The sequence below is a fragment of the Selaginella moellendorffii genome, unplaced genomic scaffold (genome assembly GCF_000143415.4).
Source record: "Selaginella moellendorffii unplaced genomic scaffold, v1.0 SELMOscaffold_48, whole genome shotgun sequence".
Taxonomy (NCBI): Eukaryota; Viridiplantae; Streptophyta; class Lycopodiopsida; order Selaginellales; family Selaginellaceae; genus Selaginella; species Selaginella moellendorffii.
Window position 1 is genome coordinate 1,115,409 of NW_003314309.1, and position 59,122 is coordinate 1,174,530.

The 59,122-nt window shown below is 42.5% G+C and overlaps 10 protein-coding genes across 12 annotated transcripts; 2 read left to right on the forward strand and 8 right to left on the reverse strand.

The window, feature by feature from the left end:
- Window positions 1-13,857: 13,857 nt before the first annotated feature.
- Window positions 13,858-15,673, reverse strand: LOC112350343 (pentatricopeptide repeat-containing protein At4g02750-like). Its single transcript, XM_024686329.1, has 3 exons — window positions 15,506-15,673; window positions 14,847-15,309; window positions 13,858-14,708 (listed from the first exon to the last, which is right to left on the reverse strand). The coding sequence occupies exons 1-3, from the start codon at window positions 15,671-15,673 to the stop codon at window positions 13,858-13,860; spliced, it is 1,482 nt and encodes a 493-aa protein (XP_024542097.1).
- Window positions 15,674-19,958: 4,285 nt separating this feature from the next.
- Window positions 19,959-21,586, reverse strand: LOC9647427 (pentatricopeptide repeat-containing protein At1g56690, mitochondrial). The gene is made up of 2 exons (XM_024686341.1): window positions 21,412-21,586; window positions 19,959-21,351 (listed from the first exon to the last, which is right to left on the reverse strand). Exons 1-2 carry the CDS (start codon window positions 21,558-21,560, stop codon window positions 20,040-20,042), a joined length of 1,461 nt encoding a protein of 486 aa, XP_024542109.1. The 5' UTR covers window positions 21,561-21,586; the 3' UTR covers window positions 19,959-20,039.
- Window positions 21,587-21,590: 4 nt separating this feature from the next.
- On the reverse strand, window positions 21,591-23,005 carry LOC9647610 (MOB kinase activator-like 1A). Of its 2 annotated transcripts, XM_002981407.2 has the most exons (7): window positions 22,864-23,005; window positions 22,669-22,717; window positions 22,464-22,572; window positions 22,263-22,356; window positions 22,076-22,209; window positions 21,851-22,014; window positions 21,591-21,798 (listed from the first exon to the last, which is right to left on the reverse strand). In XM_002981407.2, exons 1-7 carry the CDS (start codon window positions 22,884-22,886, stop codon window positions 21,724-21,726), a joined length of 648 nt encoding a protein of 215 aa, XP_002981453.1. In that variant the 5' UTR covers window positions 22,887-23,005; the 3' UTR covers window positions 21,591-21,723. The 2 variants fall into 2 exon arrangements, with proteins under 2 accessions (XP_002981453.1, XP_024542110.1); XM_024686342.1 differs by lacking the exons at window positions 22,669-22,717; window positions 22,864-23,005 and having other exon boundaries at window positions 22,478-22,572.
- A 79-nt stretch (window positions 23,006-23,084) lies between these two features.
- On the reverse strand, window positions 23,085-27,931 carry LOC9647611 (regulator of nonsense transcripts UPF2). The gene is made up of 16 exons (XM_002981408.2): window positions 27,795-27,931; window positions 27,633-27,720; window positions 27,363-27,565; window positions 26,952-27,296; window positions 26,796-26,900; window positions 26,610-26,737; window positions 26,380-26,556; window positions 26,256-26,325; window positions 25,917-26,192; window positions 25,669-25,866; window positions 25,514-25,615; window positions 25,210-25,461; window positions 24,934-25,152; window positions 24,698-24,868; window positions 24,455-24,640; window positions 23,085-24,390 (listed from the first exon to the last, which is right to left on the reverse strand). The coding sequence occupies exons 1-16, from the start codon at window positions 27,879-27,881 to the stop codon at window positions 23,458-23,460; spliced, it is 3,540 nt and encodes a 1,179-aa protein (XP_002981454.2). The 5' UTR covers window positions 27,882-27,931; the 3' UTR covers window positions 23,085-23,457.
- A 1,177-nt stretch (window positions 27,932-29,108) lies between these two features.
- On the reverse strand, window positions 29,109-31,314 carry LOC9647612 (fatty alcohol:caffeoyl-CoA acyltransferase). Its single transcript, XM_002981409.2, has 4 exons — window positions 30,936-31,314; window positions 30,502-30,840; window positions 30,167-30,447; window positions 29,109-30,091 (listed from the first exon to the last, which is right to left on the reverse strand). Exons 2-4 carry the CDS (start codon window positions 30,722-30,724, stop codon window positions 29,219-29,221), a joined length of 1,377 nt encoding a protein of 458 aa, XP_002981455.1. The 5' UTR covers window positions 30,725-30,840; window positions 30,936-31,314; the 3' UTR covers window positions 29,109-29,218.
- Window positions 31,315-31,554: 240 nt separating this feature from the next.
- On the forward strand, window positions 31,555-33,758 carry LOC9647613 (serine/arginine repetitive matrix protein 1). Of its 2 annotated transcripts, XM_024686463.1 has the most exons (5): window positions 31,555-31,770; window positions 31,838-32,108; window positions 32,171-32,648; window positions 32,710-33,014; window positions 33,086-33,758. In XM_024686463.1, exons 3-5 carry the CDS (start codon window positions 32,496-32,498, stop codon window positions 33,453-33,455), a joined length of 828 nt encoding a protein of 275 aa, XP_024542231.1. In that variant the 5' UTR covers window positions 31,555-31,770; window positions 31,838-32,108; window positions 32,171-32,495; the 3' UTR covers window positions 33,456-33,758. The 2 variants fall into 2 exon arrangements, with proteins under 2 accessions (XP_024542231.1, XP_024542230.1); XM_024686462.1 differs by having other exon boundaries at window positions 31,555-32,108.
- A 798-nt stretch (window positions 33,759-34,556) lies between these two features.
- On the reverse strand, window positions 34,557-37,858 carry LOC9647428 (alpha-L-fucosidase 2). Its single transcript, XM_024686451.1, has 10 exons — window positions 37,610-37,858; window positions 37,302-37,447; window positions 36,399-37,252; window positions 36,198-36,330; window positions 35,983-36,141; window positions 35,687-35,911; window positions 35,522-35,623; window positions 35,327-35,462; window positions 35,050-35,251; window positions 34,557-34,984 (listed from the first exon to the last, which is right to left on the reverse strand). The coding sequence occupies exons 1-10, from the start codon at window positions 37,755-37,757 to the stop codon at window positions 34,702-34,704; spliced, it is 2,388 nt and encodes a 795-aa protein (XP_024542219.1). The 5' UTR covers window positions 37,758-37,858; the 3' UTR covers window positions 34,557-34,701.
- Window positions 37,859-39,759: 1,901 nt separating this feature from the next.
- LOC112350344 (glycine-rich cell wall structural protein 1-like) lies at window positions 39,760-40,801 on the reverse strand. Its single transcript, XM_024686330.1, has 2 exons — window positions 40,630-40,801; window positions 39,760-40,193 (listed from the first exon to the last, which is right to left on the reverse strand). The coding sequence occupies exons 1-2, from the start codon at window positions 40,799-40,801 to the stop codon at window positions 39,760-39,762; spliced, it is 606 nt and encodes a 201-aa protein (XP_024542098.1).
- Window positions 40,802-41,610: 809 nt separating this feature from the next.
- LOC9647614 (germin-like protein subfamily T member 2) lies at window positions 41,611-42,264 on the forward strand. Its single transcript, XM_002981299.1, has one exon. The coding sequence runs from the start codon at window positions 41,611-41,613 to the stop codon at window positions 42,262-42,264; it is 654 nt and encodes a 217-aa protein (XP_002981345.1).
- Window positions 42,265-42,352: 88 nt separating this feature from the next.
- Window positions 42,353-43,131, reverse strand: LOC9647429. The gene is made up of 2 exons (XM_002981411.2): window positions 42,664-43,131; window positions 42,353-42,612 (listed from the first exon to the last, which is right to left on the reverse strand). The coding sequence occupies exons 1-2, from the start codon at window positions 42,934-42,936 to the stop codon at window positions 42,367-42,369; spliced, it is 519 nt and encodes a 172-aa protein (XP_002981457.2). The 5' UTR covers window positions 42,937-43,131; the 3' UTR covers window positions 42,353-42,366.
- Between the last annotated feature and the right edge of the window lie 15,991 nt (window positions 43,132-59,122).

Sequence of the window (59,122 nt, forward strand, 5' to 3'; positions counted from 1 at the left end):
GGAATAGCCTTCCCCAACATCCCTTTATTAGTTCCTACCAAGTCCCTTTCCCGTCCATGGTTATGTTCACCAACACTGCCACTAGATTGAGGCCCGCAGGCCCGGCCACTAAGTCCCATTGTGGGACTTCCTCACCATGTAACTGTATCCGTAGTCACTACACTAGAAGACTGCTCCTCCTCCTTTCCCCCATTGGGACTTCGGGACAACATTTCGGAACACCGTGGCTCTACGTGAGCCCCATAGGTACTCTCCCCACCTTCCGCCTTTAGGTGCTCTAGCCATGGGCTTAGAGCGAGGTCCATTGAGCCACACCAGGTATCCAAGTAGGTAGTGCCACCCACACTTGGACTGGGAGCATCGGCCAGATGATCTCCCGGGGGAACTAGAGCCGGCTCTTGAACACTTCACCAAGCTACCCCGCTTGTCGGTCCGTGTTCACTCTAGTCTTGGACTTCCCAGTGGTCAACTCATCACCCAACACTGGGTGTAGCCTCTCTGGGCCAAACAGGCCTTTCCTGGCCAAATTGGCTCCACTGCAGTCCTCCCCCTACTATACTTTTGGAGCTCACCAAACCCCCCAGGGTCTGGGAGACGAATGCTTTGGGCTTTCACCCTCTCAGACTTGAACTCGGACTTGGACTCGGACTTGGACTCGGACTCGGACTCGGACTCGGACTCGGACTCGGACTCGGACTCGGACTCGGCCTCGGTCTCGGTCCTGATCTCGGTCTCAGTCTCGGTCTCGGTCTCGGTCTCGACCTCGGACTCCATCTCGGGTCCATCTCGGACTCCATCTCGGATTCCATCTCGGACTCCATCTCGGACTCCATCTCGGACTCCGTCTCGGACTCCGTCTCGGACTCCATCTCGGACTCCGTCTCGGACTCCATCTCGGACTCCGTCTCGGACTCCATCTCGGACTCCGTCTCGGACTCCATCTCGGACTCCGTCTTGGTCCATCTCGGACTCCATCTCGGACTCCGTCTCGGTCCATCTCGAGCTCCACTTCGGGTCCATCTCGGACTCCACTTCGGGTCCATCTTGGACACTTCCACTTGTCATGTGTTGGTCCTTTTGGGTCCCTTTTTGGAGCCTCGCTTATTGCTCGCTTCATGCTCGTTCCTTGAGCACTCCGTTGGGAGTTCCACTCCCGCTCTCAACCTCTCAAGTCGGAGCCTTTTAGTCCAAACGTGTTATGCTCGTTTGGCTTTTGCTTTGGCCACTACCATGTGGCACCCTTTCGGCTCCACTTTGGGGCTTAGGGATTTGTGTCTCACATAGTCCTAGAGCAACCAGCATCCCAGTGCCAAGACCAACACGCAAAATGGAGCCAAACAGAGTTTGGCACTATTTCAGCATACTAATGATCTAATGCAAGGATACGGGTACTCCACCAGCTGATATGAAATGGAACTTGGGCTTTGACCCAAGCCAAATACAAAACAAGGACAAGCACGCAAGCAAGAACTAAACTATGCCTCAAATTAGTCAACCATACCTGATCTACCCACTATCCCCCTCCCCTTGAGGAACACATGTTTTGGGCTTTCACCCCAAGCCACCTTTAATACTAGGAGTTAGTCTCTAGGACAAGCTTGAAACTTACTAAATATGGAATGTTCTTAAATTGCAAATTTGGACATGGGACGAACACTATTGTATTCAGGATAATTTTTACATTCCATAAATATACTAAATGAGCAAATCTAGACACTTTCCATAATTAACATGTGGGACCGAAATGAAACTAACACAAAGAGCATGATAGTGAGGGTGTTTGGCAAACACGATAAACTATCATCCAGCAATATTGAGAGACTAATCTCAATACGCGAGAGTTCTTGTCACTAACTAGTGCAAGACATAACGAGACAAGAACTCCTTACTAGGTTAAGTATGTTTAGTTAATAACATATAGGAATTCCATCCTTATGCTCGTCCAGTCTAAGTACACTTGAAATGTCCAATTAACTCCACTAGCACAAAAGGGACTTATAAAGGGTCCAATAATAACAACCTCCTACCATTGTGACAGTAAGGAAAGAGTGTCCTTAAAGACTGGCCGACAAATAACTTTCGATATCTAAAATCACATTCGCAACACTTACCCTTTATCCCTACCATACATTTGGATATTTGGACACTTGGAACCCAATCCCCCCCTACAATATTGTATTTCCATCTTGCTCTTCTATTCCCTCTAGATCCCTTTAATAGTCTTTGTGTTGTAGTGGTCGACCGACTCAAGAAAGAGGATGCTGATCTCTTTAATTTTGACATGCTATTTGGGGCCAAGATTACAACATATCATCTTATTCTAATTGCGGATGCTAGTTCAATTAAGGTTTTTATTTGATATCAGTCACCCAAGGAAATCAAGATTTTATATGCATGTTAAAGAGATTTTAAAAAAGGGTGTTATTTGAAATTCTCGAAGTCTTTAGGTATATGAACCTCATCTTATGATGAAGTATGATAGGAGTTTTTGCTTTTGCATTGACTATCCTTAAATAATATGACTATCTTAAATATATACCCTCTTCCTCACACGGTTGATATTTTGGATCGTCCGGGGAGAAGTTATTAATTCACTAAGTTAGATTTTACTTTTAAGTACTAGCAAGTGCCGATGGCTAAAGAAGATATTTTTAAGACTACTTTTCATACACCATTTGGCTTGTATGAGTTCTTGGTGATATTGTTCGATTTAAATAATGCTTGAAACTTTTTAACGGATGATGGATAAAGTTTTTTACGATATGCTAAAGGTGAGTACTAACTTCAACAATGATGTTTTGATCCACTTAGAGAGGACATAGGAGGAGCACATCCATGATGTTTATAATGTGTTAGATTGACTACAAGAAGTTGATTTAATGTTGAAGCAATTAAAGAGTGTGTCTCAAATACTATATTTCTCGTAAAGGTTTATAAGTTAATCCTAACAAATTTATAGCTGTTCTTAAATTCTTTATTCTGAGTGGCAAATATGCTAGTCCATAACTATTTAGCACGGCACTAGTGGATCCTTCCTAGGCATGATTATAAGTGGATCAATCAAGACTGTAGGGATTAATCTATTAGTTCAAGTAGTCATTGCCGCGCTTTTTTATAAACTTTTCTTAGATTGGATTGAAGGCAGTGCGAAAGCAAGCTTGAAGTTTAGTCAAAGTTAAGACCGAAAAGAGAGTTATCAAGATGAAAGATCAAACATGTAAATTATTTTCTCTTTTTGGAGAGATGATTTACAACAAGGTGTGACTCATTGCTCATGTCCACATCATGCAATCAAGAGTCCCTACCTTGATGTATGTTGGAAATGATAGTCTTATAAATGGTGAGTTGTGGGATGGATGGCAATGAAGTGCTAATCCATTTTATCTAAGTTTATTATTGAAAACTTCGGTTATAATGCTCAATTCTTTTCCAGGGAACTTTACTATTGCTCTTTGAGTAACTTGGTGTTGGATTACTTTTAAGTTTGGTCGGAAATTGAGTGGCATGAGCTTGTCTGTGTTATGAACAAAAATTAATGGTGTTGGGTGTTATAAATCTCTATATGTGGGGTGTAGCATTTATGTTGCATTTTGTCGAATCGAACTAGCACTTGATACTCATATAAACCTTTGTAATAATGACATAGGCATTGGTCGTGGTGTTGCTCAATTGATGATCAAGTCATTGTGATTTTATATCATATCCATATGATAGTGAACAATGTGTTTACAAAGTTGCTTGGTTAAATGATGATCAACCCCAAAGTGGTTGATGGTGAAGCTAATCTATTTGCAAGTAGTAACATTTAAGTAACTTTGATTAAGTTCTCAATAGTGATCCATTATGCTAAGGTTAAATTGGTTCTTTTGTTCCTTGAGGGTTTGCACATTAAAGTGTTGGAAAGGTTCACTTGCTATAACTTATTGCTTAATCTATCAGCATTTGGAGTGAATTGTTGGATGGAGAAGATGTGTAGTTGAGGCATTGACATCACTAGCATTTGTGTTAATGGAAGTAACATTGTTATTTAAAGTGATGAGGATTTTTCCTTAGAACTTGATTTTTCATGTTATTTTTCTTGTTAGTGTTTTGGCTTCACATTGGATCTTGAAGGTAATTAGAAAAGAGAGTTAATGCAATATGAATATCCAAAGATATAATCTTCGTGATCAAGCCTTGAATGTTTATTTTGCATTTTATGGATATCAACATTGGACATTAGAAAAATGGGCAAAGATGTCCAGTGTTTAAGCATGCTATTAGGTGAGAATTGGTGTTAAGGTAAACTTATGTAAAGTTGTTAGTAAAAAGAAGTTGGTTAAGTTTTGAAAGTTTGTATTCCTAAATTGAGAGTCATTTTTTCTCTAGGATGGAAAATTTTTCACAAATTTTTTTAAGCTTTTCCAATGATTAATCTGTTGATCACTTTGTTCGAAAACCATTCCATTTTTGTAAGCCAATACATACTAGTGAAGGGGTTGGAGTTAATTTTAGTTGGCTTAAACCTTGGTATAGTTTGTATGATGCAACCCGAAAGGAATGTTGATTTTTGGGGTTAAGGCAATTGAGTTGAATAGAGTCTAGAGTTAGTGTAGAAAATGGTTGTTGCACTTTTCTAAAAAGGTGACTCTTGTGCCTTTCTTTTGTAGTATTGTGTTAGGTGGCAAGTTGCACTTTGCATTTTTTTTAGACTTTATGAGAGTAATGAGCTATCACTAATCTTGACTTGGTCTTAGTGGCCCTATGCCTTGGTTGAGGATGGTGATGTCCAATTGAGTTGTTTAAAATTAAGATGTTAGTACCTGAATTATAACTTTGTCTATGAGGAGGTTGTGTACCAATATGAGTCCATCTCATGATTTTCACTTTAGTTTCAACTAAGTGTTGATCATGCATAGCTAGCCTCATTAGGGCATGCTCAAAGCCGTTAGCTAAATTTATTAGTGAGCTTATTGTGGTTGAATTGGATTTGAGTAATCATTTAGTTTATGCTTGTTTATGAACCTATATCTCGTACCTAAGGTATTACGTTGATGTTAGACAAAGTATATGACTTGATGGCATGAGTTTAATGTTTGGGTCTTGTGAAGGCAAGTTGAAAGAGTGATTGTTATTTGCTTGGCAACTAATGATTGTTTGTAGACTTCGTCATTGTAACGCACTTTATCTCTCTCCTTTAAGCCAACTGGAAAATGGGCAATTGCTTGATAAGAAAGCCTTTAGTGGTTATTTTATCCCCATTTATCCCCTAAGGTTCTAAGGATCCATAGTGACAGTATTTTCAAATATCGTCCCATGATCATATGCACTACAGTCATGGACTATTTAACACTTATTTTGTTCGATGATGATTTAGCAGTGATAGGCTTGCTTTATCAGATGGTGTTGCGGAGGATCGTGTTATTAGACTTACATAGTTTTTCCATATTGGCATATCAATTCTACCTTTGTCAATGTCATTTGGTTGCATTTAATCCATGGTGTTGAATTTCATGGAGTCTTAGATATGGTGAATCACTCCTTGATAATGTGTTATTTGTAATCGAGTAATGCTGAAAGATTGGTCTCAGATACTGACTAAGGTATCTTTGACTTTAGTTAACTTGGTTGCTAAGGAGCTTTGGATAGTGATTCACTCTTGCTTTCTTTTAGTTTTGTTTTGGTATTAATGGCATTGAAGTGATGCTTTGTCGTTGACAATATTGATATTGAGATTCGAGTAAAATGAGGTATCTCTCTTTAGGATTGATATTGAGTTTCATTAGTCTTGATGAAGATAGTGTTGATGATTTGGTTATAGCTTTATGTCATTGGCATTTGTGCATTTGCTAGTTAGTAATTGTATTGACATTCAAATGAGTTGAGTAGCAAGTTGAATTAGTTGTGTTTTAGACAAGATTATTTAGTAGGGGTTGAGATTTAGCTTTTTCTTGAAAAGTGATTTAGTCATGTACAATGTTAACTTTACGAGAGCAAGAGTTAGTGATTGATATTAAAGATATTTGAATCCTTATTGAATTTGAGTTGGGATATATTGATCATTAATGATTTTTTTTATACTTGTTATGAAGTGAGTTATGTCTTATTATAGATGGATTCATGGAGGATCGTTTAGTAATCACTTGTTGAGCATAGCTCCATTGTGCTTGAATTTTGGATTGATGTAGATATATTCTTCATTAGCTTTGCATTATGAAGTTTAGCTTATGGATGTGTTGAAGAGGATATTATGAGTTGTGCCATGATTTCTTCTTTAGCATTAAAGTTAGTTCATGCAAGACTTATGATCATTGTTAAGGAAGACTTAGTTATAGACTTTTCGAGCTTTTAGTTCCTTGAGTTTTCATATTTGTGGTTTATTTGTTAGAAGTTGCTAGGGAAAGCATTTTGGCTCATTAACTTCGATATTGAAGTTGACTTTTGCATCTATCAATCATTAGCAATGATTGACTATCATCTAAGATAGTTGATTATCCCTGTCAAAGGTTTTGCTTAATTATTGTTGATATAGAATGATTTGTTGTTTCTCGGGATAGTAAATTGTTTCTTCAATGATGATTATGTGTCTTTCTATTGATGGGATGATTAATGTTTTTTCATGATGGTTAGTTATTCTCTTTGATGGCTTATGGCCTTTCGCAATACTACATATTCTTTGTGATTTGCTTTGGATTAGTCTCTTGGGTTTGAGATATTGATAAGATGTTGCTGACACTTGCTTGAGCAATTCTAATCCCTTGGTATTATTGACCGGGATCCATTGAGCTTGGCTAGTGTGATAGTTGAAGTGTTTGTTGGTTTTGCAACATTCACTCTATTTTGTTGATTGTTGTTATAATTGGTTCTAATAGATTGAATGTTATTACCTTTATGTGATACATTCGTGAGCATCTTGCTTGCCAATCAATGATACTTTATATTCTTTTAGTTATCTTTGGTAAGTTGTTTGGCATATTGTCTACAATCTTTGGTAGTTAATCTTTATCATTGAGTTTTCTTGATGATATTATTGGATGGTTAATCATATGTTTTTCAACTATAATGATCTTGGTGGTTCCTGTACTCTAATATTGGTTTATCGGATGATAACTTACTTGGAATACTTTTGTATTCTAATCTAAGATTTATTCATTGATAATTAAAACTCTAAAGTATCATTGTCTCTGCCTTTGATATTGTCTAATTATTAATCTTTGAGTTTGGGCTAGTATAGGCAAATCGACTTTGGCACTTCGTGTGCATGGTGAAATCTCTAGTCATGAGGTAGCTACAGTCGATTGATCACATCACCTGCCTCTTTGTCGATAATCTTTATTTCATTAAAAAGGCATGACTATGTAAATAACTCTAACTGCCTATTTACAGTAGTCTATCTAAACCTTACCGACAAGTTTGATTTCTTTGCTTATGAGGGTTGTGGGGGGTTCTAAATGTATAGTAAGGATAGTGGGTAGGTCAAGTATGGCTGACCAACTTGAGGCATAGTTTAACTCCTACTTGTGTGCCTGTCCTTGTTTTGTGTCTAGCTTGGGTCTAAGCCCAAGTTCCATTTCATACTAGCTGATGGAGTATTCATATCCTTACGTTAGACCACCGATATGCTGAAATAGCACCAAACTTTGTTTAGCTCTATTTTGTGTACTGGTTTTGGCATTGGGATGCTGGTTGCTCTAGGACTGATCCAAGTTGTTCCGTGCTCCTGTCCCTTCGCTCCTTGGGCTATATGTTCGGGAGTCATTCCATGCTCTAATAGCATTGCTCTTTAGCTCCATGCTTGGGAGTTTGGCACCATTCCTTTGTTCAATGACATTACTCCTTAGGCTGTACGCTCAGGAGTTATTTCGTGTTTCAATACCTTCACTCCTTGGCTCAAAGCTTGGGAGTTTGTCTTTGTTTATTTAGTAGCCCAAGGCTTTGAAATTTGGGTTCTGCTCTGTTGTCCTTGGACACATGGCATATAATATGTGGCACATATAGAGTTTAGGTTCCACTTTGTGGTTATCCTATGGTAAATTACCATAGGATAAAGGGTAAAAACCACATGTGTTACATTGAAGAGCATTATCAAATGTGGCTATAGTAAGTGTATACATAAGTCCCATAAAATTTTGATGAAGTGCTAGCATAATATTCTTAATTTGATTCACTCCAATATATTTGGCTCCACATAAAGTAAGAGGGGCTAAAAGTGAATACCAAATTGTATCACTGACTCAAATGGCCTTTGAAGATAATACAATTGTTAGAAACCATCATCATAATTGTTAGCATGTCCAATATATAATTGAAGACATCTAGGAGAATGCTCCAATCTGTATAAATGGTTGTGCTCAAACTATTGTATCACTACATTGTTATCCCTTTGAAACATATGGGAAACTCATGCAAATGCTAAACATCATCCCAAAAATGATAGGTAACAATCACTATAAAGTAATTGAGCTAATAGTACACATCATCCTTAAAATTCCCATGGAAAAACTTTAATTAGACACAAAGATAGTAAAAGGAGCTATACAATATGTCTTGAATATTACTATCAACTAAATTTGATTTTTCAACTACAATCACATAGGATCAAGAAGTTACACCAACTATTGTCTAGAGTCAAAAGAGGAGGAGATTGCTACTTTGCCATGAAGATGAACAAAAAAGAAAAAAAGAAAAGAAAATAAACTATAAAGAAAGTAAGATTTAGATAATGTATAAGCTAAATCTAAATCAAAATCCCTCCCTAGGGACAATCAAAGTTACCCTTTATCTCCACCAATGTAAATGCATGGAATATGGAAATAGAATATAGATATATATGCATATTAATTAACCAAAAAACCTTAGTTTATATACAGAAATGAGTGGTTCGGATTGAAACTAATTCTATCAAAATCCCACTATGTTAATTTTAGTATATGGCATCTTAGTTATACACTTGGACCTCCCAATAATATTTTATTTAATATAATATAATAACACTATCAATATATAATAGAATATATTAGTGCTGCTTTCAAAGTAAAATAGGAGAAATTAATATATAATTCATATACTTGCAGCTTGGATTAATGTTAGTCTCATATTAAACATTTCTATTGATCTAAATAGAATCTATTGCCATCTATCTAAATGATATTAGAAAAATTTATATTAACTAATTTCTTTAACCAGGCTTATATTTATAAATATATATATAGCTAAAACTTCAGTGCACAAGACCTCAAAATCATTATTCTGTCCACAGTGTCTTTTGTTTTGTTGGGCTTCTGGAAATACCTCTATAAAATATATAAGCAAAGATGATGGTACAGCTATGTTGATAATTTGGAACATGATTTTGCCCATCTAGTATGCATATTCATACTCCATCCTATAAAATGTTAAATTAGCCACTGCAAAAAAGAGGAGGTATCTTGCAAGGTATCAGACTGGATTATTCTACTCACAATCTTCCAAATTGTGGCTAAACTATTGATATTAAAAATAAAGAAAAAATCATCTTTCAATCTTTCCAAAGGCACACCTAGATCTTAACAGGCACTTAAAACCAAGGCTTATAATAATTTATTATTTTTTAGCAATTTATTTCCAGGTGCAAAAGGTTTTAATTGCTCCCAGGCAATGGCACAAGTGGAAGGAGGCACATATACAAAAGTGCATATGGCTAAACCAGGATATAAGCTCTTAAGTTTAAACTTCCTAATACCCAACTAGTACTACTCAAGTTTAAGAACATATTATATCTTAATCAACTATACCTCCTAACATAGCCCCCATGTTTACAATTCATAATTGTGTCTCAATAATCCTTCCACAGGTTCACCTATATGCAACACGATGTGACACTCTTTGGATTTCCATCCTCCTTCCTCTAACTGATAAGAATCACACTTTTGGACAAGCATAGAACTAAATCAAGCTGTGTGCATTTGATAGCAACATAAAGGCAACATCACTGCAAGGATTTGGTCTAAGAGCATTCCTTGCTGCTCATTCAATCTAACCATGGACAGCACAAGCCCCTAGCAAAGTTGTCCAAACAATCTTGTCGGCTGCAAAGGGCATGCTGTGGAGCAGCTCCTCAGCTTGCTCCAGCCACCTTGCTCATCCCAGCAAATCTATCAAAGCTTGATCACCGGCAAAATGCCATGAGCTTCCAACATGATCCCAAAGTGCTCCCTTGCTGAGTTGACCATGCCTTTGTGATTGCAAGCTGTGAGAATGCTCATGTAAGTGATGTAGCTCGGTCTCACTCCTTCGAGGAGCATTGAGCCAACGAGCTCCAGTGTGGTTTTCCAGTCGTCATTCTGGGAAAATGCCCGGAAAATTGAATTCCAAGCGTAGAGATCCCGCTTGGGCATTCAATTAATAGCCTCCACAAGCTGGCCATTTTGGGTGAAGCCAGAAACCATAGTTTTCCATGAAACTTTGTCATGGACAGGCATTTTCTCAAAGGTAACGCAGGCATGACGCAAATGCCCCTACATGCCATTCGCAGAAATAAGGCAGTTCTATGGAAAAGCAGTTCGTGTGGACATGGTGTCAAACGTAGCCTTTTCCATCTCAAGATTTCCATTCTGAGAGTGTGCCTGAATCATGGCCATCCATGCCAACGGGTCCCAACAAGGCATCCTTGCAAAGACAAGCTCCGTCTCATCAAGATCCCAGTTCTGGGCATAAACCAGGTCCAGCATCAGCTGCATCACCTTGATCGCCTTCTCGACGTTTTCAGACTGCCAGAAGCCCGAGATGAGAATGTTGTAACCAAGCTTGTCAGGCTCGCAGCCACTGTCTCGCATTGTCTTCTGGGGGTGCAGATGTTGCAATGCTTCAGAGATATCACCATCAACTTTGTGGATCAGCGTCTTTCCTTCACGTTTGAAGGGCAGCCGGTGGAATGGAGGGGAGATTGTGAAGCCTCAACTGCACAGCCACTGCCTTTTATGGGGAGGTGAGAACCGCATCAACCGCCCCCATTTCCATCACATAAAAGTTTTCCACAAAGGAAAAAGAATCAACTCTGAATCAACTCTATCCACCCGTATCAGTCCTCTGTTGGCAATTTCGACCTCCAGATGCTGGTTGTGTCACTACCCACAATCTGGACATTGATAAAGGAGTGGGACGCACTAACACAAACGCTTGCCTCCCCTTCATCAGTCCCTGATACACTGTGGACCTGTTTTTCCCAAAAAGGAGGGAAGTGAGATTGTAGCACTCAAGCATGCTCCTGTCCCCTTGCCTATGCAGATGCTTCCCCTTCCTATATGAAAATTTCTTGCTCCAAATCCAAGTCTTTAAACAGTGTTATAACTAAGTCTCCATCATCATTCATTTTGAATTGCATGCTCATCAACTTGCCCCGATTTTCTCCTTGCAACTAATCTAGCAATCACATCACAATATATACTTAAAAATATGTAGTGAAGGGTTTAAAGATGTATATTATTAATCATCACTTATAAGAATTCTTTAAACACAAAATGTTGCTCATTTTGCACGGTTGTGATGTTTGTGGAGTCTATGTTTAAACTTTTCTAGAAATCCCTTATTCAAAAGAAGATCTACCATATTAACATCATCCTCATTGTCATTTATACTTTTGGAGGACATATTATTAAACTCTAACTAGATCATGCAATTTCATCAAATAAGTTATTCAAGTTAAGTCTCTCAAAAGTTGGCCTTAAAATAATAAGACTAAGATTTATAAAGCTTTCTTTCGCAAAAATATGGAGATCACTGCAAGTAAATTCAGCCTTTTAAGATAAACAATGTAATCACTCACAACACACTTGAATGATAAAATAGTGGCAGTGGCTAATGCCAAATTAACACTAAATGTCGGCTTGAGCCTCTCTGACTTTATTCTGTACCATAACAAAAATGACAACTCAGTGATTGTGCTTGGAAATCCCAAAACACTAATTGGTACCAAATGGTGTTTTTCAGGGTTGCCCAATACACCATTCGGTGACTGAATGGTGTCTAAGGCATCCAAAATACACCATTTGGTGTTTCTTGACGAACTGATTGGCGTCTAGAGCATTTTCAAATGAGTCACTAAATAGTGTTTTTTAGGGTTGCAAAAAACTTTAATTTTGGATCATTAATCACTCACAAAATTAGGGTTGAGCCAATAATATCTTTCAGCATTCAGCCACAATTTAGACTTGTATAGATGGATATTAAATTGCTCCATTCAAATAGAGGGGATTAAATGGTTCTAGAAGTTGCTAGGAATTTAAAATTTTAAATCAGCTATAAAAATAGTGAAAGATTCTTTGTTACTATTGCTAGTTCTTTTTATTCTTTGTGGTAATTTGGTACATTTATTTAAATTTTTCTTTACATTGTTCAATAAAATAATGAATATTCTAAGAATATACAACTAGAGATGGAGAAGTTCCAGCAAATGTAGTGAAACTAGAGAGATACAACTATATATTCAAGAGATGGAGAAGTTCCAGCAACATCTGCAACGTCATCTGGACGTAGTTTGCCAGGCCATGAAAGTCTCTGCCGATAAGTCCCATTCGTTTTGGAAATTCCAGGTGAGCGAATTGGTCTACGTCAAGTTTCGACTGGAATGGCACACCCTGGGCTACTCGTTGTAAGCTTCACCCGAAGTTTTTAGGCCCTTTTGAGGTTATGGAGCGTGTGAACGAGGTTTCTTACAGGTTGCATCTTCCTGGTGCATCCAGAATCCACGAGGTCTTCCATGTTTCCGAGTTGAAACTCCATGTTGGTCCTCCAGTCATCAATGCTACCTTAGCAAGTTTGTGACGATCAGATCCTGCTTCAGCCCGACAAGGTGGTTGGTGGCTTACCATAACCTTCGTCATCGGCTGTATGAAGAAACTACAGTTTTGCCAGTAGATGTTGTGGGACCAACGGATCCTTTCAAGAGGGGATGTGATGTTAGGAGGTGCTCAGTCAGATTACACAGTGGAAGCAGAGGTGTATGGTGATATACCGAGTGAGCATGTATGGTAGGGTGGGCTTGCATGCAAGTACATATGGAAGGGATCTTCTACTTTTTCTTTACCCTTCCTTTTCCCCTTCTATCTTTCATGGATCAATCCAATGAGATCGGTATGGATCTTTACAATATGAATCTCTACATGTCAGAAGTTCCTCGTTGGGAGAAAGGAAGACAACAAAATTACTTATAAAAACAATGAAGAAGAAAAATGTTAAACACTCTATAAAAAGTTTAAGCATGTTACTGTGTGAGCCACATTATTTATGAGGTATTAAAAGTTTTCTTAAGATTTATGTTCTTGAATAAGGACAATATCCGGTAAATTTCATTGAATTTATTTTTATTTAGGAACATTTCTAGAAAAGGATACAATCGTTCTGTGGATCAATACTCCTGAAGAAAAGGAGAAAATGATTTGCTCACCCACATAGATTCCAAGTTTTTTGTTCTCGTGGAACATGTCGAGCAGGCCTTGAGGATTCAAGATGTAGAATGCACGAACTCGGCTGTTCCCAGTAGCCGAGAACATACAGCTCTCATTTGGCCTCCGATGGAAGCCCTGCACAATTACTCACTTCCATCACTGATCTAGAGAACTTACTGGAAATAATCTTGTTCCTCTTTGAATTTTAGATTGATAAATATTCTAGAATTTCCCGGATATTCTAATATCATTAAGGTGAGAACTTTTTGTAAAGCAAGTGAAACTTCCAGCGAATGGGGATTCGAGCTGCAAGCGACAAACACACTGCTTAAAATACTTTGCCTCACAGTTTCTCAAGAGACAATACAAGTTGATCAGACCCTTCACTCCAGCCAATTTTTCTCCGCTAGAGAATGTGAGTGTTTTTATATCTTTGGTTTGTGCAGCTTCCCTTTCATCTTCTCATTCGCATTGTTGTCGATAGCATCACATATGGAGTCGAGCTCTTGGAACCAGCCTCGAGAGCGTGTCTAGCTGCTTTGCTCCCGGTTTTCATATCACTGTGACTCTTCGAGGCCAGAAGCAAGCAGTTCCAGTCCATAGCCTCAGGGACAAACGGCATACTCCAGGCAAGCTCTCGAGCGTTTTCCAGATGCCCAGATCGGGCGAGTATGTCGATCATACAGCTAAAGTGGTGCTTGTTCGGTCTTAGATCATGGTCACCAGTCATGGACACAAAAAACTCCAAGCCAGATTCTAAATCTCCAAGATGGCTGCAGCCAAGCAACGCGCAAGTGAAAGAGGTCTCGTTGGGCCTCACGCCCTCAACTTCCATGACCTTGAAGAGCCCCATGCACTCCTCCGAGTGCCCGTTTTGGGCATACGTCGTCATCATCGCGTTCCACAGCGCCGTGTCCTGCCAGTGCTGTGGAGACGAATCGAAAACTCTCCGGCACTCTCCCAGCAGCCCGTTGCGAGCAAAAGACGTGAGCAGCACGTTCCAGGACACGGAGTTGTGCTCCGGCATCTCCACAAACAGGAACTTTGCGTCGTCCATATACCAGGCCTGGGCATAGGCGGACACCATCGCTGTCCAAGACACGGTGCTCCTCTCGGGCATCCCGTCGAAGATGTTCTTGGCGAGCTCCAGGTGGTCGTTCTCCGAATAAGCCACCAGCATGGCTGTCCAAGTTACCATGTTCTTCTCCGGGCTGCTATCGAAGAAACACTTTGCGTCTTCGAGTCTCTTCTTGTGGATATATGCCGTGAGCAGTGCATTCCAAGAGACCAAGTTCCACTCCGGAGCTGTGTCAAACATTCTCTTTGTTTCTTCCAAATGCCCGTTCTGGGCATATGCTGCAAGCATAGCTGTTCTTGAAATGAAGTCTTGCAAAGGGGTCTCGTCGTATAAAACTTTTGCTTCTTCCGCATGGCCTTTCTGACCGAGTAAACTTATAATAACAGTCAATGAAACGAGATCTCTTTCGGGCATGGAGTGAAAGAGGTTTCTTGCATTGAGAAAATGCCCAGATCCGGCATATGCTTCGAGCATGGCAGTCCATGAAATAATGTTCTGCAGGGGCATCTCAAAAAACACAGATTCAGCCTCTTCCAAATGATCGCTTTGCGCATAAGCGACTAGAATAGTGTTCCATGCAAAAAGGTTTTGTTGAGGCATTGCATTGAGAGACCTTTTGGTCTCTTCAAAATGCCCATTTGCGGCAAGTGCGGAGATCATCAGCACCCAGGAGTATGAATTCTTGTTGACGATCTCGTTAAAGACGCCTCTGGCGCTTTCGACACTTCCACACCTTCCATACATTTGGACCAACAAATTGGAGAGGTATCTGTAGTTGTCACTGGCAGCATGCTGGCTCTTTGAAATATAAGCATGGATGGCTCTTGCCTGTGCCAGGGACTCACAAGACCTTATTAGTTGTGCACAGGCATTTGTATCCATGGTAGCATGGCATCCAAAGATAAAGAAAAGAGCCTCTTTGGGATTTTTCCCGCCTTATTGTTTAAACACATATAGAATATGCGTTTGATCCTTAACGATCAATCGAGGGATCGCAGCTCCTTTCTCGTCAAATTTTTCGCACAGCGTTTGCCAAGAGCGGTACACAATATTCTTGGAGATTTATATCCATCTCTTGCTCCTCGAGCTTGTGAGCCTTTGTTCTCGTATGACCAAAGTAAACGTGGTAAGCTCGGGATCTTTGAAGACCAGGTTGACTCTTACGCATCCTAGCATGTTGCATCATATCCATCTCTCGTTACGGCCAGAAACGATCTAGCAGCCTTGGATGATCTCTTGTCAAACGTGTTAAGCTTGACAGGATCTATGGAGACTTGATCTTATGCATCCTGCATTTTGCAGACTCCAAGCTTCATATCCATCCCTTGTGCACCAGCAATGATCCATTGCTAATCGTGGTAAGCTCAGAATCTTTCCATTGGAGACCATGATCTCACACATCCCAGTTGTATGTTGTAGAAAAATAACTCAAGGATGGCTTCTCTTACTTATGGCAGGCATAACTAGCTTTGAAGGTTTTTTTTTTTCTTATTTTACGTTTTTTCTTTTGTATGTGTAACTGCTGAACTTCCTCTTTATCAAGCAAGCCCAAAAACGGCTATGCCCACACTATCGAACACTTAATGGGATAGATTCTGGTGGTGAGAAGGTGAAACTAGAGGACTTCAGATGCATAAGCTTTGGTGGTTATTTTAATGGTTTTGCATGATGTGGGTCTTTAGTGGTGGAATTGGTTTAAGGAGTTTTGTATTGCAAATAAAAGCCATTAGTGTTTACCATGGAGGAGTTTGAGGTTATTTTTCATTTATGTTTTACCCTTCATTATAACATTGCATAGAACTTTGATAATTTCAACAAGCAAAAATGATGCTAAAGGACTATATTGAGAAGTTTACTCACTTGATTAATTATGTTTTAATGATAGATCCAAATCAAAACAAATCCTATTTTATTAATGGTTTTCATAATAAGAGCATGTGGCAACACTTGCATCATTCTCAACCTATAAAGAGTTTGGAAGAGCTCTTTGATACAGTTCCTTAACTTGATAATGACAAGCATAAGTTTCAAAAGTGTTTGAGGAGTAGAGAATTGTAATGATGATCACTATAAACACGAGGATGGGAACAAGAATTACAAATTGAAGTTTGTAGTGACTATTTTGGATACAAAGAAGCAAAATTTTTTTATAAAGAATTATAGCTAAAGTTGTCATTATTATAGTGAGCTTGGATACTACAAAGTTGATTATCCATATCCAAAGCACAAGTAATAGAGCAAAAAGAATGGTCAATCTTCTACTAATAATAAGTTAGATACTAAAAAAATTGTAAACTTTACGGTGTGAGGATGATAGGGAAAATTGTTCCAGTCAGAGGAAGAGGCTTTTGATTATTCCTCATTAATTCAATTGTATATAGAATAAAATGGAGTTTGAGGACATATCAGCTTTAATGCCAAAGGGTGTGTTCCATAGCAATTTAGTGCCAGTTTTACTAAATAGTAGGAGTAATAACAATTTTGTTTTGACAAAGTTTGTTGAGGAGCATGGCCTGGTGCCATGAAGAGTTCTTCTATATATAATGGAAAGTGCAGTTACCTTTGCTCAATATTTCAATGCTTGTGTGGAGGGGTTAGAAGTGTTAGTTGGCAAAACCACACATTTGAAAACTTTTTATTTCATAAATATCTGTTTTGTGGATTTTACTCTTGGGATACCATAGTTAACGAAGATGGATCTTGAGATAAAGTGGAACATTAAGTGTGAGTACAATGACGTAAAAAATATATGGTTTAAAGAGGAACTTTAACCTCTAATTATTATACTCTCCATTGCATCTTTGAAGTAAGTTTGTTATAATAGACAAAAACTTTCAAATTACTTGCTATTTGTTCATGACTTGGGGGGACCAAGCACATATAGGGGAGAGGCAATAATATAAGATGTATTCAAGGACTTTTTTGATGTTATGTAAAGGAGCAAAAAGTTCAATAATAAATCAAGGAAGTATTTGAGTTTGAATTTATTCAACCAAATTAATTTTTATTTTATGCCATAATCTTGCTTATGAAGAATTAGGACAGTTCAATGTAAATGTGTATTAAGTATCGTGCTTTGATCAACAAAACAATGAATAATAATATTGTTGAGGATGATATATTAAATAAACTTAGTGAAACATAAGTGTTTACCAAGATTGGTCTAAGGAGTGGATATCATCAGATTGCAATACTATAATCAAACTCATAGAGTTTGGGGAATTTCTTATTGAGCATTGTCAATTTTGGGAATATAAAGTAAATTTCATCTTTGTATAAATGATCTTTTCGTCAAATGAGCAATAGAACACTTTAATGACTGGATTAAAAGCTTGAGCAAGTTTTCCCCTTAACTTAACCTACCCTGATGGAGTGGTAAGAAACCTCAAAAGGAAATATAATGTAATCTTAGGGAGATTTGACATTTTGTTGTTTTAGCACCAGGTCGTGACATTCTTCTTCCCAAGCCCTCATGGAAGTCTTTAATGTCCCACTTGCTTGCTTTTAGTAGTTACATGTACCTTTCTTTCATCGTGAGTTGCAGACCCTAGCCTTCTAAGCATTGTTGCTGCTCCTGGCCTTGAAACCTGTCCGAGGCATTGCTCTCTCCTCTCAATGCTGGAGGATTCTTTGCTTCTTGGGCCTTGCAACTGGGGCTTGCAAAGAGCACTGCGGTTGTAGCAACTTGCTCAGCCTCTTCTGGGACTCTTTCGTTCAATGCAGCCTGCATCTCAGCAAAGGTTTTAGCAGTGTTTTGTTCCATCAGAGTTGTCTTGAGAGCCTGATGCTCAAGCCCGGTCAGGGCATTGAGAAGTACTGCTTGCTTGTCTTCATCAGGAACCGTCTCTCCTAGTGCCACTAACTGCGAGATTAGTGACTAAAGGAAATCTCTTTTGCCCAGTTCCAAAAATCTTTTCCCGTGAAGACAGGGATGGGAAGCGCTGCATGCCGTCATATCCTCAAGGATTTCAAACACAGACCAGCCTTGCTGATGGATAAAGTCTTCCACAGCATTGAGACCATGGTTGGTCCTGACCGTTCCGAACGCCAACCAGCCAACCGCCTGACTATGGTTATCGACCGGCTGTGAAAATGCTGAACGACCGAATAGTTCACAAAATTTTTTTGATAAAAAAAAAACATTTTTAGTAAAACCACATTAATAAAAGTAAGAAAACCAAAGCATTAAACCAAACCAAACTAAACCAAAGCATTAGACCAAACCAAATCAACTACTATTCATCTTCTTCAACATCTTCGGCAAGTTCTTTAACATTTCCGGCATCTTCCTCAACAATCACATCTTCATTTGGAAGATCTTCTTTGGCTAAATCTTCTATACCAAGAGATTCAAGCCTAGCTTGCATCTTTACAATCCTCATCCATTGTGGTTCGATTGCAATTGTGTCGAGATCAATCTCTAGGAACTTCATTCAGACAAAAGGGCATTTGCGATTTGCTCCACAAACATTTAGCGAGCTTGGTTCTGAACATGAAGAGGAACGTTTGAAGCACTACATGCTTCAATATCATGCCCAGAAACTTAGCAAGATGCGCTTTGATTCGTTTCGGCAGACCGTCATACATTTTACCACAATAATTACATTTCCAACGCCCAGCTCCTTTGCCGGAAGCATAAGGAGTGAGCTTGGTAACATGGGACCATGCCCAATCGGGCACCATCGCTCAATTGTGCCAGAATTGCTACAAATCGCTAGAATCAAATCTCTGAAATCACTGGAATTTCCATTTTAGGGCAAAAATTTCAAACGTTGCGGACTGGGCAATTTAATTTGCGAGGCAGCGAGCTGCTCTACTCCACACTGAATCAAAAGCAGAGGCCAGAGAGTGTCGCCCTGTAGAGCTCGGTACACACGCAGCTCCTATAGGCTTTAGCCCTCTTCGTCGGATTCTATGTAGGCTTGCTGGGCAGCTGGGCTGTGCATTCGTGGATGGAATCCGATGGATGGATCTCTCCATAGCAGCAGGAGAACAGCAAAGCAATGGAGATGCAGTGGCAATGGCAATAGCGGCTGCAGCATCAGAAATCTAGCGTGATCACAATTTTTTTTTTGCACTTTTTTTTTTTGCCGAACGGAATACCAAACGGAGCTGTCCAACCGCGTTCGGCGGCAGTCGGGATTTCAGCCGAACGCGTTCGGGACCAACCATGATTGAGACGAGATCTCTTCCTGAAATGCTGGATCTTGGCGACTACACACCGCAAAGTCTCATATTTGTCGCTCTCGCCACTCCCAGTCTTCCCCATCAAAGCCCTCAGCTCTGTTGCCCTTGCATTGTCACAACCACGTCACAACTGAAAATGCTCCTAGAATATGCCTGGATGTGTCCTCCATCCTTTTTGATCCGTGCTGCCTCTCGGGGCACCTCCTCATGCATACCAACCTTTGCATACCAACTTTTGAAGAAAAGAATCCATACCTCTTTTCGAAATTTTTAAGGCAAGGAAAAGAATGTGAACAAGCTGAAGTGTTTGAAGCAAGTATTTAGGTGGCATGTTCTGTTTGCATCCCTCGTTTTTACAATAAACCCTAAACTTATTTGACCGGCATTGACTGCCATTTCATGGCCGTGGACACAAGGACGTATGGCGCCGCCGAGTTGACCCTCTCCAGCTTGGCGGCGTGCCTGGCGGCTCGCCCGGCGTCAAGGTGCCTCTTGCAAGCCCCCACCAAGCACCGCCAGTCCACATCGTCTGGAACAAACGGCATGGCCGCCATGAGATCCTCCGCCTCGCCCACTCGCCCCGCTCGTCCCAGCGCGTCCACCACGCACGAAAAGTGCTGCTTGTGTGGCCTCAGCCGCCGATCCTCCACCATCGCCACCATCCAGCTCCAAGCACCGCCCACGTCCCCGGCTTGGCTACAAGCCGCCATCACCGAAACCAGCGACGTCTCGTTCGCCGCCACCCCCTCGGCCTCCATCTCGCGAAGAACTCCCACAGTCTCCTCCACCTCCCTGCTGTTGTGCGCCTTCGCGGCGAGCATCGCGTTCCACACCGATCCGTGCTGCCTCTCCGGGCACCGCTCCAGCAGCCTCTGTGAGCTCCCCAAGTCCCCGGCTTGGCCATAGCCGATGATCATCGAGCTCCACGAGAGAGCGTCCCTCTCCACCATCGCGTCGAACAAGTTCTTGGCACTGGCGAGATCCCTGCTCTGGTTGTACGCCGCCAGCATCGCGTTCCACGACACGAGGTTCTTCTCCGGCATGGCGGTGAAGAGCTCCTCGGCCTCGCCAAACTTCCCGTCCCTGGCGTGCGCCACCACGGCTGCCGTCCAAGTTACAACGTTGTGCTCGGGCATCTGGACGAACAGCTCCATGAGGCTCTCCAGGCTCTCGCTCTCGGCCAGCACTCCAAACATGGCCGTCCACGACACCTCGTTCCTCTCCGGCATCGCCTCCAGCACTGCCTTGGCCGCGGAGAGATGCCCGTTCTGAGCGTACGCGTCCAGGAGAGCTGTCCAGGCCACAACATCGGTCTCCTCCATCCCATCAAACACCACCCGGGCTTCGTCCACCCGGCCCGAGCTCCCGAGAACCACCACCATGGTCGTGCTCCCGACCAAGTTCCTCTCCGGCATCGCCTCAAACACGTCCCTGGCCTCGTCTGCATGCCCGTTCTGGGCATAGGCCGAGAGCATCCCGTTCCAAGACACCTGGTTCCGAGCCGGCATGGCGTCGAACACCAGCTTTGCCTCGTCCACTCTTCGGTTCTCTGCGTAAGCTGTAACCATCGCTGTCCAGGCCACCAAGTTCTTCTCTGGCATGTCGTTGAACACCTGTCTTGCCTCTCGAGCGTGCCCGTTCTGGCCATAGGCGGTCATCATCAGGGTCCATGAGAAACTGTTCCTGTAAGGGAGCCCGTCGAATATCAGTCTCGAGTCCTCCACACTTCGGCACTTCCCATACATCTGAAGCAGCATGTTGGAGAGGTAGAGTCCTGAGTGAGCCATGTGTTCGCTTTGCACAACCCGGGAGTGGACATGCTTGGCTTCCCAGAGTATCCGGCATGAACTTATGATCGAGACCAACTCTTCGAATGTCACCGCAGCGAACATATCAAGCCACTCCAACCAAGAGCCTGGGAAGAAAAGAATCCAGCTTCGTTATTTTCATCTCTTCCTCACCTTGAGAAGAGGTAGAATAGCTTATATATATACACAAGCCCCAAAGTCATCAAAAACACAAAATTTTTAACCTTGTACGCCAGAAGCTCAGTGCTTAGTACGGTATCAGTATAGAATCGATGAGCTCTTGCAGTGGTGCGAGCTCCTTCTTTTCGACGAGGTTGAATTCCTGTCAAATGAATCATAGTAAGTCTCAAAACTTTCAATGAAGTGATACTTACGAATGTGAACAAGATGAAGTGTTTGAAGCAAGTATTTAGGTGAGCCTCTTCTTTGAGGCTCACAATCTTCTGGAAATGCGAGTGGTATATGTGGGCGTATACCCGGAATAATCTTTTGAAAATGGTCTTTACAACCTCCTTGAAGTTGGGAGGAAACGGTGCGCCTGCAGAAGAGAAGACAAGGTTTTTAGATGCCACTTTCTCCCAATCACCAAACAGACGTACCAAGTTTCTGGGGAAAGATCGCTTCGTCGTCGAGCTGGCCTTCGATCCAATCCATAAGATACTCGACGTACTTCGGAGCCGAGACTTCAATGGGCTTTTTTATTTGAATACCATCGGCCCATCGATACTCGTATCTACGCAATTAAAGTGAGAATTCACGAGCGAGCGAGTCACTGTCCAAGCTTACTTCGGTCCAGCAGACATGGTTGGACAATTCTCTGGCGTGCAAAACTCCGTCAACGTCCCGTAGAGAAGATTCACCTGATTGAAAAAGTCCACCGCTGCATAGCAAAGACTTGAAGTTAGCTCAAAACCTGGAATACGAGCAAGAACAACAACAACAACAACAACAAAAAAAAAAAACGCAGCGAGGGAAGAACGAGATTACTGTTGATGGCCAACCATTCGTTTAAGTCTTCTCCGGGAGGTAACCGGACTGCTTCTCTCAGGTTACCACTCCCTAAAGTGGCATCAATGTGCTTGCGAAGCTGGGCACCCTGATAAAAAAGAAAAAGCAGCTTAAGTTCTTCGCGCAAACAGCAAAGTAAAAGGAGAATGATAAAGCCCGATAGCTTTCTTTGCTACTCACTCACCTTGCTTCCAGAGGGAGCGCTCTTTTTAGGCCGGAAGGTACGCTGATTCCTGCGAGAGCAGCGCCACAGGCATTAGCTCAATGTAGCCCTAATTGCGGGAGAGAGAAGCAAGCAATGCCGGGATCGGGGCGCGATGGAAGGGCAAGCGAAATCTTGCAGCGCCAGCTCCAAGAAGAGGAGAATCGATCGAAATACCTGCCCAGCCCGAAGAGGCTCATGGCGCGAAACGCGGCCGTGTCGAAATTCGGCGACGACGAGAGCGATCGATCGGTGGCGCCGCGCTCGCTCGCCCGCTGTTCTTGAGCTCGAGCGAATGATTAGGATTGCTACAGTGTTAAAAAAACTTTTATATGCGTGCAAGGGAAATCTCGGCCGTACTGTACACGTCAGGCCAATGGCAGCCGTCGATCCTCCGCTAACCGAATAGAAGATACTTCCATTATAAATGTACACGAAGAAGAGCCACGAAGAACTCACTGCTCGGACTTTTTGTACAGGCTTGTCGATCGATCGATCTCTCTTTCTCTCTCTCTCTCTCTCTTTCGAGTGACTATATACCATCACAGCTTCACTGCTTAGCTCCAAGAAAGAAGGAAAAAAAAAAAAACGGAAGAAAAACTCAGTACCTCGAAAGTTAAGTTCGCTCGCTTCGCGTTCGTTGTTGGATGATCGCTCTTCTCGCCTCCAACCTTGTGTGAGTAGCGATAAGCTTCGTTCTCGCTTCCTCGCGCTTGCAACATCTTCGCCTTTGAGCGAAAGCTGGAAAGCTGGAAGTTTGTGACAAGCCTGCTATCTCCTCCGGCCATAACCAGCTGCCAGAGGCCTTCTCTGGCGAGAAACGCTGGATCTCGCCGCGCTACCAGCGTCATATGCTCCTCCACGGCCACCTCCGGGACTTCTAGATGGAGACGACGAGGACCAGTTCAATGGCTGCGTAGTTCCACCAGTTCTCTCGTCTTCTTCTCTCTCGTTGTACTCCAAGACCAGCCTTTTGATATCCTGCTTCTCTTCCAGCTCCGCGGCTTCTTTCTGCCTCGTGCTTTGCACAAGTGACGAGTCTCGCGGGATCTTGAGCTGCTTGAGCTGATGCTTGTTGCCTTTCTTCACGAGAACTCTGAAAGCCACGTTGTGTCCCGAGCCGTGCTCGTCAATGCCTTCGTCGCCACTCTCGGGGTCCTGTGCTCGACCGTGGTCTTTGGTCCCCTCGAGCAGATTCATCGGCATCATCATGTTGAGCGTTGGCCGTGCTCGCAGCTCCGACTTCCTCGAGTCGACGCTCTCTTGCATCAAGGCCCGGAGCTCCTTCTCAAAGTCGGCGTCCTCAAGGGGATCCACTTCTTTCGACTTGCACCGGAGCTTGACGTGGTCGTCCTCCTCGGATACCGCTGCGTGCTCGAGCTCCGCTTCTTCTTCTTCCTCCTCGCCTTCTTCGTCTCGTTCGACGTCGTCCTCCTCCTCCTCGTGTCCGTCCATGCTTCCGCTTTCCGTCTCACTGAGGCTCTCGCCTTCGTCAACTCCATTCTCACGACGAAGAACGTTGCCTCCGTTCCCGACCACTTGACTTGGCTCCGCAGAGAAAGGTACTTCCATCTCTAAGTACTTCCCGTTGGCCGCCTTCTCCATCATCATGTTTTCTCTTTCTTCCATCTCTAACAGTGCTTGATTCGCTTCCTCGAATGTTGCGTACCGTGTCATTTTCGGGCGCAAGTCTGCGAAAAGGTCCTGTAGCGAGGGCAAGAGCGATGTTAAAAACCACCTCAGTGCCTGTGAGTCGAATAGAAGTTACCTGTAGATCGAACTCCACGTCCAGAGGAATCGATCCCTTCGCAAGGACATATCTTTGAAAGAACAATAGAAACCTGTCCAGTTTCCTTTTCGACGAGCCTCGATCGAAAAACTGGCCACACGTCTGAAGAAGCATTATCACCAGTCGGATACGAAAATAATCTTCTGTAGGATCCAGAAGTTCTTGCTGCATGCAAAAGGTTTAGTTTTAAAACCAAGATAAAAAAAAGCCTAGAAATCATACCTCGGGAGTTCCGTGACCATAAAAGATGATCAGGTAAAGAGTTTCAAATATTACGCAGGAGTCAATGAGTCGATAGTTATAGAGCTCGCCTAAAAACCGCATGAATACTATCCTACGCTGCTGCATGCCATACTCATTCTGCTCCAATCCTACTCTGATTTCTTCAAGCACCTGAAGATAAAAGAAAAGCAAAAAGAATTACAAGATATTACAAGGAGAAACACGAACAAACAAACCTCATCCACAACTGCAACAGCAAATGAGTCATGGTAGCGATTTAAACCAGCCGTCAGGGACGCGACTAGATGTACTTGGTTGTATTTGATCTTATGAACCTTCATGAAACACTTCAAAACATAATCCTCGCATTCATCCCATGGCATTTTGCGCAGTTGTCGCAAAATACGCTCGATGGAGGACTTGTCGAGATCTAAAAACAGTAGCTTTCGGATGTACTGCAGTGAAGACAACATTCTCTGTCAGTTGATTGCTGTAAGACAAAAGTGAATTACCTGATGTAAAAGAGGCCGAACTTTGGAGACACGGGCTGATCGCTCTGGAGGCCGGCATTGATAATAGGCATTTTCGACCAGTGTGCTATGCCGGGCATCAAGATTCTTCACGTTCTTTAGCCGCATAATAATATCTAGCATGTTTCCCATTCTAACGGACGTTTCTGGAGAGCGGTATAAGAATCGACCACAGGTCTCCAGCAAGTTGCAAGCTACATCGATGTTATGGTGGCTGAAATCGTCCAAGCAAGACTGTAACATCCGAAAACTCCTTAGAGATCACAGTTAGCTACGATGTTCTCACCTTTAAACATGTAAATATCAGGGTGGAAGGAGCCACCCGGAACTTAGCCAGCTCTCCTAAGAATCGAATATTTTTTATTTTAGTTTCGATGTTCATTTGATCCTGCAAAGAGCAAACGATAGGAACTGGCTTTAAATAAATGAGCTGTAAGTCACCTTCTTATTTATGAGGAAGTTGAATTCGTCTTCAAGCAACTGAAGAAGCATTGGAGTGATGTCTTTCATGCAAGTCGAAAGCGTCGCTACCATCCTAGAATAGTGCGGCAGCAGCTCTAACGAGGTGCGAGGCACATTAAACAACGTCCGCACCAGCTTCTTTCTGTTGCTTTTTGAGTTCACGTAACAAAAATCGACCTGCAAATCCAGGATTAGTAATACGATTAAAAGACAACCAGAATTCATACTGTGAGCTGATCGATCAAATCCCGACTGACTGCTCCAGGAAGTCTTTGCAAGAGGCTGTCAAGATTTCCACCATCCCCAAAAGATTTCCACTTCTCTTTCTCGTGTTCCTTTTCCTTCCGGCTACTTTCAGGTTCATCTTTGTCCTTCTCCTTCTCTCTAGCCTTTTCAGAGTTTGGATTCTTTTCTTCAGGAACGACTTCACCGCTAGCATTCTCGGCCTCATTCGATGGAACATGAACTTCCGCTGTACCAAGTTCGGAGTCAGCTCGTACTTCCTGTTACAAAGAGAGAATAAAAAGGAAACCGCTACCGGCTTATTCAAGGATATTGTGTTTCACCTGTTCTGGCGTTTTGGATTCACCAGATTTTGACTCTGATTCTCCCAGTAAAACAGCAGGAACAAAGGCCCTAATACAATTCATTAGACGCAAACTAGAATCTAGAATGAACGACATTAAGTACCGTAAATCTGGAAGACTTTCGTAAAATAGCCGAGTATCTTCGTCATCCCATATAGGCTCCACGGATGCAGGTTCTTTTCCTGCAGGCGAAGAAGCCCCTTCTTCCCCCGCCGACAGGCGCGTTGTATGAGCATCCTCTGGCATCACAGGTGGTTGTATGTCCATCGCTTCGGCCAGTCTAAAGGCGTTTAGCAATACGGTAAATCCACTAGTGTGATTGAATCGACTTACGAGGAAATACTCCGAAAGAGATGGTCGTATGACTTCCGCATTTTTTCGTAGGACGCAGCATTTTCCTCGCTAAGTTCTCCTTTAGCGTTGAGCATGCGGGCATTTTCGTGTTCGATCTGACGAAGGGCCTGAAAAGAAATGGGGAGCATGAACTCGTCGAAAATTAAATCCGATCGCAAAAGTTACCGCATGTTCGGACTGAAGGAGAAACACTGCAGAGTCGTAAAAGGATTGTATCATTTTCTTCAGCTGCTTCTTGTGATCCTGACTAGCGTTAATCTCTTTGTAAAACTGCACGAAGCGAGGACGTTCCAGTCATTAGCTCGGAGTGATATTCCATACCTCCTCTTGGCTGTCAGGACTTCCCAGTGGGAGCCCGAGTAGAAACCTCCCTTGGCGTGTAAAAGCTACAAGCAACGACAGGTTTGTTTGCGTTGCCTCTCGATCTCGCAAGTGGTCACTGCTTGTAAGGTCCTTGACAATGCTAACGAAGATCCCAGCGTCTTCAGTAACCCCGCAGACGTAGAGCTCCATCAAAAGCTTGAGAGTACTTCGCTTTCTCATAGCCCGAGAGCTCCGATCACTGTCTAGCTCTTCGCCAGCCTTCCCCGGCAAGAACACTTTCAATAGACCTTGTACGAGGTTGGGAGCAAAGTCTTTGTACCTTTGATGAAGCAAAGAGCACACCTGGAACAGGGAGAGATAAGATAAGCATACAGTGCTTGGTAACGCTAAGAAATCGAGCAAGTTTACCTGGACAGCAGCATTGATGTCGGAGCTTTTAAGCTTGGCATCGCAAATGGACGTCACAGCCTCGGTGACAAACTTGCTCAAATTCACAGACTTGAGCTCCTCTAGTAACCCATCACGCTGCTCTTCATTGATCTGCTTGAGCTTCTTAATCACAGCGGTATTGCGTTTGATACTCGAGTCCAAAGTTCTAAGGAAACTTGCATCTGAAAAGGGAAAGAAGAAAAAGAATAAAAATCGAGAGATTGGTTCACCAACACTCTCACACATTACCAGGTCTATCCGGAGAAAAATTTGCACGACGCAGAGCTCGCTTGGCTTCTATTTGTTTCTTCATCTCTTCCAGCCGCGTGTGAGCTTCCTAAAGTCCCCAAACAAGCAGCAATCAGCCAACGATCGAGTAAAATCTTCCTCCGCGATAGTAGAAAAACTCACCTCGTCCTCATCCTTGCCCTTCAGCTCGCGCCTAGTGTCTTCATCGGGAGCATCCCCCGGCCGCGCCATGGCACTCAGCTCCGCCATTAGGGTTCTTCACAAACCATTAAATCAATCAAATTAACATAGCTAATTCATTTAATTAACAATGAAAGTAAACTTTCTTAAACACCTACAAGTAAGAAATTAATAAAACCATGCTTTAACCAATTTTATAATTATATTATATCTCCACCCTCAACTTTTGTAAAGACGATATGGACAATTTTTTTTTACTGCTGTCATAAAAATCATATAAATTATTGAGAGCTCACGTCATCATGGAGAACATTTACGCGCCCAATCTTGTGAGTGGTTCAAGCTGCGCAACGTTGCATGCTTTGCTTGAGTGATCCTCATGAAGCAGCGTAGGCCATCCTGTTTTGCAACTCAAAAATGGTCTCCAAAACGGACGAGACTTGGTCTTTGGCAACTTGAGAATTTTAGGATGTGATGATTCTCGTCAACTTTCGATATTTTCCATCAATGGTCAACTTGGAATTGTGCTGGATTGCGCTACTTGAGATTTTCAAGCTCCATGGATCACGGATTGCACCAAATCACTCAAAAAAAGAGTAAGACGACATGGCCCTATGGACGGAGCCCGCGGCCTGCAAAACGAAGGAGAGGTACAGGAATCCCAGCTGACCCGCTGTCGAGCGCTTGCACAGCGATGCACAGCGATGGTTTTGCCACACATTTCTCGGGCGTGAGGCTGGCAACCAAGGCTTGGATCCTGACAACGAAGGGGAAAGCAAAAAAGGAAAAAGCCACCAAGCAAATCAGTGCCCCACAGTTGGCCACCATCAGTCCAATGGATTGCACGGCGAATACTCAGTGGGCCCTAAACATACTTCACAGGAAAAAAGGGTGAAAAGCTTCAATAGCAATCTGATTGATCAATGCTCTCTCTAGGCAAGCAAAATTTTCAAAGCTAAACTTGCTATACATAACTTATCTCAAACGAGGTTAAGAACATGGTCGCTTAAATACAAAGTTGATATGCGAATGTGGAGGTGGATTTTTTGGTGCTGAGTTGACCTTCAGAAAATTCATGACCATGCAAGTTTTGAGAAAGTTTAAAGTTTTTTACAAAGTTTTATGGGCCCATGGGAAAATCCATGGCCAATGGTTTTTGTCACAAGGGTTTTGGCACTTTGTCTCCATCACTATTGCAGCTTTGTAGCTACAAGAATTAAACCAATCTAGAAGCCATACCTCTATAGCAATCAAAAGGTGAGTTCCAGGTCCGGCCCCAAAACTGGAAGAGGAAGATTTCTTAAAAGCTCTTGCTGGGACCTGTATACATAGATTCAACGCAAGAGATCAGATTAAACACAATCAGATTAATATCAAGCTGCTTAAATCTAAACCATAATCAAATTTCAAATCCAGCTGGTCTCCAACAAGCTCACAAACGTTTTCATGTCACGCTCGGGCAGCCCATGCACCAGTTCGAATCCCTTGCGCGACTCCCCGTGGGGTAGAAACAGTGCCACCTCCGCCTCTGGCAAGCTGGCTGGCGCAGTGAAGAGCGGTGTGCCCCACCCAAAGTCAGTCGTGTGGAACGCCAGCCTTGACCACGTTGTTATGACCAGCGTTGACTCCAAGCTCGGCCGTAACCTTGTCTGCTCGAAGAAATCGATCACGGAGCGAAGATAAGCATTGTCGATCTTGGCGATCGCCGCGCGAATGAGCTCGATGGCGTGAGAGAGCGATCCCTGCAACAAATCCTCCACGCTAGTGAGAGCGCAAGTGAGGAGGATTCCATTCCCGACGTAGCCTCGCGGGAGTGCGGGCGAGAGCCTGTTCCTGGCGTCCACCGCGAAGAGGAGCTTCGTTTGCCTGCTCGAGAGACGATCACTGCTCGTCGCCATGGTTCTACACCTCCACACCAGCGCCGTGAAAGCCTCGAAGCTACTGCACTTGTCCAGAACTCCCTCCCGGAGGATGGCTTCCTTGAGAGAGCTCAGCTTCTTCTCATCGAAGGCGATGGACTTGAAGACGAGTTCGCTGTTCTCGGCCGGTTGATCGCTGGGTGGCTGATCCGCCTCCAGGAACTCCGGATGCGGGAATTCGATCTGGAGTGGGTTTCTGGCTCGGAGGGAGCTCCTGTCAAGGCACGGAGGGACCGAGAGAGGAACCCCTCGAGCAAGCTCCGACCACGAGTTTACAAATTCCATAGCGGCTATACCATCGAAAATTGCGTGGTTTAGAGACAGGCCGAGAACGAATCCTCCGCACTGGAATCTGGTCACCTGGAAGAGAGGTCGTGAATTGCAAAGAACGAATTTTTCCTTCTTTTTTTAAATGAGAGAAGATTTATAGTGTACCTGGGCGACCAGCGGAGGAATGTCGAGCACGCTCTTTGCACCAGGAACGCTGTAGACGAATTGCCTTAGATTTGCATCCAGGCCTTGCCCGAGCTTCGAGTCCTTGACAAACTGCTCAAGCGAGACATTTGCATCGGCCTCGACAAACAAAGCACCTTGGTCGTTGCACAAAACTTCCAGCTTCATGTCCCGGCTCAAAGCCAGCCTTCCTGCAAGGGGGTAGTACAAAACGAGAATTTCCTCCAGTGACTTCTTGACAACATCCACAGGATCTCGTGGAGCTGCACGACAATCGTCAGCATCCAAAACTCGAGAATTATCATCACGAGTGGTACCTTGCTGGAGCTCGGATGATCCCGATCCTTTGTAGAAATAGACGGTTTGCATGATAACAGCCAAGTTCTGGTCCAAGTTCGTGAGGAAGTAGCGTTCATCCTTGTGTTGCGCGGAGCTTGACTTTGCGGGAGGAACCAGAATTGGCTCGTGGGTATTCACCACGCAGCACGAGGACTTAACTCCCTGCTGCTGCTGCTGCTGCTGTGGCTCTTCCACGCCCATTCTTGGCAAAAGAGAACGACGATCGTGGAACAGCTTAAAGGACACTGCCGCTCTGCACGGTTCTAGCTCAGCCTTGGACAATCCAGCAGGCTTTTATCTCCAGACTTCTATGCAGCCTGCACCACCATTGCCAGTTTAAAAGCATCAGTACACAGGGAAGTTTCAGTGGCGAAGAGCATTTATTTCTAACGTGATCATCCAACAAACTTACCAGCAAAATGAATTCATTTGACAGCTCGAAGCGAACCAAAAGAACAAGATGAGGAAGCACCGAAAGAAGAGAAGAAAAAAAAAAGAAGAAATCATACTTTGTTGACACTCCACCACCAAAGAATCGGCTTTGTCTCGATCCGCAATGGTGGATTCCTGAGCAAAGAGCCGGACGGATAGCTTTAGAATGTTACATGTAACTTAAAAGCAGCCCCACACTACACCAAAGATAAAGACTTTGGAAGAAGTTCTCTCTTTTTCCTCTCTTTCTTTTCAATCGTGTTTGCGGCTGCGGCGAAATACAGGTAGAAAACAACAGGAGTGGAAGAAAAATGAAACCAAAGAAGCATCCATGGAGTCCAAATTTCTCGATAAGATCGTGCATTCCAATGAGATTGAGATTGTAGCTAGCTAGATATGGATCTAGGAACCCTAATCTCGATTTCTTACCTGGAAGAGAGCCCTGGGCTGAGCGCTAATTAGTGTGCGAAGAACCCTAGGACCACTACCTTTATGTGGTTGGTGGTCCACTTTGAATGCAACCAATAAACCCTAAAGTTTCAAAACATTTTTCCCGCCAGATAACGTTGAATCTCAGTCGTCCATCGCGCCCCGGCGTCCACGTAAGCGTGATAGGAATAGGTGCGGGAGTTCTAGGGTTTTTGCGCTCTTGTATGGCGGGGAATGGGAGACCATGATGCGCGGCAGAGGATTTTGATGCGCGGTGGGCGCTGGCATTGGCGCAATGTAGGGCACAGGCAGGAGGTCTTGCCAGATTTTGAGGCACAGCCTTAGATTTTGGGCAGAGCGGCTGGGCAGTCTCGATTTTCTTCCATGTAAGTTCTCTCAATGCTGCAGGCCTGACGCTTGCGCTGTGATCGATGGAATTGTTTTGCTTCATAGGGATAATTGTAAGGATTTTGTGATTAACGAGTTCGAGAAGAAGAGTGCCGCGTTGGTGGACTACCTCAACTCGTTAGAATGCGCTTACGAGCGGCTGAGATTGGAGGCCGAGAGGCAAAAGCTGGACTGCGAGCACAGAGAGGCTCAACTGAAACGAGAGAAGGCGGAGCTCAAGTATATGCTTGAATCGGCCTTGGAAAGAGATCGCAGGTTGGAGCATGACAAGTGCGTTCTTCTCAACGAGAAAGAGCGGCTTTTGGAAAGAATCCAGGTAAGAGCTCTTTTGCTTTCGGGAGTCTTACCAACTTTTTTATTTCTATTACCTTGGAACAGGAACTGGAAGCTAGGATTGATGAGTTGCAAGGAGAAATGCATAGCAGAGAAGAGCTTTACCAGTGCCGAAAGAAGAGAGACGAGAAGGCGAGAAGGAAACTCGACATCGAGAACAAAGCTTTGAAGAAGAAGGCGACAGTGGGCTGGATGCTCGGAAGCTTGTGTGGTAAGCACATCCTGGGCATGGTAACCAAGGGGAGGATAAAATACTTTGGGACAGTGGACGTGGTCGGGCGAGAGACGGTCTGCTGATGGACTTCTGTCGAAACTTGCAGAGGTCTACCTCGAGGGCGGAGCAGACGGTGGAACTCTGCCATTGATCTTGATGCTTCGGAAGCTACAGAAAGATTTAGAACGCGAGACTGTCAGCTGCGACGCCGGCCTCAAAGTCAGTACAGATTCTTTGAAGCGAGAAGTAAACAAGTTGTTGCGTAGTACCTCCGGATCACGATCACCACGAGTGGAAGTTAGAATACAGGTGAGTGGAAAAAAAAAAGCTTTTTGTGTAAGGACCGACTGACTGAGACGTTTCTTTACAGGACCACCACTCTCGACCGGGGTCCCCAGATGATATAGGAGACCACAGGAGGAAGCCGTGCAGAAGCGTGTCGCCGAAAGGCCGGAGTCCTTCGTGCACGAGAAGTCCGTTCTGCCCGAGGCCGCCAAGTCCCTTCTCACAGAGAACGCGGAGTCCGATGGTATCACCACGAAGCCCGGTGTCACCCAGAGACAAGAGCCCGATGTCTCCCAGGGACAGAAGCCCGCTCTCGCAACGATGCCGGAGCCCCTACTCGCCGCGAGCCAGGAGCATGTCGCGGAGTCCATCGCCGCTGTCGCCTTGCTCGTAAGTTCATCTCTAGTCCTTGCTTGCCTGTTAAACTCACATAACAATGTCTCTCTTCTTTGGATTAACAGTCACAAAACCAAGTCCAGGTCCCCTTCACCTTGCACGACATTGACAGTGAACTTTGATTCCGATATGCCAGAAGAACCGGTCGGCCACTATCGATGCACGTCTCAACCGGGCGTCGGGCACGTTGACACGGTGGAGATATCGCGGGAGGAGTGTAGGAAGAAGAACTGGGCCGAGATTAAAGTGATCAAGGAACCGGACGAGGGAGGGACGGACATAAAACACATGCTTTCCAACATCGAGGCCAACATCAATTACCTGCTGGATTCGGAGAGGAAGAGGAGGTGGAGGGAGTCGCAGTTTAGGAACATAGGCTACTCTCCTCGATCAAGGACGGTAAGGGACTGCTGCAAGCCAAGAGTTAAGCATTGATGTGGAGAACAAAAGGAAAAACTCACGCTTGGGATTTTCAGAAGAGGTGCGGTTGAGTTGATCGTGAGAGAACACTTTTCGTTTTGTGACTTTGGGGAAGCGAGCTGTGGGGACACCCTCCATTTGTGAATTTTGATTGTCTAGCAGTTACAGCAGCGGCAGCGAAAACCGCAGGTTGTTTTTTTTCTTCGTGATGGAGAGCGTAGAAAAACAAAAAAAACACCATCTTTTTTATGGTTAGTTTAGGGTGGTTAATTAATATTTACTTAGCTAGGCAATTAATATAAATGCATACTTATAAAATCTTTTTTTTAAAAGTAGTTCTCACATAATCAAAATTTAGTATAATTTTTTATTATAATAACACTTTTCTTAGGGTTTGTTAAGGTGTTTACGAGTTTCTATCTTAGCAATGTTGTTATAACTTCTTCTCTATGGTTCTTGACTAATTGATTTTGATGCCCAACCAACTTCTGAGCTGTCGTAGATCTAAAAGACTGCGTAACATGTCATGGCCGCACAAGCAAGCCAGCAACAAAATAGTCTTTAAAGTACAAGATAGTCATTTCTCAATATTGGTCCACAAATACCTAGGACTACTGTAACAGTAAAAGATTAGTTACTAGAAAACTGTATCTAAAACTATATACTTGGTAACCAATTTGTATTCAAATATATAAATCTATAGGCAACAACCTAAAAATTACTCTCTCCATCAAAACACTATATCTAATGTATGAAACCACTTCTGTTGTGGTCCCAACTTTATGATAAAAAAACCATTCTCAAAACCACAAAAGTTTCCATCACAGCCACGTAGTTTTGCAACTGGTTATATACAAAAAAAAAACCATATTGACAGCTAGCTGTGTCTGGAACAGTCTTCTGAAAGCGGTGAGATTGCTCAAACAATGCCTTCTCAGGACCACAGTATTTGCAAATCAAAACTTGTTCAGTCATTGATAACAACCAATTCACATGTGAAGTTCCATCAGTTCCTCCAGGTCTTTGTGTTCTTAATTTGAGCAGCAACGTGTTGAGCAACAGCAGCAAAAGCATCTGCTCTAAGAACTCATCGCTTGAATCTCTGGTAACAATCGATGACCTTTTTAAAACATATTTGCACACGTTGTGTTTCATTGATGTAAAATCCCACATCACATTTCCTTTTTCCGCCATGCATTCAATTACGACGTCGCGCAAGCCACATGCAAAGGTCTAGATCCCAAGAGCACTCATGCAAGAGCTAAATTTCATCCAGCTTCCACTCCGTGCAGGGATGTGATAGCCTTATTTCAAAGCTTTTCCATCTGTAATGAATTCTCCGGGTGTGAGATGAGCACTTTGGGCCCGGGACAATCCTCGCACTGGACAGTGTCCCCCTCTCCCACGCGATGTCCACACTTGTGTCACCTCTCGCTCGTAGCCCAGTTACTGCGCCAGAAATCCAGACTTCGGGTAGCGACGGAAGGAGATAAATGTTCGTTTCATCACTCTGGAGTAGCATCTCAGCTATAGCTGCAGTAAATCTGTCGAGAAGGAAAAAGTGTTGCAAGAAGATAAAGAAATCTAAAAGCAGAGAACTTGTTCTTACCCAAAGTTCCCATCAATCTGGAAAGGTGGATGAGCATTAAAAAGATTTCCATACAGCCCACCACCGTCCAGACGCTCTGTTGTCTGAGTGGCGTCAATCAGTGTAAACATCCTCTTGACTACGCGGTATGCATCCTGTGCGCTCCACAGTCGAGACCACAGTGCAATCTTCCAGGCCATTGACCACCCAGGCCCAACGTCGCCTGGCAAACAAAAAAAAAAACGTTTTCGTTCCCTCAAACCAGCTCGAGGGGGGAAAATGAAAGAAAAATACGTACCTCTTACGTACATGCTACGAACAGCAGCTTGGCAAAGCTCGGGAGTGCTCTCAATCGAGATGGAGTGGCCGGGATACAATCCAAACAGGTGTGACATGTGTCTGTGATTCACATCCGGGTCTTGAAAGTCTTTTGCCTGGATAGCATACCAAGTTTCAAAACAAGCTTCATGCTCGGAAAACTTGAGAGACATACCCATTCCATCAGTAGACCGCTTGAACTTATCTCTGGAGGAAACAAGTTCTCTGTAGCGTGCTTCAGGTTGGCTGTGAACTGCGAGTTCGGCTCCTGGAGTATCTGAGAATTCACACAAACTTGAAGCTGGAGACAATGAAGGATTTAATGAAGGTATGAACTTACAGCTGCAGCCGAAGAAGTGGCATCAAAGACTGATCGAATGATAGCCATGTCCATAGCGCTCGCATAGCTCACTGATGCCTGTTTTCCATCTGGCGCTATAAACACATGCTCTGGAGACGTCGAGGGATTAGTCACGAGCATTCCGTGGTTATCTCCGGTGAGCCAATCAAAGAGAAACTGTGCACAGCCAGTGAGCAATGGATATGCCTTGCTGCGAAGAAACTCCTGAAGCAAACAGAGCCAAGTTAATAGTTCTCCAAATCCAAGACAAAAATGAAAAGTGGAAAGATTGCAACCATGTCCAGAGAGAATCGGTAGTGCTCCCATAAATGCAAGCATAACCAAGCTCCACCCATGGGAAAGAGAGCATAGACAGGGTCACCACCAATTGGTGCTGTTTGCACCCATATATCTGCATTGTGATGTGTAACCCAGCCTCTCATGTTGTAATTCACCTGAAAGTTTTTGTCACCCCTTGCTTAGTTTATGCCAGTAGAAAACTCATTCATACCTTAGCTGTGTGACTACCATTGATTGCCATTGAGGACACAAAATCAAATAGTGGCTCGTGACACTCAGCAAGATTGCACACCTCAGCTGGCCAGTAGTTCATCTCCAGATTGATGTTTAGATGTGGAACGCATCTGCAAAAACAAAAAGAAAGAGTAAGTGAAGCTTGTAAAAAGTATCGAACTTGATTTACTTATTTCACCTCCACGCAGGCTTCAAGTCCTTGTTCCAGATACCTTGGAGGTTGGCAACAAAAGTTCCAGGTCTCGAAGAAGATATAAGCAAATATCGTCCAAACTGGAAGAGCAACGATACCATTGCTGGATCCTCATTACTTGCAAAAGCTTGGATTCTTTCCTGTGTTGACATACTGGTAGTGCTTGCAACTGAATTTTCTCCACTTTTCTTGTTGATCCGCAGTGAGACCCGGTGGAAGAGAGCCTGGTAATCTTTCAAGTGAGTAGCATAAAGTTTTTCGTATGATAAAGCTTCCACTGACTTCAGTGTTGCCAGAGATGCTGCAACGGGGTCTTTTCCAGTTGGATTTTTGAAAGGACCGTCAAAGGAAGAACTCGCCGCTAGCACAAGCATGGCCCAGTCCACATTCTCAACTCTAACTTGCTGAATTCCGAGCTTTGTGATCACCGAGCCAGCACCACTGCTCGTTCTAACTTCCATCACAGCAGCAAAGCTCATGCCAGTCTTTTGGTCGCTTTCACACCGAGGAGAGGATAATGTTGGTTCCTCGACGTGAAGCGGACACTGGCCTTGCACGACGATGAAGTTGGAGTCTTTTACGTATGCATTGGTCTGAAGAGGACTGTCCAAAGTTGCAGAGAAGCTGACAGCACCGGCTTTGGATGAAGATATCCTGATCACGATAACCTGGTGAGGATAGCTCGCAAAAACTTCCCTTGTGTAGTTTACGCCGCCAATGGCATAGCGGACCGAGACGAGAGCAGCGTTTAAATCGAGCTGCCTGTGATAGCTTTGAGCGTCATACGTGGCGTGAGACGTTCCAAAATCGAGTTTTATATCACCGAGGGGCTGATAAACCTGGGGAAAAAAGAAAGGTCTCGAGCTATCAAGTGAGAAGTGAAGGTACCTCTGTGTATGGACCAAGCATTTGCTTGGACAAGTCTGAAGCCTCGGCATATTTTTCGTCCCAAACCAGCTGACGAACTTTGGGAAGAACTTGCACGGCATTGGGATTGTTCCAGTCTCTCGGACCACCAGACCAAAGTGTATCTTCTGCGCAAGATGAGAACATAAATCCATGCTACAAGAATATGTTTCTAAAGAGTCCATAGAAACATATGAACTTTTAGAAAGTGGATGCATTCACGCATTTCAAGAGGAAATAGCAGTGCACAAGTAGCACAAAACCCTATGAATCCAGCCGTTATCATGTACCATTGAGCTGGATGAGGTCGGACGATGATCCTCCAAACACCATAGCTCCCAATCGCCCATTCCCAACAGGTAGCGCTTCCACCCAATACCTGGCGGGATCGAAGAAATCCACGCTTAGGAGCTCCTCCATTGAACTCTCCGTCTCCATCGCCGTGACAATGACGCGCCCTAGTGTCACGCAAAATGACTGCCATTGCCAGCATTTGTCTCTTAGCGCTTTCCTTTCAAAATGAGATTCCCGGCAACACGGCAATAGATCAAAGATTTGCCTGCTCAGGCTGGAATCAAATTCATCCATGCATTTGAGGAAGAAACAGGGAAAAATTCTTCCATTGTTCTTAGAACTATTTCCTTTAAAAAACTTTTTTTTTTCTCCATTTCGGTGTTTCACATATCGGGGATCCAAGCAAGCTCGCAAGCACAGTAGCGATGGCCGGGAATCACAAAAGTTGCAAGCTATGCAAGCTCGATCACTCGAATCTGAACTTCTCGTGTGGGAGTTATGTGGATAACAAGACGAGATTTTTCTCCGTGGATACCGTTTCCTGAATTGCTCTCCTTTCACCAATTACACGGTCATTCTTGAGGCCTTGGTGGCAAAGGTTTACGCTCGTGGGATTCCTACAGGTTAGTTCTTCTATCTAGTTCTAAATTCTTGCTCAAAATTGAATAGCTAATTTGCGTGACCAGAGCGTTGAACATTGCCATGGTTGAAGCTGGTTCTCTGGCGGCTTTCATTGGACTTGGAACTGTTGGATCAGCAGTATGTTGTAATACTCTCTCTCTCTCTCTCTCTCTCTCGTGCTGTGCTTCTAGAATAAAATGACTAACACACTTCTTACGCTCGTGTCATAGATAGATTTCGCTGGCGGTCCGCCGTTTCCTTCTTCTTGCCGCCCCCTGCTCCACTGATATTGTCCTGTCATTCCGTGCAGCTCTCATAAACTTCTCTTTCATTTTTTTCAGGTTATCGAGGCCCCAGAATTGCGGGTGCTTCTCGAATCATGTCACCTTTGTGAAACGTCTGGCGGCCTTCAAGTCAAATTTGCTGCTTTCAAACTACTTGCTCCAATTTCATCTTGCTTTATTTTATTTCATGTAAATCCCGGAGACTACAAGGCTTCGATCGGCAAGTTTCTCTTTTCTTTTTCTCGTCGGCATGTTTACTTGCCTTGGCCAGGCTGTGCTTATAGCAAGCCTCGGTTCATGCTCCAGTGTTTAGAGTGGTAGAGTGATAAATCTGCTGAAAACGATCTGAAACAATAGTTTGCTGGTTTTGTAGTACGGAACTTCAGTGTCGGCATGCCCGAGTTTCACGACACGCTTACATTTCGTCAATCAGGAGGCTTTGGCGGATACAAAGCCAACTTGATGACTTGGTGAAGATGTGCATGAATCAGGTTGCTTTCCAGCTGCTTTCATGTTAACAAATTGTTTTCTCATTTGCTTCCAGAAAATCGACATTGATGGCCTTCGCCGAGATTGAATTAGTCTATGCATAACGTTTGTACAGTGAATATTTCCCTTCTTTAAACTTTAATGATATTTCAGATGAAGTTTTTACTCCCTAAGAGTGTTGCTGCACATAATAAAGGCATGATTCTTGTTTTCTCCTGATCGGATTTGTACATATATCTTGTTCCTTGCGAGGTTCTCTGCATGATTCTAGTTCATACTGGTTAAAGCTGCTACATTTGTACTGAACTTCTAGACTCTAACGCGTCAAGAAGGAAAAAAATAGCCAGAGTATAAATCGGAGCTCCGTCATAGCGCTTCAATCAGTGAGCTTTGTCTTCTCGGCCTTGGCTTGTGTAAGTAATCCATATACTTGTTTTCGAAGCTTGTTTCGTGCTCCAGTGATCTTAATTCGATTATCACCATGGCTTTAGTGGCCAAACTTGCTATCACTCTCTCCATGCTCGGCTTTGCTCTGTGGCCAATGCGAGCTACCTGGACACATACTCGGGCCTCCACTGCGACAAGGATACCAGGCGTGTGGATGCAACAACATCGACTTCAAGCAGAAAAAAGGCTATAAGTTCGTCTACACCAACGGCAAGAGCGCCACAGCTTACCCGTTGCCAGAAAAGAGCCGGTGTCTCCTTCGATCGCAATGACCAGCAGTGTAAGTTCTTCACCTGGAAGAGCATCTACATCCAGTGCTCTCCACCATCACAGCCACCTCCACCTGGATCACCACAGACGCCACCACCATCACAGCCACCTCCACCACCACCACCACCGTAGTGGCCATTGCCACCAATGACTAGCACAGCACTAGAGGAATCCAAACTTGATGTGGTGGGAGTGCCAATCCCAGTTCCACTCCCAAATCTGCTACTCCTCACTCCACCGTCACTACCACCATAACCACCACCTCCAGCTTCCTTGGTGATGGAAGCTTCCAAAGCAGACGTGGTAGGAGTTCCTGTTCCAGATTTACCTCTCACTCCACCGCCGTCACCATCATCATCAGTGCCACTTCCATCTCCCACACATATGGAAACGTTTGCAGTGGGAGTTCCTATCCCAAATCTTCCCACTCCACCACCACCACCGTCACCTTTATCCCCTCCACCTTCAACTTAAATGATCTTCACCGTCACCACCCCCAGCTCAAAATGTTGCATTTTCTTTTGTTATGCTGACCGCGTCAAAAATCAAAGTATTTGACTTCTGTTGACGTGTCTTTCAGCGTTTCCTAGTTTTCCACGTGAGTTTTAGATTCTTTGGCGTCCGAAATGGTAGGCTTACTTGGTATTCTACGACTAGTTATCTAAGCAGTGGATGATTCTCCAAGCATAAAAAGGCCCTATTGAGCGACGCTCAAAAGCTTCATTTAGTTTCAAACGGAAAATGGCTATTTCCACAGCTCAAGTCGTGTCTATCGCCTGGCATGCATTCTTTGTTTTATCAGTTGTTTCATCGGATCCAGATCCACTCCAGGGCTTTTGCATTGGAGATCTCAGCGTTGTCCCGAGCATCAATGGATTCCCATGCAGGACCTCATTGACAGTCACCGTGGACGATTTCATCTACAACGGAATCATCAAATCTTCCAACACCACAAACATTAATCGCTCCGGCGCCATCTTTGGAACAGCACTGGGGTTTCCTTGTCTCAACACTTTGGGTCTCTCCATCGCCAGGCTCGACTTCCTTCCCGGAGGAATCATTCCCCCACACACCCATCCCAGAAGATAGTCTACGTAGAAGAAGGGAGCGTCTACGCCGCCATTGTCACTGCAGACAATCGTTTGTTTGCTCGAGTGATGAACAGAGGCGAAGTTATGGTGATTCCCCGAGGATTGATTCACTGGCAGATGAACGTTGGAAGAACAAATGCGAAGATCATTGCCACTCTCAACACCCAATTTCCTGGAATTCAATTTATTGGATCGTCCTTTTTTGGGTCTCGACCCCAAATCCCAAATGAGGTGCTAGAGAAGACTTTCTTCTTGGACGAGAACACCATCGATCATGTCCGATCCAGCTTTATGTAAAATTTGTTATGTATTCATTTTTTTTCCCTTTTTCTATAAAAGAAAAAATTTCAAGTCTTGAAATCAAGTACTTTGAGTGACTGTATATCCGCAAAGATCATAAACTTTAGAGAATGCAAAAATTATCAATTATATCATTGTCGAGCTACTTTGACATGATCATGGATTTAAATGGGATCATGTAAACCATAGACTTTTCTTTGTATTAGGACTTTCAATTCATTAAACTCCTCGATCCAAAACAACTTTAGCTTGACTTTCACCAAGTTTGACTGCCGGATTTTCGCACAACCAAGTTATTGACTAAAATTTTTTTGTTCCAGCATGGTTGGCTGACTCGGCGTCCAAAATCGTGTTTCACATTAGCCATCCATGAAAAAAAATCAACACATTTTCCAGTTATAAAAGCTGGAGTGCTTGGACAGCCAAAGCATTCACACGCATTTCATCCATTCATCCCTCCACCCCAATCCGAAGTTCTAGAGTTTTAGAACGAAGATGGCTCTCTCCAAAGCTCAAGCTGTGCTGGCTGCCTTCCTAGCATTGTTTGTTTTCTCAGTAGTCTCATCTGATCCAGACCCACTCCAAGACTTTTGCATTGGAGATCTCAATGTTGTGCCCGGTATCAATGGCTTCCCTTGCAGGAACTCATCGACAGTCACCGTGGACGATTTCATCTACAGCGAAATCGTCAATTCTTCCAACACCACAAACATCAATCGCTCAGGGGCAATCTTTGGAACAGTGAGAAGATTCCCAGGCCTCAACACCTTGGGTCTCTCCCTCGCCAGGCTCGACTTCCTTCCCGGAGGATTCATCCCCCCACACACCCATCCGAGAGGCTCGGAGATGGTCTACGTAGAAGAGGGGAGCGTCTACGCCGCCATTGTCACCACGGACAATCGCTTGTTTGCTCGGGTGATCAACAGGGGCGAAGTTATGGTGATTCCTCGCGGATTGATTCACTGGCAGATGAACGTTGGAAGAACAAATGCGAAGATCATTGCCATTCTCAACTCCCAGTTTCCTGGAATCCAGTTCATTGCAGCGTCCATGTTTGGTTCCCGCCCAGAGGTCCCGTCTGAGGTGCTCAAGAAGACCTTCTTTTTGGATGAGAGGACCATCGAGCAAGTGCGATCCAAGTTCGTTTGAATTTATTTCATTAATCTTTAAACTTAAAATGAACTTTAATTATAGAGCAAATCGTTGAGCGGAACTTGGTTGATTCGTCACAGAAGAAGATTTTGCGTGGATTCATTTCTGGAAGTGAAGGGATGTGAGCAGGGTGCTCTGCTCCACATTGGACATGCGAGCATACAGGACCTGCTCGTTGACTTGGAGAAGATTAATGAGGTGAATGCACACCATGATTCCATCTCCAACAAGCTCGGAGCTTGTGTCGCCGAACTCGATCTGAAGCAGGATGTTATGCGCACCAATGTCGTTTCTCACGTTGTCCGGATCTCGCCGTGTCCCCGAGACGCCCACCTCGGTCACCACCTTAAAAGCAAAACCCAGATCAAGTCGGGTTTAAAACATTCATAGACTAACCTGGAAGAAGTTGAAAGCGTATGCTTTCTTCTGTGGAACTGTGAGAGAAAGAAGCTCTCTTTGATCTCTGTCAAGGTTCACGCTACTCTCTGCGTCTCCAAACAGCAGAGCCCACAGCATATCCTTTGCATTTTCGAGCAGCATCTTCCCGGATTCCGTTCTGTGTTCATCTGAGATAGCGGCAAGGCCTTGGCCTGGTGCATCTTTGGTAAGATACCCCCTTGCTTTACCAAAACATTCCTCTGGCACTTGGGCCATTTTTCCTTGACCCATCCCAGGAGCATTTCCTCACTGATGCCCCCGCTCTGCTTGAGCCGCGAGATTATGTCCGACTGTGCATCTCCTACGATCTTAGAGACCTTCTCATTCGATGCCTTACCGATTTGGCTATCCCTGTGCTTCAAAATGCTGATCCTGTCGCTTGCATTTTTGACACCGATGCTTTTGAGCAGATCATGGTTGAGTTAGCTCATTCTCATGGAACAGAATGGCATGTTCCTCCATGCTACATGGACATAACCAGCTTTTCCAATCCATCTTTTGACTTTGTGACTTTCCCAATGAGCAATCCCTAAATGCAATAATGCTTTAAAAAGATGGAACTGCGGGCCAAAGTTAACTAGTATTGCTATGATGCTAACTTGCACTATACTTGATTGTAATATTGAATTATTATTTTTTAAACAAAATTTATTTAATCCATTAATTAGTGTATTACCTAAGCAGATTAATACACACACACACACACACATATAAATCTTCTCTCTAAAAGATGAAAATGTGATAATTATAAATTTGGTGGAACATCTAGAGATTCTACTAGTCAATTATAAAATGTTATAAGAACTTGAAACTCCCATATAACAACTAATGTAATTACTAACAACTATGATAGAAACAAAACACAAAGTTATGGCATAAGTATTAATTAACTACAGAATCTTGATAAATTAATTACAACTCTATGTAATTGCTAAATGCTCAAATCAACCTTGAAATTATAATTTTGAATCAAAGCAAAAGACTTTAAGAATTTTTAGAGTCCATAAAACACTATTGCAATAAATAATACATCATGCCTTTAAATCTACCCACCAGCCATATATTGAGACCATTGTTAATTCAAACTTATGACCATTAACAAAATCTGTCTATATCTCTTTCATTTAATCAAGATTTAAGCCTTTATGTTAACTCAAACTTCTAACTTTCATTCTCATTTAGCACTACATAAGCACTCCATTCATCTTTTATATCTTCTTTATCCCCTCTTTGAAGGAATTTTTTTTTGAAGCATCAACTCTATTTAAATTTATTATAATCATCCTTATTTTGCTATTTAGATTTGGCCTTACTTTACTATAGTATCTATTTAGCCTAATTATATTGAGGCTAAATGTTCTATTTAAACTCACTATATTCATCCTTACTTCAAAATCTATATAATTTACTTTCACTTTACTACCATATCCATCTATCTTCACTCTTATTCGGCCATCCCTTTTACCCCTTCCTCAAAGAGAAAAAAGCTTAAAATCTCAAAATAAAAAAGAGAAATTGGGAAAAATTGAAGAAAAAACATTATGGAAGAAGAAAAAGTGGATAAAGAAGTAATTGAAAAGAAATTTTTAATAATTATCAAAATGGATATAATGAAGTAAAAAGAAAAAAATGTGTTTAAAACTTAAAGAATAAGGGATGTGTTGTTATAAGATACTTTATTCACCATAAGATAAATAAAAGATTCATACAGCTAAACTTCCTTAACACATAACTCAATACTTAAAATAGAAAAATCTAGAGAACATATAAACTCCTCAATAACAATGGTAAAACAAAGTTTTTCAGTAACACTTCCAATCAAGAATATGCACTTAACCCAAAATTTTGGTAGTAGAATAAAGGAATACTTAATACTAGAATTGATTAAAGACTTCTCAACAAAATAAAAATAAAAATCTCAACTTCACACATACTTAATATCTAGATTAGTATAAGGACCAAAAACTCTTAGCTTAAATACTAAATTAATGAGAATAATAAAAGTTACAATAATCAACATTTAGGAGAAGGAAATATTGTAAATAAGGAAGAAAAACAAAGAATATGAAAAAATGGCTCAAGCCCAGAAATTTAGAAAAGAGTAATGTAAGTTATAAATTTTTCTTTTTCAACTTGCTAATTTACCTCATCTATCCAATCACCACAACCTTAGCCTTAATTACGTTCCTTCGCCAAGATTCTTGCTTATTGTACTAGCTTTTGTTTGGTGCAATTTGGTTTTAACAACTCACTATTCAAACAATGGAATGTTAACCATCCATCCACGAATTCCTAAATTCTCGAAGCAAATGTTACACCCAAGGTTTGGGATTTATGATCAAATCTTGTTGTACCAAGGGATATTAAAAATTTAGAGGCTTAGTTTGTTTGGTTGTTTGTACTTGCGGAAAGTGTAGCCGAACTGTAAGCAACCAAAGGGAACAACTTGAGAGATGATCCGTTGGGTTCAAATATAGAGGGAAAGTGCCCATGAATAAGAGTGCACCCCCTTTTCCAATCGGTTAAGGGTCTTAGGATAGTTAGAGTTAAGCGTCATTGGGTTTGAATAGTACTGGGCTGGGTGACTTCCCGGGAAGTCCAAATTCAGGAGCTTACACGAACCTTAAGTCCAGTCTAACCTAAAGAGGGGTGATTGGAAGGGACACCGGAGGAAACACTGTGGCTAGTATGGATACCTAAGAAAGGCAACAGTTAATGAGCTGCAAGGTACTTAAATGGAGCATCACTCCACATGAGTCGGAAGCACCATAATTGATTTCCCTTCTGGGAGTGGGAGTTGCTTTTGAGCACTTTTTAGGGTGGCCCATTTGGCACCACCCAAGTCCATGCTCACTCCCACTCAAGGCTCCTAAGCCCCAATCTCAACTTTAAGTTAGTTTGAAAGCACTATTAGAGAATTCTTTCAAGATTGGTTCCTAGACCTCACTATCCCCCTCCCCCTTGCAAGACACACACTTTGGGCTTTCACCCCATGACCTATATTAGTATTTAGACTTGATCTTAGATTTGACCTTGAACTTGGCCTTTGCCTCAATCTCGGACTCAATCTTGAACTCGATCTCGGACCTAGTCTTGGATTTTAGACTCGGTCTCGAACTTGGACTCAGTCTCGAACTCAATCTCGAAGTTAGTCTTAGATTCAATCTCGGACTCAGTCTTGAACTTAGTCTTAGAGTCAGTGTCGAACTTGATTTCAGACTCGATCTCATCTAATGAACTCTTTATCATTTCGGTTGTGTTTTTGGGGATCCTTTATCCTATGACACCTCAGGGAGTTAGTTCTTTACAACTCTACCACCCACAAAAGAAGTTCAATGTCTACATTGAATGTTTTTTTTTAATCCTACGACTTGTTGATTATGTCTTCAGGGGCATCCCCCCACTTAGTGGTATGCCTAAATTAGCCTCCTTGGCCAAGAGCCCATGACAATGGAATATAGGTATCCCTATACCCCTCACTCACCACACCTTAGTATGGGGTTAGGACTTGAACACAACTTTGCTTTAAAACTTGAACTCAACCTCCATAGAATATGTCTATGGATTCACCCCACAAGGAGTAGGGTGTAGTTCCCTATGCTTAGTTAATCTAGTTAACCCATACTAATTAGCTTATATTTGGTGTACCTTTGGGTCCTAATATATAATATTGCTCAATTTCTCAAATAGATTCTTTAATTGAATTTTGCATAAGTACATAGAGTTCTATCTTGCAAAAATTCCTTTACTAAATCTCATGTGTTTACTAGGTTCTTTTTTGGTTCCTATATTACTTTATAATGTGGAAATTCTTTCCACTTCACATGGAACTCCCTCACTTTTCATTCTTGTCACTTGCCCTTACATGCATTGAGGATGGTCTTGATTTCATAATCCTTTTCCTTTTGGATCACCTCAGGTAGAGGTTTTACTTAGTCCTTGCAAAGTGGATCTTCAAAGTATGGTTTGAGTAAGTTCACGTGAAACACAGAGTGTATCTTCCCTATTTCTCGAGGAAGTCAGAGATGGTAAGCCACTTTATCAATTCGAGTCTCAATCTTATAAGGCCCCGCAAATTTGTTTAAGGAACTCAAGATCAGTTCATTTCTAGAAATACATGCATTTTGCTTTTGGGTCAACTTTCAGCTAATCCCACTTAGTAACTTTAGGTTCTTGGTGTTTAGCCACATCTTATCCCCATGTTAGAACTCTACATCTTGATGTTTTTGGTTTGTGTATTTAATTTGCCTTTCTTGAGCCCGTTTTAAAGAATCCCTCACTAAATTCCAAATGTTGAGTCTTTTTGCTACAAATGCCTCCACTGCAAGTAACTGTTCATGATATTTTGCCATGTTGAGTTCTATAAAACATTTAATAGTTTGCCCATTGATGACTTCCCATAAACTCACCCCAATACTCAAATGTGGTGAGTTTTTATAGCATATTTCCTCAAGTCCCAAATGACTTACCTAATCAGTTTAGTCTCCAAAGACATAACATTGTAAATAATCCTTTAGTTGCCTATTCACCCTTTCTGTTTGTCTATTTATCAAGAAGTGTTATTACCATCAAACTTGACTTAATACCCAATACCTGTTTGTGGATAATAGGCTATGCTAAATTTCAACTTGGTGCGATATTATTCCAAGAGAGTTCTCTAGAACCTTATTGTGAAAATCTTATCTTGATTTGAGAATCTCTTTTGGCCTTCTTTGTACTTGAATCACTTTTTCAAAGAACAACTTTGCCACACCTTCCACATCCACTTTTGTTTGATGGGTATGAAATATGTTATTTTTGAAAATTAGTCCACCACCATGAATATTGCATCAAACCCCCCACTTGGAGGGAGTCTCGTGATGAAGTCTATCGTAAGATATTTCTATGGACAATCTAGAATTGAGAGGCTTTGTAACAAGGCCTTACTAGCTTTAATCACAGTTTTGATCTACTGATATGTTAGACATATCTTTATGTAATTTTGGATGTCTTTATCCATATCTGGTCAGTGATACTTTCTCTTGAGTAAGCCCATCATTTTGGGCACTCTGTAATGTCCCACAAGAGGTCCATCATGACATTCTTCTAAAGTTACTTTCCTTACCTCCCCTTGTGAAATATATACCCTCGTATGTTTATAATAAATGAGTCCATTGTATTTTGTATAACTTGTCTTCTCTTCCGTGGGTGGCTTGCCTCTTTGGTGAGCATCCTGTGCTTCTTGGTTCCTTAGCAACACTTCTTATGTTAGACTATCATTCTCATACACTGTTTGCACATCATCCCAAAAGGTTGTTATCATGCTAAATATTGCCAACTTCAAGTTTGCTTTTCAACTTAAAGCATTTACCATGATGTTGCTCTTCCCAAATTTATACAAAATCTTGCAATTGAACTCGGCCAAAGTATTAGCCTATCGACCTTATTTCCCTCTTAAGTCGGGCTATGACAAGAAGTGTTTTGTTGCCACATTATCTATATAAACTTTGAAGAGTCTCCTAAGGTAGTGTCACTACTCCCTGAGGGCCTTGACCATTGCAAACAATTTCTTCTCATGGGCAAGCCATTTTTATTGAGCTTTGTTGAACTTCTTTGAGAAGAACAATTTTGGATGATTGTCTTGCTTCAAAACTGCACTTAACACAAAATTTGAAGCATTTGTTTCTACCTCAAAGTCTTTACCAAAGTTTGGTAATGCTAATATGAGAACCTTCCTCAATATCCTTTTGAGGTGGACAAATGCTACCTTGCATTTTGTTATCCATACCATTTTCCCTTTTCCAATTTGGTTTGTTAAAGGTAGGGTTACTTTGAATAGTGTCTGATAAACTTTCGGTAATAGTTGCATTAGCCCCAAAAATGGCTTTAACTCATGTACATTTGATGGTCATTCCCATTCTTAGATCGCTTTTGGAGTTTCTCAGGGTCTACCTTGAGCCAGTCCTTGCCCACCACATGCCCATCCTTACCCACCACATGCCCGTCCTTACCTACCACATGCTCGAGAAACTTTATCTCTTATTGAGCAAAGTCACTGGAGAAGGGAGAAAAAGACAAGCTCGAGGATTCAAGCTTAGGAAAGTAAACTTGAGAGGTTCAAGGTTAGGACTGTATTCCTAACCTTGACGTGAGTAGTAGTGACTATAAAAGTAGGACTTAGAATGTTTTTAGACGGATCCCTAATACAAAATACATTGCAATACATCATCATTCTGCCTATCTCTTTGGCTTTTCATGGCAATGGCAATGTCTTACTTACCCACCGCCTTCAAGGGATCAAAGGCGTGGGACTAGCACCTTCAAGCACATGTTCATAGTCTCTACTTGGCTTGGCACAAGCAGGTAAGTGCACTCATCTCGTAGTGTAGTTTTAGTTTTAGGGACTAAATTAGATTTGAAACTCCTAGGAAGATCTCGTGTGGACGTTTCCTCCCAGTCCAGAGATTTCAAGGAGTTTTCACTGGCGACTACGGTGGGATAGGCGAAGTGAAGAGCACCCAAAGAACAAATACTGGAAGCCTTAGCCACAACTAAAAGAACAAGCCGAAGTCAAGAATCAAGGGAAAAGTCAAAAAGAAACAAAAAGAAGAAAATTGACAAAAATCTACAGCAAGAAGCATGGCAAACATGCTAGAGACCAAGCGCTTGAAGACTACGATCATCTAGTGATCGCCCACTTCTCAGAAAGTCCAAGCATCTTCCATAACCGCCTCTTGGCGAGAGGTTGATGACGAAGAATATTCTGCACATCAGAATATTTGAAGAATCTCCGACAAGAAATCAGAGCAAGCAAGTGTTAACGAGTATGAAAACATGAAGAACACTTGAAGATTGAAGCCACCCAAATCGCAGAAAACTTGGGGTGTGAGCGTAATCGCTTTTAGCGAGAGGTTGAAGAAAACGAATATATCAAGAATCTGCGACAAAGAAACGACCAAAGAAAAATTCTAGCAGCTGGCGATGGAGGAAGAATGAAAAAGCACGACTACCCATTTGGAGATACAAGCTGTACAAGATACGAGGACTGCCTTTTGTGTGGATTCAGAAATTGTGCTAAACCATACAAGCAATGCTATCCAAAATGGCGATGCAACACTTGCAAATAAACAAAAGCAAGACTGCGAATCAGGGATGACATTGCCGCAACAGAAGAGAGAAAGAAACGAGAAGAAATAGCCCACGAAAATGACACCAAAAAGAATGACGATAGTTTAGAAAAAGAAGAAAAACAAAGCACTAGTTGCTTTCAAGAATTCAAAGAAACAGTCTTGCGACTATTACACAATTTGTCCAGCAAATTGAAAGAACCAAAGGGGAGGAATGATAAAAGAGAATGAACAATCACCAAAATTTTGTAGCCCACATGAGGAGAGCGATAACAATGACGCAAAATGGAAATTTTGGGTTTGCACGAGAGACCAGCGAGATGAGGAAATCCCTCGATAGATGCAAGACTCTCAAAACTTTTTAGAAGCCATCAAGCAGCTGCCATTTGAGATTCAGGAACGAATCTTTAATTTAGTTCACAACACATTAGACAAGGAGAACTATACACCAATTTGCAACGGCGCTATCATACACTGCGCACAGTTTATAGGAAAACAAGATAAACAAGAATTGTATACATGGAGAATCATCCTCGAGCTCTCATGGAGATCTTTCGTGTACATCGAACAAGAATTTATTTGTCTCAAGGAAGAAGTTGAGTGGCATACTTGGGACGCTGTCACTCGAATTTACGAAGAAATTCCAAGGTTCCTGCTTAGAGAAATACAGGAAATACTTGGACAGCAATTTGTAAGAGGATTTATTACACCGGTTGGAAGCGCAATACATGAGCTTATTGACTTCAAGATAAAGGAAGGAGTGTGGGCAAAAGAGCGCTGGATAGATCCGCGCACGCATAGGCTTAAAGCAACAAAAATTTGTTGGAATCCATACCTTGACGTGTGGACACTATTTGAGAAAAAAAAAACATACAGAAATCACGAAATTGGAAACCCGTATCAATCGGAGAAGGAGAAGTGAGAACATTAAAAATACAACCACTGCTGTATTCAGCATTTTCAAATATTATTATCGACTGGGAAACACAAATGCTCATAGTGAGAGCTCGCATTCCCGTACGACCAACATATTGTAAGAGACCAAAACAATTATTCAAGAATTTAGAAAAGATTGGACTCCTAAAGAGAGTTGCAATCGTTTGCATACCTGCTCGATCCCAAAGTTGGAGAGCAGCACCAAATATTACTAGCGAACAGCTACACCGATCAATTTATGACACAACCGACCTCCTTCCAACAAACAAAATCGTGCTTACTTACACCACCAAATTTTTCAAATACAAGACCTTTCCTAAGCTAGACTCATGAAAGTGACCTCGAGAAGAAACTCGGGAAGAATCGAGAAACAAACACTCGATTGAAGACTCAAGACATAAGAGCTTGACTTCGCATTTATATGACAAAATACAAACCTGCAAAAGACTCAAGACACAAGAGCTTGACTTTGCAATCTATGAAAAACAACATTTGATTCAACACACTGTAGATGAATCACAAAATTCAGGAAGTTTACCTCGGCATTTAAGTCGAGAAGATTTAGAAAACTGAATGCACAAACATAAACCAGACCCAATCAAGATCCGGGAAAGAGATCTTCGACAAAAGAATCGAGAAGTGAAAAAGGAAGAGATAGAAAAAGAGAAACTAGAACAACAACAGCAACAAATTTTAGAAACAATATTAGAGAAGTACGACAAGGAGGATAAAGAAATTCAAGTTGCCGAGTCAAGCAACTCAGTCAAAGATAACAAAGAACTAAATAGTGAAGACACCCCAAAGTTTGAGGCATTTGAAGAAGCCGAATACATAGCACCAAAGTTTTACTCCAATCCAGACTCACCAGAACAACAACTTCACCAACAAAGTCTACAATTTCAAATGGCAATCATCAATCCAGCAACAGCCATAGGGAACATGATTTCCTATCCCATTTTTACTGGTGGAAAAACCGAAGATGCAAACCAACATCTTAAACAATTTGATCAAATTGTAAAGATGAACAAACAGGAAATGCATCGAGAAATACTTTTCCCATACACCCTTAAAGGAAAAGCACTCGATTGGCATAATACACTCGATGATGCTTTGACCCATGATGAAAAGGTCACACAATTCAAGGAGCAATTCCAGACCGGTGGAACTCCAGAAGAACATTATGAGATCATCAAAAACTTCAAGCAAAAATCACGTGAAGGAATTCAAGATTACACTCGAAGATTTAAGTTTCATGCAAAGCGCTACAAGGATTTGATAACAGATAAAGGAAAGAGCTTAACCTATATCCAAGGACTAAAAGAAATCTATAGAAACATGGTAGCAATTGCTGCTGCAACAGAGAATCCAGATGATGAAAGTGTTGATACACTCTCCAAAGAAATCCTCACATTGGAAAAGAGATTCAAACAATTCACAAAAGCTATACCTTCACAAACCGATGACGGTTCAGATGATGAAGAAGAGGAAGAAATCCGCATCAAGACAAAGAAGAAACCATAAAAAAACCAAGACTTGAAGGAAATAATCAGGAAAATCTCACAAACCAAACTCAAGGAAGGAGTGTGGTGTACAAAGTGTAAAAATGAAGGACATACATATTTGGAATGCAAATTTCAGCTTCCAAAATGTCAAATTTGCGATAGAGAAGGCCATATAGCCAAGAATTGCCGATTTAGGAATACAATGGAAGTTTCAAGAATCGAGAATACTTCTCGTCGAGAGCCCAATCTTCGATATCAAGGAAACTGGAATCAAAATGCACGACCACCACGCAATGAACCTCCAAGATATAACAATTATTATCAACATGATGATAATTTGTACAATCAAAGAGGAAACTTTTACCGTCAGAACAATCGCAACTACAATAGAATACCCCCTCAAGATCAAAGACCAAACAACTATTCTGGAAACTATGGAAGAAACTACAATGCATATCAGCAACGTGATGGACCTCGTGACAACTACCAATGTCCTCCCCCACGAAATTACAATTATGATCAAGAACCATATCGCAACTATAATCAAAGACCACCTCAAGCTCAAGGTTACAATTACAACCAGTGACTTGCACCACAACAAGATAATCGACCTCGGCAACCTTACCAAAATGCAAATCGTGAAAATAACCAAGTCGTAAACAATCAAGCTCCAAGAGCAAGACCACCTGTAGCATGGAATGTTGAGGTCGAAGTCGAAGACTCACAAACTTATGAAGAACCAGCAATACGAGTAATCACGAGACAACAATACAAGTATCAACAACCAGATAATTTGGAAGAACAAGATCACGATGATGAACTGGAAATTATCCCAGAAACCGAATGGAAGAAAAGCAAGAAAATACTTAAAGCAATTCAAGCTGAATTGCAAGCACAAGATCCAGAAACAATCAAAGAACACGACAAACAATCAAACAATCAAGAAACAAGAAGTTTTACCCAAGAGGAGCTGGCACCTGTTCAGCAGAAAGAAAAGTTTCATGTGGAAGAGCAAGCTGAAGCAAGGTTGAAGCAAAACCTAGTGGAAGATGAACAGCCTGATCAGATTGAGCAACCAGCAGAAGAAGACGAAGACCTGCAGTGGATAAAGGAGTTTCAGACGCAGGAACTTGAGGTGGTGCTTCCGAAGTTTTGTGAGCAGATGGAGTAGAAGAAAAATTCAGTGCCAGAGTTTGACGTGGAACAGGCAGCAGCTGGACAAGCTGGCTTGGAGCAGAAAGCTGTTGTGAAGAAGAAAGAAGAAGATGTTAGACAACAAAGAGGTGTAGAAGTTCAGAACCTTGTGGAGCAGCCATCAAGAGGAGCCGTATACCCAGGCCAAAGTTTAAACTTGAAGGTGGCTGGTGTGAAGTTGATGAAGAGACGAGGAAGTGTGTTTCTCAGGTTCTGGTGGGACAGAGGCAAGCTGGTTTCATCCTTTGTAGCTCTGTAGGAGTAGAGGAAGTAAGTAGTAAAGCAGCAAAACTGAAAGCTGACCAGGAGAAGTCGTGGCTGTTTCAAGTCGGATGTTTAAAGTTTCGAGAAGAGGCGTTTGTGCAACTGATCTCGGGAAGAAGCTGGTCAAATTCAGATCACAAGACTTTGAGGAAGCAGCTCAGACTTATGAAGAGGAGGAAGAGGAGGAGGAGCCACATGAGGGAACGGTTACCCACGATGCAGCGATGGAACAGTGACTGCGGGACGCAGCACAAGGCAGTCGTGGGAGAGTGGAGAAGGGAGAAAAAGACAAGCTCGAGGATTCAAGCTTAGGAAAGTAAACTTGAGAGGTTCAAGGTTAGGACTGTATTCCTAACCTTGATGTGAGCAGTAGTGACTATAAAAGTAGGACTTAGAATGTTTTTAGACGGATCCCTAATACAAAATACATTGCAATACATCATCATTCTGCCTATCTCTTTGGCTTTTCATGGCAATGGCAATGTCTTACTTACCCACCGCCTTCAAGGGATCAAAGGCGTGGGACTAGCACCTTCAAGCACATGTTCATAGTCTCTACTTGGCTTGGCACAAGCAGGTAAGTGCACTCATCTCGTAGTGTAGTTTTAGTTTTAGGGACTAAATTAGATTTGAAACTCCTAGGAAGATCTCGTGTGGACGTTTCCTCCCAGTCCAAAGATTCCAGGAGTTTTCAGTCACATTTACTCTCTTTAATATACAAATTGTGTTCCCTTAGTTTCTCAAACACTTTCGTAAAGTGTTCAGCATGCTCCTTTAATGTTTCGCTATAGATTAAGATGTTGTCAATGTAAACGACAATGAAATGATCCAAATAGGGTATAAAAATGTGGTTCATTAGCACCGAGAATGTCACTGATGTATTGTATAGCCTAAAGTGCATCACTAAAAATTTAAAGCTTTCATACCTTGTTCAATAGGTTGTCTTCTCGACATCTTCCTCTGCTACTTTGATCTAATAGTATTCTGACATTAAGTCAATCCTTGAGAAACATTTTACCTTTCTCAACTTATTAAATACATCCTCAATCCTTGGTAAAAGGTACTTATTCTTTTTTGTATACTTGTTGAGCAACTGATAGTCTATACACATATGCATAGAGCCATCTTTTTTTTTCATAAATAACATTAATGCCCCAAACAATGATCTTTTTTTTTCACAAATAACATTAATGCCCCAAACAATGACTTGCTCAACCTAACATACCTTTTTTCCACCAACTCCTCAAGTTGACACTTGAGCTTTTCGAATTCTTTTTCATTCAACCAATAGAGGGGATGAACCACTGCCTTAGCACCCTTAACTAGCTCGATCTTATGTTCAATTAATCATGTGGGGGGTAACCCCACAAGTAACTCCTTCGGCATGGTATTTCGAAATTGATTTAACACCTACTAAATCACTAAAAGTATTTCTCACTCAAAAATGTTACCTTAGTTCCTTTAATGAATTACCCTTTCGTAAACATTAGGTTCAAGTAGGAGCCTTTGGCCTTACTTTGCCCTACCTTTAGATCTTGGGCCTCCATCCTAGATAGTTCTCCTCGAGCATTCGCTAGTACCACAAGGTTCTTATATTGCCCATACATGGCTACCAACCTATTGAACCAATCCATCCCAAAGATCACATCAAATCCCACTATGTCTAATATAGTGAAATCCACGTCTACTTTCCATATCCCTATTTCAACTCTTGTTTGTCGAAGTACCTCATTGATGCTTTGATTACCTTGAACAAGCTCTATAATCCTTGGTTCACCCAGCCGTTGCACCGTTGGTTCGGCTTGCCAGACTATGTCTACAACTATAAAATTATCCAAAGCACCCATGTCAATAAAGATCTTAACAAAGCTACCTCCAAGCTTCCCTTGGAGGGCTAATAGATGTCACAAATGACACTCTACCAAACTTGCTTGTGTAAGCCACGTACCTTAGTTTAAATTTCACTCGACTTAATGGGTATATTGACTCTGGCCTCCTTCAGGTAGGGATATTCCCTTGAAAAATGTCATGCTTCACTACTGTTGAAGTATATGTTGTTTCCCACGTTATTAGCAAACTTAACCTGTTTATTAGTGACTTCCCTACGTACTTGCTTATAAGCCATCGGATTTGCATTTCCAAAACTCTAAAAACTCATTCTTAGAGAAACCTTTTTTGAATTTCCCTTTGCCATATGTTCCTTTTAGTTTGGCTCTTTTGCTAAATATTGACCCTTTTGCAAGTTATCATTAAAATGCATCTTGATAGCTACACCCAATGCTTCCTTGTAGTTGGTTGGATTCCAATGCATCACGTTGCCTTGAGCCCGTGTTTGCAAGCCTAATATAAAGGCATGAAACACATTCATATCGCCTATGTCTATGACAAGGATCCTCTTTGTTATGAATGCATTCACATACTCTTAAATGGTTTCCATATGCTTTAGCATACTTAGCTCATCCCTTAAGTGTAAAGTAGTATTCAAAGGAATGTAAGTTGCACGGATCCTCACCTTCATTTAGCACATGGGACTTTTTCCGAGCTCAGTAATTGCAACACTCAAAAGTAATCCTCCATATCGTAAAACCAACCCTCCACCACTTTATAGTCATTTATTCCTTTGAAGACTAATGAGGGCTTTGGTTTGTACTTAAAAACTATTTAAGGGACAGATTCCACTTCAATTTATTTGATCTTATTTAATTTTGCCTCAGTCTCTACTAAAGGATCCATGCCTTCTACACTACCAACATTTGCAATCTTTTGTTTTTTCTTCCACTTTTTGTTATGCTTTAGCTTACATACGAGAGTAATAGGGCATTGGTCTATGCCAATTGTCCTTCTAAAATGTTTAATCGAGCTTTGGATGACCGAACCTCACCATTGGACTCTTGTTTGGAAGTTTGTTTACTAGAGTCTTCCTCATGTAAGGATTCCTCATCCATAGCTTGTTGTTCAATCATAAACTCTAGCTCTGGAGGAGGTTCCATCTCCACCTTGGTTCTCTTATGCCCTACCTTACCCATCTTCTAGCAATCTACCTTTATTCTTCACTAGAACTGAGGAAAATGCTCTAATACTAAATTGTAAGCTATAAATTTTTCCTTTTCAATTTGTTAGTTTATTTTGTTTATCCGACCACCACAACTTTGGCCTTAGTTAAGTTCCTTTCTCAGAGTTCCTACCTATTGTACCAGCTCTTACTTTGTCCTACTTGGTTTTAACAACTCATTATATGAGCAACAGAATGTTAGTGTGAGACACAAAATCCCTAGGCCCCAAAGTGGAGCCGAAAGGGTGCCATGTGGTAATGGCCGAAGCGAAAGCCAAACGAGTGTAACACGTTTAGACTAAAAGCTCCGACTTGAAAGGCCGAGAGCGGGAGTGGAACTCCCAACGAAGTGCTCAAGGAACAAGCACAAAGCAAGCAATAAGTGAGTCTCTAGAAAAGGGACACGAGATGGACCCGAGATGGAGTCTGAGATGGACCAAGATGGAGTCCGAGATGGACCCGAGATGGAGTTCGAGATGGAGCCGAGATAGAGTCCAAGATGGAGTCCGAGATGGAGTTCAAGATGGAGTTCGAGATGGACCCGAGATGGAGACCGAGATGGAGTCCGAGATGGACCCGAGATGGAGTCCGAGATGGAGTCCGAGATGGAATCCGAGATGGAGTCCGAGAAGGACCCGAGATGGAGTCCAAAGTCAAGACCAGGACCGAGACCGAGGCCAAGACCAAGCCCAAGTCCGAGTCCAAGTCCGAGTCCGAGTCCGAGTTCGAGTTTGAGTTTGAGGGGGTGAAAGCCCAAAGTGTTCGTCTCCCAGACCCTAGGGGGTTTGGTGAGCTCCAAAAGTATAGTAGGGGGAGGACTCTAGTGTTCTCTTGTAGATGGGTTGGGATCTAGAGGAACGTTAAGAGGAGGCATTGGTAGATTTGTAGGTGGTATCAGTTGTTCCTAATCCTTTTGTATGAAGTGTTTCAACTGAGCTAGTTTGGCCAAGAAAGACCAATTTGTCCTAGGAAGGCTGTACCCAGGTGTTGGGTAATGGGATAACCACTAGGAAGTCCAAAGCTAGAGTGAATACGGACTGACAAGCAGGGTAGCTTGGTGAAGTGTTCAAGAGCTAGCTTTAGTTCCCCAGGGAAATTGAATGGTTCATGCTCCAGGTATCCAAGTAGGTAGTGCCACCCACACTTGGATTGGGAGCATCATGGCTCAACAGAACCTCGCTCTAAGCCCATGGCTAGAGCACCCAAAGGTGGAAGGTAGGGAGAGTACCTATGAGGTTTGCGTAGGGCCACAGTATTCTGAAATGTTGTCCTAAAGGCCTAAACTATGGAAAGGAAAAGGAGTAATCCTTTAGTGTAGTGACCAAGGATACAGTCAGGTGGTGAGGAAGTCCTAGAGGACTGTGAGACTTAGTGGTCGGGCCTGTGGGCTTTGATCCAGTGGCAATGTTGGCAAACATGGCCATGGGCAAAAAGGGACTTGGTGAGGATCGGAAAAGGGATATTAGGGAAGGTTATTCCCCATGCCTGCGGGCATTCTAAAGATGCTAAAAAGTGGATCTAGGATGATCACTCATGGACGGATGGCCCAGTTTTTGAGAGACGGGACTGTGGTGTAGGTGGTGTCAGACCACCGATGTGACCAAGGTGAATGGGCATGGACTTAGCGTAACGGGCTGATATGTCAGTGGTACCTTGGGGTGTCGGTCATGGGATTGGACACGTGGAGCACTTGGACCAAGTGCAATGGTTGAGTGGCATGGATGCCATTCTTGGGGCTAGCAAGTCCCTAAGTCCAAAATAGAACTTATGGAGGTTGTGAATCAGACTTCTCCAAGTGGTCGGAGGTGTGGTTAAATGACTAAAGTAGAATGGAAAATTTAATCGCTTACAATTAACCATCCATTCACGAATTCCCAAATTCTCTCCCAATCCCCCTCCCCAGGTTAAACTAAACTTAAGGTTTAGCTACACTCCCCACAAGCACAAGCAACTAAACACACTAAGCTTTTAAATTCCTAACATCCTTTGATTTAATCATGTGACCCTCTAAATCCTAAGCCTTACGTGCAACACTTGCTTCGGGACATCAGGGGGAAACATTATAACTTAATTGCCTGGTATGGATACCCCTACTCCCCCACTTCCATCCCAAATGGAAGGCCTAAGCCTCTAAAAAATGCAAGGATCAATAAACCATAAGGTACTTAAGTGGGGCATCACTTTATATGAGCCAAGAGCACCAGAGTCAGTTTCTTTTCTAGGAGTGGGAGCTACTTTTGAGCATTCCCACTCCCAGAAAGGAAACCGACTCTGGTGCTCCTGGCTTCCTTGGGTGGCCATTCTGGCACCACCCAAGTCTATGTTCACTCCCACCTAAGGCCCTTAAGCCCCAATTTTAACCT

Bases quoted from the DNA above. Each gene is read 5' to 3' on its own strand.
- LOC112350343 (XM_024686329.1), bottom strand. From the start codon at position 15,673: ATGGATATGATGCAACATGCTAGGATGCGTAAGAGTCAACCTGGTCTT. The intron at 15,310-15,505 runs GTGCGAAAAATT...TCCCTGGCACAG, and splicing joins TACCGCTCTTGGCAAACGCT to GCAAGAGCCATCCATGCTTA. The intron at 14,709-14,846 runs GTCAGAAAGGCC...TGTTTGACACAG, and splicing joins TGTTATTATAAGTTTACTCG to CTCCGGAGTGGAACTTGGTC.
- LOC9647427 (XM_024686341.1), bottom strand. From the start codon at position 21,560: ATGTTCGCTGCGGTGACATTCGAAGAGTTGGTCTCGATCATAAGTTCA. The intron at 21,352-21,411 runs GTATGGGAAGTG...GCTCCCTTACAG, and splicing joins TCCAACATGCTGCTTCAGAT to GAACAGTTTCTCATGGACCC.
- LOC9647610 (XM_002981407.2), bottom strand. From the start codon at position 22,886: ATGAGCCTCTTCGGGCTGGGCAG. The intron at 22,573-22,668 runs GTGAGTGAGTAG...CTTTTTTATCAG, and splicing joins GCGCTCCCTCTGGAAGCAAG to GGTGCCCAGCTTCGCAAGCA. The intron at 22,210-22,262 runs GTAAGCTTGGAC...TTAATTGCGTAG, and splicing joins ACCATGTCTGCTGGACCGAA to ATACGAGTATCGATGGGCCG.
- LOC9647611 (XM_002981408.2), bottom strand. From the start codon at position 27,881: ATGGCGGAGCTGAGTGCCATGGCGCGGCCGGGGGATGCTCCCGATGAA. The intron at 26,193-26,255 runs GTGAAACACAAT...TCTTTGTAACAG, and splicing joins AATCCAAAACGCCAGAACAG to GAAGTACGAGCTGACTCCGA. The intron at 25,153-25,209 runs GTAATTCACTTT...TCTTCACTGCAG, and splicing joins TTCGGCCTCTTTTACATCAG to TACATCCGAAAGCTACTGTT.
- LOC9647612 (XM_002981409.2), bottom strand. From the start codon at position 30,724: ATGGGCGTGGAAGAGCCACAGCAGCAGCAGCAGCAGCAGGGAGTTAAG. The intron at 30,448-30,501 runs GTACCACTCGTG...ATTGTCGTGCAG, and splicing joins ATCATCCGAGCTCCAGCAAG to CTCCACGAGATCCTGTGGAT. The intron at 30,092-30,166 runs GTACACTATAAA...CCTCTCTTCCAG, and splicing joins TTCCTCCGCTGGTCGCCCAG to GTGACCAGATTCCAGTGCGG.
- LOC9647613 (XM_024686462.1), top strand. From the start codon at position 32,496: ATGCTTCGGAAGCTACAGAAAGATTTAGAACGCGAGACTGTCAGCTGC. The intron at 32,649-32,709 runs GTGAGTGGAAAA...GTTTCTTTACAG, and splicing joins GAGTGGAAGTTAGAATACAG to GACCACCACTCTCGACCGGG. The intron at 33,015-33,085 runs GTAAGTTCATCT...TTGGATTAACAG, and splicing joins TCGCCGCTGTCGCCTTGCTC to TCACAAAACCAAGTCCAGGT.
- LOC9647428 (XM_024686451.1), bottom strand. From the start codon at position 37,757: ATGGAGACGGAGAGTTCAATGGAGGAGCTCCTAAGCGTGGATTTCTTC. The intron at 36,331-36,398 runs GTGAAATAAGTA...TTGTTTTTGCAG, and splicing joins GACTTGAAGCCTGCGTGGAG to ATGCGTTCCACATCTAAACA. The intron at 35,463-35,521 runs GTATGTCTCTCA...TATGCTATCCAG, and splicing joins GCGGTCTACTGATGGAATGG to GCAAAAGACTTTCAAGACCC.
- LOC112350344 (XM_024686330.1), bottom strand. From the start codon at position 40,801: ATGGGTGTGTGGGGGAATGATTCCTCCGGGAAGGAAGTCGAGCCTGGC. The intron at 40,194-40,629 runs GTGACTGTCAAT...AGATCATTTAAG, and splicing joins TGTAGATGAAATCGTCCACG to TTGAAGGTGGAGGGGATAAA.
- LOC9647614 (XM_002981299.1), top strand. From the start codon at position 41,611: ATGGCTCTCTCCAAAGCTCAAGCTGTGCTGGCTGCCTTCCTAGCATTG.
- LOC9647429 (XM_002981411.2), bottom strand. From the start codon at position 42,936: ATGGGTCAAGGAAAAATGGCCCAAGTGCCAGAGGAATGTTTTGGTAAA. The intron at 42,613-42,663 runs GTTAGTCTATGA...TTTGCTTTTAAG, and splicing joins ACGCTTTCAACTTCTTCCAG to GTGGTGACCGAGGTGGGCGT.